At 32.7% G+C, this 60,948-nt stretch overlaps 2 protein-coding genes and 2 long non-coding RNA genes across 6 annotated transcripts; 2 read left to right on the top strand and 2 right to left on the bottom strand.

The window, feature by feature from the left end:
• The first annotated feature begins 11,145 nt into the window (after positions 1-11,145).
• LOC114396317 (protein MAIN-LIKE 1-like) lies at positions 11,146-12,571 on the top strand. The gene is made up of 4 exons (XM_028358224.1): positions 11,146-11,724; positions 11,817-11,879; positions 12,338-12,406; positions 12,500-12,571. Exons 1-4 carry the CDS (start codon positions 11,146-11,148, stop codon positions 12,569-12,571), a joined length of 783 nt encoding a protein of 260 aa, XP_028214025.1.
• Positions 12,572-18,038: 5,467 nt separating this feature from the next.
• On the bottom strand, positions 18,039-20,313 carry LOC114395698. Of its 2 annotated transcripts, XR_003663088.1 has the most exons (3): positions 19,860-20,313; positions 18,940-19,018; positions 18,039-18,837 (listed from the first exon to the last, which is right to left on the bottom strand). It is a non-coding gene; the product is annotated as an uncharacterized LOC114395698 (long non-coding RNA). The 2 variants fall into 2 exon arrangements; XR_003663087.1 differs by having other exon boundaries at positions 18,039-19,018.
• A 12,033-nt stretch (positions 20,314-32,346) lies between these two features.
• LOC114396738 (neutral ceramidase 1-like) lies at positions 32,347-39,163 on the bottom strand. Of its 2 annotated transcripts, none has more exons than XM_028358879.1 (10): positions 38,863-39,163; positions 38,067-38,478; positions 37,714-37,922; positions 36,703-37,047; positions 35,578-35,842; positions 35,215-35,482; positions 34,988-35,113; positions 33,753-33,816; positions 33,451-33,617; positions 32,347-33,106 (listed from the first exon to the last, which is right to left on the bottom strand). In XM_028358879.1, the coding sequence occupies exons 2-10, from the start codon at positions 38,411-38,413 to the stop codon at positions 32,558-32,560; spliced, it is 2,340 nt and encodes a 779-aa protein (XP_028214680.1). In that variant the 5' UTR covers positions 38,414-38,478; positions 38,863-39,163; the 3' UTR covers positions 32,347-32,557. The 2 variants fall into 2 exon arrangements, with proteins under 2 accessions (XP_028214680.1, XP_028214681.1); XM_028358880.1 differs by lacking the exon at positions 38,863-39,163 and adding an exon at positions 38,675-38,834.
• A 16,797-nt stretch (positions 39,164-55,960) lies between these two features.
• LOC114396582 lies at positions 55,961-59,880 on the top strand. Its single transcript, XR_003663312.1, has 2 exons — positions 55,961-57,210; positions 58,956-59,880. It is a non-coding gene; the product is annotated as an uncharacterized LOC114396582 (long non-coding RNA).
• Positions 59,881-60,948: the final 1,068 nt, after the last annotated feature.

Here is a 60,948-nt window from a genome sequence, read left to right on the forward strand (position 1 = left end):
ACACCTGAGCTTCTTGCGACTGCAGTTCCGTGTTGGACATGAGATCATTAGCATTCGAAGGTGTAGCAGATAGCAGCTGAGTGACATAGTTGAAGAAGCGGAAGGAGGCTACAAGTAAAAGAAGGAGGTTGATTACGTAGTACCACATGACCTGAGCCACGATAATCCACAGTAGTGTCTGACACCCAACTACCCCTGACACGTGGAAGGTTAGGGTTGTAGTTTGGTGGGTCATGTCGGCCGTGGATGCAAGGACATGGGAAATCATAGCAGTGAGAAAAAGCAAGATGGTTGGAGTTGAATGCTGGAAGGGATTGGTGTTGTCGGAGACTCCATACTTTATTCCAATACAAGTTAACTCTAAAGCCATCAGAACAAGGTATGCTTTGTGGCTATTCATAGTGAAGATGTATATGATATGAGAGTGAAACAAAGAAAGAATTATACAAAGAGGGAATGAACTTGTTTCTTATAAGTCCATGAGAATAAGTTTGGTAGACTTATATAGGCATTGAACAGGGATAACGACAGGTTAAAAAGAAGGCATGCAACTATGAAGAAAAAGCAAGTGTACTAGTAGGAAAAAGGCGCACTACGATGACCATTCAAATGGGGCTTAGAAGTAATAACACTTTAATTTGGATCATTCGATGTATCTAAATTCTAAACAGATGAGATTAAAAGTTACATAGTCATATCCAAAGTGAATATTAACCAATGTGGTGGGATGATGGATTGATATGGGTGGGAATTAAAAATATAATAAAAGTTGAAAAAAAAAGCATGCAGCATTATTCCACACACAACACTCTGGTTTACAGCAACCATTGAATATGTTCACGTATTGAAGATTGAGTCAATCAACTTTTGAGATTGATTCATTTCAGAATCACCTGCCAATAATATTCTAATTTCTATAGTTCACGATTCTCGTTCAACAAACTAATGCTTTGTATGTGTGTTCCTGGCGTGTTTTCTATGCTATACACTCTACTTTCGACACTGTAAATAAATTTTATTTGTTGATGTGGCCTGTCTAAATTGAATTCGTACAAATATCTTATATGCAAAAAACTATAAGACCGTTAGACATTTTATAATCATTCTGTTAGGATTGTTAATTAGTAGTGTCGTAGTGCTTTTCTGTTAGTGCTCTTCCATTGTTAGTGCTCTAGATCTTCCATTGTTAGTGCTCTTAGTATTTTTTGTTATTGGTCTTGCTTGTCCTTTAGCTATTGTATCAGCTATATATGCATGTAATGAGGCAATGAAAAAGGAATAAGAAGAAATATGTTTTTCCTTTCCTTACCTTTTCTCTCTTGGGAGGTCCCCGGCCCCTACTCCTCCAACTCCTCTAGGAATCTTGTTTCCCAATCATAAAAATATCTCTACACAAGCATACATACATATATATATATATATATATATATATTCTATTTTATGTGAAAAAAATCATCCCAAAATCTTTTATAGACAAATGCAAATAATTATCATAAGTATTTCTTCTTATAATAATAGTGGATTTTATTGATACATAACCAATTACGATAACAAAATCTTATCCCATTAAATAAAATTGGTTCCATAAATCACATAATGTTATTCAACTTAGATTAAAAATTAAGATGTCAGTTTCAGCGATGGGTAAATACACCAATTCGTTCAAGTAATAATTAAAATGACAAGATCGAGTATTGTATCCACATAAAATTTCTTATACTTTGATGACACATATCCAATTTATAAACAATTTTAATTGCAATAAAGTAAACTGAAATAGCTCATTCATGTTTTCAAGTGACGGTAGAAATTTTTCTTGCCTTAAGAACAAATACTAGAAATAAACACAGAGTTGGAAGATGAAACAAATACTAAGATGAATGTATTGGGGAGTATTCTACTGAACTCTCTCTTGCCGTGATTAAAAAAGTTTTTCTCTATTTTACATTATTCTAATGTTCTTTGCATCGTTAAGTTACTTTAGTTGCAATTTCTCACAGGAAAGAGTCTAACTCTCTCTTGCCGCATTATGAATTAGATGCAGTGTTTACTAGATTATTTCACACTATTCCTAGAAATGAAGGCTTCTAACTGCTCTACCAAGTTCTAAGGACTAAAAACATTTTTCAATAGTTAAATCCTAACAAAACATGTGAATGAATGATCAAGCCACAAATATGGACAATAAACACGGATAGAAGTAGAGAACACTAGCAAATAATCTTAAATAGATAATTAGAATTTATACATCAAGAGTGCTTAGTGAAAAAATTCCCCAACAATGAAGTGTTTAGCCCTCCATTAGCAAGGAGGGCTCAATACAAGGATGAAATAAGATGGAAAATGGAGTGGTGAAGTGAAAGTGTGAAGAACTTGAAGCTCTGTTCCTTCTCTCTCACGCTATTTGACGCTTTGTTTTTCCCTTTCCTCTTCCAGATTTAATGACTTTTGGACTTCTCAGATTACAAATGCGCGCTTAGTGAGCATGTCTCACTGAGCGAGAGTTAGTAACTAGGCATAGCGGCTTGGTTGTGCTAAGCGCAAGAAGCGACAAAGGCTTCGCTGGATGGGCTGGCTGCGTGCCTAGCGTGTTACTCTTTGTCTTTACATTCTCTAGGGTTTTTTTCTCATTGAGCGAGTTGGCTTCCTCGTTAAGTGGATTAGTCTCATTTAACCAATCTGACTCGCTAAGCGAACTCTTCAACAGCATTTCCAAATCTTTTCTTTTTCAACCTAAAAATCCAATTAATTGCAACATTATTCATCCAAATGAATCTTTCACGGTATAAACTCACAAAATCAATTATTTACAAATCTCACACAAGAAATCATAAAATTAGAGGCACGTTATTATTTTTTATCCATTTTTAATGCATTTAGTATTCTTGAATAACAATTATTATCGATACAATTTACTTTGAGATTTCTCCTAACCAATTCATCCAGCATATTTCTTGGCCTCACTCTCATTTTTCAAGGGAGTAAAAGTCATAAAATTTACTTTTTTTTCTCAGTGGTGTCTCTTGAAGTCTTCTTTGCACACACATGTGTCTAAGTCACTTTAATTGATTTTTTATTATCTTTTTCTAAATTAGGGTTACACTAATCTCTTTATTATCTTTTTATATCTTATTATTGTGTGATTCTTAATTAATATTCAAATTTTGTATTTTTTTTAATATTTTTTTTGTTTTTGTTTTAAGATAAAATAACAATTTTGATATTGCATTGGTTCTTGAAACCTTTTTTCAGTCCCTGATAAATTAACTTTTTCAATGTCGTTAGTCTCATTCCATCATCACACTTCTTCTTCCTTCTCCTTGTTTGATGATGAATATTTGATTATGTTTTTTTTAATGTTGACATGAACATGAACCTGTTCGATGCGTAGATACATTGTGGTGACAATAATTTTTGTAGGACAAAACTTAGATTAATTTTAATCGGAGAATAGTATAAAGAATACTATAAAATTGCATCTAAGTTTTTTCACTTTCTTATATGTATAAATATTAACAATTTTGTTAATTTCTTAAATTGTTGAAAAAATATAAAATAAGTTGAATTTTATGTAACAAGCATAAAACATCTATCATGTAAAAGTTTAAAATGTAAAGTAAGTATTTATAATAATTATTAAATAATAAAAATTATAAAATTTAAACTTACTAATTGAACTTCAACCATTCTTTTTCAATAAAGTATTTATAAAATTGTTCATAGTTTACATTAAATTTTTCTAACTATTAATAACAATTTTAAATAATTTAAAATAGTAAATTTAAATTTAACTATCTAATCTCAATTATTTTCAATTTTAAGAAAGTATTTATAATATTTTTTAGAAAAAAAAATTCAATAAAAAATTATAAATTATTTTAAATAATTACAATTGGTAAATATGAATTCACTAATTTAACCCCCAACTATTCATAATTCAAATAAAGCTTTATAAAAATTTTAAAAATTTAAAATTTCAAGAAAGCATTGATAAGATAATTTTTTTATAATTAAATAATCAAAATTTTAAATTTAATTTTAATTATTTAACACCTAATATACTCATTCTTTATAAAAGAATTTATCATAAAAAAATTTAAATATTTAAAATTAGAAAAATTGAATCTATATTTAAGCCTTAATTTTTATAGTTTCAAGAAAGAATTTATAAAACTTTTCAAAAAATTAAATTTCAAAAAAATATTTATAACAATTTTTTTACCCACTTTATAAAAACATTTACATAATTAAAATTGTTAAATTTGATATTACAATTTAGCCCCAACTATTTACAATTTAAAGAAACTAATTATATCATCTTTTAAAAGTTTAAAAATTCAAGAAAGCATTTAAAATAATTGTTAAATTATTAAAATGTATAAATTTAAATTTAATTATTTAATCCCAACAATTCTTTGTTTTAAGAAAACATTTATGCGTACATAAATACACACATTTAATGAAAAAATGAATTTAATTAAATCCTCGTTACATTCGGAAAGGAAAGGGGCATGTAGAAACAAATGACAACAACTCCAAACTTTCAATAAATTTTGATACTTTAAATATAGTTTAATGACTTAAATATGTTTAAGAATCATAATAAATGATCGATTTCTGTGTTGAGTTCCTATTAATTTTTATTTTTTTGCATTAGATAGTTTGTATATTAAAATTTTTGTTTGTATTAGATCATTTTACTTTGCATTGAATCTATTTAACCGATGAGGTGATATTTTGTGTGAATAAACCTTTTTAATATATATTAGTCATTGAGACAGTGAAACTACCGTGGTTGAACTCTAGCAATCGGTTTGTATATCAAGTATGCTTTTTTGGAATCCATATCATGAAACTCCCGTGGTTGAATTCTAGCAATCGGTAGAGAATTATAGAGCCAATATAATATATGTTGACAACTAAAAGATTTTGGAATGAATAATAAATGATGCTTGGAAAAATTAGACTTAAGAGTTATTTTTCTTGTCTCTTGTATTGTACATTTTCCGAAGATCCAGACTTCTTTGATTGCGGTGAATTTCTTCAGTACATCAACTCAAAATTGAACGTTGACATAGTGAATCCATCAACTGCAAAACAGTCCAGGATTATACATCAAAACAGTGCAAGACCGAACATCTAGATATATATTTGCATATTCAAATGAACTCATGGAATTCTAGATTTGAAAGGGAATGAATATACTAATGATTCAGTTGAGTTTACAATCGTAATCAACACAAACTTAACAAATAAAAGTCAAAAGCATAAGCATTACTGTTGTAGCATACACTACTAAAAAAATGACCTTTTACATTGATTATTTACTGATATTCTATGCCGGGTCATAGACCGACTTTGAGTAGGCTGTCGTTGAAAGTCCATCCTTCTACGACGGTCATAAAATATTCTTCTTTGTTTGTTGATGAAACTACGTCAGCAAAAGAAACCGGAATTCATTGTTCTTTTTCTTGATTTTCATTCTGTCTTTGTCACTCTCTTCTTGTAACTGTTTTTTGGGTTTGTTTCACTAAGTTCTCCAAGTTGCATTCCAGCTTATCTGTGAGCCTCCATTTCCATGTTCTTTTATCCAGCTTATATAACAGCATAGACGTCACATAATTCGTGGTGCACCCAGCATTTTTGCTGGTGCATCCATCAGTTTATGTGAAATGACCAAAATATCCATGATTTTTTAAAAAATTTGTGCACCCAGCAACGCCTGTTCCTCTTCTGTTTCGTGTTCGTCTTCTTCTCTTCCGTGAGCTGAGTTCCTCTCCTTCCTCCGCGTTTCCGTCGTTTTCTCTTGGCTTTGCTGCTTCCCCGACCATTGGGCTTTGTTGCTGCCAACGAAGTGGTGGTGCTGCTGTTCACCATTGTTAACGGCGTCGTGGTGGTGCTTTCATTCTTCTTCTTCGTTGGTGTAACATCCCATTTTTTTTCGTATATAAAATTTTAGAGAATAATGATGTTTTATAATTAAATAAATAAAGAAAAATAGTTATAATAAAATAATGGTTTGAGAGAAAATAAAAAGGGTATTTTATTATTCATTTGATGGAGAATAAAATAGAGTTTCTTTTTTTTATAAAATAATAAAAATAAATAAATAAAGTAAATAATAGGTCGTGAATACCCCTAGTTATAAATAGTGACATGGTAAGTCAATTTTCAGACTGACTTCTCAGCCTCCTCTGCCTACCAATTTCGTTTTTTCTCTCTTCCTCTCCCAAAACCCACTCTTTTTTTCCGCAGGTCATCAAACCTGTCTCAGAAAAAATGACGATCTCGGATTCATTCACCGTTGGATCGTCGTGAAATTTAAACTGCATGTCCGCAACCCATTTCTGAGCGTTCTCACCGTTGGGAATTTTGATATTACGTCTGAGCTAAGAGAAATACCCCTCGCATTGTAGCATTTTTCTTTCCCGCAGAAACCCAGAGACGTCTTGGTAAAACTACGATCCCGGTTTCGTTAACCGTTGGATTGTCATAAAATTTGGATATGTTGTTCGAAATTTAGTTTCGCACGCTTTAACCGTTGGGATTTGTGAGATAATGTTCGTGGAGGGAGAAAAAATAATCGCATGAAGATAGTCCAAATGGAGGCTTTAATCCTTTCTCCGTTTCTCTGACGTTTGGGAACTCTATTGGAACTGTCGGAGGAAAAACTGAAAGAATCTTAGAGAACCGTTAGAGATGACGCTATCGGTGTGGGAAGACACGTGAGTTCGCTTAGAGGTAAGGGATGAGTTATTCACGGTTGGGGATTAGTGAGAACATGTGTAGGGATCCTTAGAGTACTAAATTGGGATTTTATTTTGGGATGTTTGTTAAATTGCAATTTTTCCTTTATGATTATAAATAAAATATTGATGTCCTAATGAAAATTGCTTGATAAATTGTGCTCTTGATATTTGTATATTTCGATCTATGATTTTGATATAATTGTGTAATATTATTTGAGGGGTTTTAGTCCTCATGTTGTGATAGTCTTTTATATAAATTGTTATATTGAGGATATGACATGATGATTCAAATTGTGAGTATGTGATGAATTGTAGAATAACATGTTGCTTTGAGATTATAATATTGTTATTGAGATTGAGTATAAGTGTAAAGTTGAACATGTGTTAATTTGTGAGATACGTGTAAACATGTGATGGTGGATTGTGACACTATAAGATGTGAAATTGTGAATGAGTTCTAGTTATGGATAAGTGTGTAGTTAACACTTGATGTGAAATTACTTGTGTTGTAAGCTATGAATTGTACAATAACCCGATCAGCGTTATCTTGAGAAAAGCGTTGATGCGCAGTGTTAAAGAGAAAATGTAGGTTTCCTATTTAGGAACCAGTGTTAAATCGTAGCGCAATTGCGTTGAACGTGTTTAAAACATGAGTGTAAGGTCGTGGGTATTGTATAATTCATGAGCAGTGTCTGCATGCAAAAATTATTTTAGGGGTTGGACCTGAATCAGGAGAGAGAGGCCTTGACGGACTCTTCGGAGTGTTGGCCTTGGGGGTCACTGGGTTTGAGTGCTCCTTTAAGCCTATGTTGATCCCATATGGTTGGAGCATTCTCGCAAAACATCGTGACCCTGACTGGTCTCCCTATGATCTTACTTAGTGAGAGTGACTTGACAAACCCATGGTGTGATGTGTCTTGCTATGTACTCCTAAGCACCCCAGGGTGGTTTTTCACTGACATGGTACTACATTGTATATAGGATTGAGTCTTAGCATAACTGTTGCATATGCTTGCTAATTGATGTGTTATTATATCTTGATCGAAGTGTGGGATTCTTGTGTAATGTGATTGATGATTGAAAAGTGAATTTTGAATGACGAAGTGGTGAAGTTACGTGAGCTATGTTTAAGCAAGTGGTATCTCATTTATATAATATGTATATTTAATTGTCTTGTTTCTCTATTAGCTAGGAATGTGATAACTCACTCCCTGTGTGTTGTTGTCTTTGAATCCTGTGATGATCTTGAACTTGTGTTCGGGGGAGCAGATGAATATGTGGATGACTATGAAGAACCTCATGCTAGAGGACACGGGAACACAACGCTCTGATAGATGTGACATTAGGATATAGGTTCTATATTAATTGTATGAAGCTTAGATGACTTTGTTTGAGTCGAGAATACTTTATTATTTATTTGGACAAGTTTGAATATGATGTAGAAGAAAATGAATGTGAGCCTTTTTCCCCTTTGAAAGACTTGTAAAAAAAATGTTTTAAAAATACTTTTAATTAATATTTGAATTTTTTTTTTTCCTTATTAGTATATATGTGAGGGGTAGAGGGTGTCACAGTTGGTGCTTTTCCATCGAGGTAAGCGTTTCGTGCCTTTTGCTTTCGTGCTTCCATTGTTGTTCGTTTTGTGTAGTTGGTAGTTTATAGGCATTATCCGCATCTTAGATGATGGTAGGCGTTTCGTGCTTCCATTGTTGTTCGTTATCGTGCTTCCATTGTGTGTCTTCTTCGTTGTATATAGATGATCCGTAACCATAAAAACATGATCCGCATTTGAGTTCTGTGTCGCTGGATACATGCGGATCAACTTGATCCACATGTTTCCCATGGATCAACTTGATCCGCATGTTTCCCACGGATCAAGTTGATCCCTATGTTTCGTGCGGATCAAGTTGATCTGCAGGATACATGTGGATCAAGTTGATCCGCGTGAATGTTTTTAGTTTTAAAAAATTTAAATTATAATGTTTACCAAAGATTTTTTATTTGTATTAATGTATGAGATTTATATTTTGTTTAAGATGGGTTTGTTTAACTAAAGCATGAGGTATAATGCTTAGGAAAGGTATAAAATTCAAACCCCTCATTGCTTTCTCACTGATTACTTCTCTCTGCAATCAGATTAGTAACACAAGTTGGGGAGAAGAATTGGTTAAGCATGAGGAGAAGCTCAACCTAAAACGAGAAAAGAAAAATACAGAACAAAATGAATATCTCAAGCTTAACCAATGCCATGTTAAAACCACTAGGTAAATTAGTTGCATCAACTAAAATGACGATGCAACACCCTGTAATGATCCAATAATTAACTAGCTAGCAACTTGTGGGTCTTATATATAGCACAACAAAATCACTAATTCAAAACCCAACATCACCAAAGAGACTAAAGACCATTTGCTTGATATTGTGTCAATGTAAGGGTCATGTTGATAAGTTCTTTCACATAATGCATCATTTTTTTTAAAAAGTTCTGCCAAAATCTATAGCCATCCTATATTAAAGGGAACACATGTTGGGTTCATAACTATAAAAGTTGTGGGTACAAAACAATGTCTTCTGTCTTCTGCCATGCTTTTGTGGATATGCTAAGAGGCTAGTAATGAATGGCTCACCTCATTTGATTCTGGTCTAAGTGGACCATGCCCAATTCTACTAATTTCTTTGGTGATTGGTGGGCCATCTGGATGATCTCTATACTCAGGGAACACTCCATATGATGGCATTTCTTCTTGCTTGCTAGCTGCAAAGTAAAAGCATTCCCTTAATATCTATGAACCAATCCACTAGTTTAACAGAGAATATCAAAATGCCATCATTTGAATTGCTTTTAACACAAACTAATAGTTGTAGCCTAATCTTCTTTGATGTGTGTTTGATCTCTGCTGCCCATTTCCCTGAAGCCCTTTGTCTCACTCCTATAAACTTTGGTTTATTCTTGATCTTAAGTTTCTCACAGAATCTACCCTCCTTGGCCCTTTGGTTTTGATACTCCATACTTATTAATATGACAACAATCAAGTTAAAGATAACATAAACATATATATAGGTACATGTGAGAAACTTAGGAAAATATCATAGGTTAAATTTAATTTAGTTGGCTTAGAGTAGTGGAGAACTCGTATTTTGTTTCTTGTATCCTTTTTTGCCAATGTTGTTTTCCCCAAACCCCCCATTCCACAAATGGCTACTACTCTATGGCCTTTGTTGGGGTCAACCAAACATAACATCAAAATCCTAACATCATCTTGAACACCAATTATGTCCTCTTCAATAACATGTGAGTAGGAGCTCAAAGATCTTTGATGAGGCTCAAAACACCAGTCAAATTTCTTCTTGAAGCTCCTCGGAAGGCATATGACTCAATGACATCATCAGAATCATAAGCAGCTTCTCTGATTTCTAAAATTCAATTCCTTAGGCTTTCGTTACCATCTTGTCCTTCTTTCTCCCAAACAAAAGCTTTTCCTGATTAATCACAACCTTTTTGCTAATTCTCAAGCTTATAACACTGCTAGTGCTATTTATTGATGACCAATCCTCTTTAGCTGTCTTCTTCAACTCGTAATTCAACAAAATTTTCTGATTACAATTGAATAATTAGAATCATGCAATTAATTGGCTGATTAGGCTAAAAACAAATATTAAGCATCTAAAGAAGTTTCAACATAACTTCAATAGTTCAAACCCAAACACAAAACACCAAATTTCTCGAAACCAAACCAAATGAAATTTCGAAAACCATACACACATAAAAGGATTGATTGGAATTTGTGTGATTTAGTGATGGAATTTGTGATAGACATTTGTAGATCTTGGTTAAGACTAGAGGATTAGGCCGTGCGTTAGGTAGGGTTGTTGCCAGAGGTTTGGGGAGAGGAGGGGATGGTGATGATACTGACGGTGCTTCCCATCGGAAGGCCGACCACATCGGTATACAGGCGACAAGTACCAGTCATTGTTGACGATGATGTGTCTGTGGTACCTGCGAATTCGCCTGCAGTACCAGAGGCAGAGGCTGCTGTAGTTGGGGATGAGCCCATGGTAGATGCTGTCGCACAAGACACCGGTGCAAAGATTGACGCATAGGATACCGGTACAGAGACTGACGAGGACGAGCCTGAGGGATTTCCTGGTGGACCCAGAGACCCATCAGTGCTTACAGAGTATGCTGACCATGTTGCGGCCAGCGTATGGTCTGGACATGTATTTATAATATTAAAGTTAGTTAACATTTATTTTTTTATTTATTGGTTATTGATTCACGTTTTTTGAACAAATTGTGTTCCTTTGTACTTTAATTCAAAAACGTCCTGATTTGAAGTTACCCTCCCATGGAAGAAAGGTGCATAACTTAGGCAGGCCTGTTCCTGCAATTGAGGACATGGTTGTTGGGATAGGATTAAGTCCTTTGCTCGTGTGTTCTATTGACACTGGCGATCAGGGACTTATATCCTCCTTTGTCGAGAGGTGGCACCGGGAGACTTCTAGTTTCCACCTTTCTATGGGGGAGATTTCGATAATGCTGGATGACATCGCGACTCTTCTCCATCTGTCAATCGTTGGCGCACTGCGTGACTTCCAGCCTCTGTGCATTGACGAGGCAATGTTGCTCCTGGTTGAGTTACTTATGGTCTCACCAGAGGTGGTCATGGCCGAGATAGGCCAATGTGGCAGACCATACGTACGCCTGCAGTGGCTGCGAGACATATACCAACGTAAATGTCAGACGCAACACAAGACAACTATCACTCGCACTTATCTTCTGCATCTTTTTTGCACTCTCTTTGCTAATAAGAGTGCAACCCATGTTCATGTCGTACACTTACATGCCCTGCGTGACCTCACTCTTGTTGGGCGGTATGCATGGGGAGCTGCTGGGCTCGTCCATATGTACGATCAGCTTAATGATGCCAGTCTCAGCACCAGTCGACAGCTTGCTGGTTACATCACCTTGTTACAGGTAATTAAGATGTATTTTATAATTTAATTACAACAATGTTTTAATAAGTGTATATTTAGTTAACATGTATGATTTTTGTGTAAACCCTGTAGTCTTGGATATACGAGCACTTTCTGTCAGTTGCGGAGTGCAATGCTGATCCGGACTATGACGAGGTGTCACCACATGCGTGTCGGTGAATTGCAACAAAGAAAACTGTGAAGAAGGTGTCTACAACGACGTACAGGCAGCGCCTAGATCGTCGGTGAATCCCAGATGTCTGCTGGATGCCATATTCAGAGCACCGACCTGTGTAGGACTTTCATCCGATTTCATGCTTCTCGGGACAAGTCTGTTGGGGCCTGTTGTTGTCAGATACAGACCAGAGAGGGTTATGCGCTAGTTCGGCTACGTCTAGTGCATTCCTGCACACCCTGTCCATCCATAGGTGTCATATGATGGCATAGACGATACATGAACGCACTACTCAGACCATCTGGCGGCAGCAAGTGATCCATGTGTTATGCCAGGTCAATGTGTGTCAGACTACATTGACTGGTTCTTTCGTATTTCTCATTCATTCATTATCGCGGCACAGTCATTAGATCCTCTGGCAAATGCACTTGTTGTGTAGCCCAGACAAATCCCTCAGGTCCCGGATGATCCAGTCAGGTCTGATGTCGAAGAGCCCAGACATGTAGTGGTAAGTGTTACTATATGGTTAGACGTATGAAATGTCATTTACGTCAATTTTTTAATACTAATTTGTCTAATTTGTTTGTTTTCTATTTAATAGGAGGCTTGCGATGTAATCGCCGACAGGTTGGAGCGTCACCTCAGCCTAGGGGTAGTCATGTCAGGCACATAAACACATGAGGTCATCGAAGAATGCCTCAAGATTGCTAGGAGTGTCACCCAGGACCGCATTGTGTACGTGAGATTTCGACGTAGGCGCCGCATGGATCAGTCGTAGTTTCTTTACACATTTCATATTGACATTCGATGTATATACATTTCTTGTACTAGACCACATTTTTGTTTTTTGCTTAACATTCAGTATATTTAAAGTTATTTTTGTTTATAATATTAGTGTTAACGTTTAAGTGTTATTTTTAAATTACTTGATTCCAAATTCATTTGAATTTCGTTGAAATAGTTTCAATGTTACATTTAACTAAACATTCATAGGATAATATTTAATTTACATAAACAAAAGAGACATAAAATAAAATTAATTATTTTTTCAAATGGATTTTAGTTTGTAAATATTTTTTTGATTGGTCATGACTCAAATAAATAAAGCTTCAAATTGTAAAAAAAAAATAAAGCTTCAAATTGTAAAAAAAATGGCCTTCAATTTTTAAAAAATATCCTCTGCACACTTACGGATCAACTTGATCTGCCGGTATGCGAGGACCCAAGGACATTTTTGGCTTTTAGAAGGAATGTTGGATACACCAGTAATACTGCTAGCAATACTGTTAGGTACACCAACAATACTATTGGGTGCGCCTAACAACATCCTTAATACGCTGGGGTATACATAGTATATAAATTAGTATGCTAACAATAAAATTCTAATTCTTATAAAATTGGAAGCAATTAATATTTGCCAATAATTGAGTTTAATATTGTTATGAGTAAAAAGGAGAGTAGAAAAAAAAAATTATATAAAAGTACTTTTATACTAACTAGAAAAATTAAATTTAGTTAAACTGTTTTACAAGTTGTTAATTTTCATAATCAGTTCTGGGTAAGTAAGATTAATTTTAGGACAAGTGTTTTTTTTTTAAATCGTCTAATAATTTTTTTTATGTGTGGAATAATTTATTTTTGGTACATATTTTTATATGTAAAATATATGAACGATCATAATACATGCCATGCAGAAATTTTAACGTATCTAACTTAATTTTAACTTTTTTTCTATTTAAAGAAGAAATTGGGCCAAACAATATTACACAAAAATTCTTAAATTTTAAGTAGCTTATATTATAGTGTAAATTTTCATAAGATGTAGCTTTTAAAAAAAATCCTTAGAGCAGCTTGTTGCTGGCTTATGTGGAGCTTTTCTGCTGCGCTCCTCTACGATTCCGTGCGTGGGTTGTTTTTCTAATTTTTATTTTCTAATACAAAATTGTCGAATTATTTATCTGTTTCATTCGTCAAGTGTTCTTTTGTTTGACTGCCTTGATGATCTTTCTAAAGGGCATTTCATGCCTCAAATCTGAACTAGTATTCTTTTTGAACAAAGAGGAGCAATTTTCCTGCTTCCTATCAGTATCACGGAGTGTCATATTCTTCTCTTTTAGGTTTTTGTTTCTGTAGTTATATATTTAGCAAAGAATCTAAGAAAATATTAATCATTAATATTAATCATGGTTGGATTTTTAAATTTTGAGTGTTGGGTATTTTTTTGGGTACCTTATTGAGTTTACACAAACTCCATCTTCAATAAATTTATATCAAATGAAATATTTATAATATATAAAATTAATAAGTCATTGATGAAGAGTGATCAAAAGTTTTGGATTTGATTTTTTTAATGAATGTTTCATATTTGAATATTGTGAATGAAAAAAATATAATTAAAAAAAATATCACACTAAAACAATTTATTAAATTCTCAAATAAACATTAATCATTAATAAAATTATTAATAAATTCCTTCAATGTCAATAACTATCTTTCTGCCACATCACATGTTTTGCTGATGTGTTACTGCCTTTTATGCAGTCTGTTACAATTTGCTATATGTTGATAAACAACACATCCATGCCTCTTGAGGACACACTCCCTTATACATCTCTTAAATATATTTTTAATTTTTAAGAATCATTTACAAGTTAAATATACCTCTTGGTCGTCCCCTACTTATACACTATCTGCTAGAAAATGCACCCCAAGCTGTTTCACTCTATTGCAAAAGTGCGTGTCTAATGTCTGCCACGATATGAAATCAAATGCTCTTTCTCTCTGGTCACTTATGTTTTTGTTCATAGGTCTCCAAATGCCCCTTTCTAATTACCATTTGCCACCATGTACAAGATCTTCCCATCACCCTCACCCATTCATATAGGTTACCTTCAGATATGCTAAGAAAAAAAATCAGGTATCTCCTGGAAAGGTTAGTTTATTTGATTATGTCAGCTATTTGGTTCAATTAATTATTTGAATATAGATTATTATAGTTACCTTAATTTTTTTTAACAGCCAAAAAGTGAATCTTATTAAATAAGCTCTGTAATATGACACAAGTTGTGCCCCAATCCAAGACTAATAACAAACTTAAAAAAACATTGTGAAGACCGAAAGCACCTTCCCCAACATTTGGAACCTCAGAACCAACAAGTACTTAAGTATATAACTTTGCAGCAAACACAAAAAAAACCCTTCGAATTATCTCTGCACATAACCTGTTTCCGCAATTTCGCAGCTATCCTATTAACCTCCTACAAAAACGAGCATAATAACATATATCCCTTCACAGATGTACCTCCCCCAGGATCATACCAAAGTCTGAAACGCAGGATGTTTCTCACGTATAAATCCATCATCATTCTGCTATATACAGTGTGTTACTTATCTGTTTAAAACCAGCGTAACAACCCCACCCATGCCCCCCTTAATGTTTTGTTGAAATTGGCCAAGACAAGCTGCTGGGATTGTCGTCCACACCGCCAGAGAGTAGCTTAACCCCTTCTTCTTTGACCTTAGCCATTTCCAAGAATGTACATTAGCCTCCAATACTACGTATTTAATCTGAATTGTTTTTTGTCCAAAACTCATGTTATTTCTTCCTAACAAAATAGCACGGACTACAGCGAACCAAATTACTAGCCAACCCCAACCCTCTCCATTCATGCCAGCAGACCCTTTAAGGTCTTGGAATTCTTGAAGCTGGTGACACATTTCATTTTGCAGAACAGAATGTGAAACCACCCAATGGTAAAGCCACTTTTGTGGCATAGAAAGTAAAAAATGGCATGTGGTAAAATCTACCTCTACATAGCTAGGCCTGTACAATTGGTTGGAGTAAAGAAATTTTGCCGTGGCATTCAATGCATTAATTCAAATCTATGCCTATAAATAGCAAGCCATTTTGCTCATCTATGCATCCCATCCAAGAAAGAACAATAGATAATTTTTTGAGTGTTTCTCTTATTGTATTAAGAGAGGTCTATTATCCTATTATAAGAGAGATTGAAATCGTTCTCTTCTTTTATTTAGAGAGAGGTTGCAATTTCTCTTCTACTTAGTGAAAATATTTCTCCAGTCTTGTCCTTGATTTTTTCCATATCTTTTTAAGGGTTTTCCGCATTAAAATATTGCTTGCAATCCTCAAGGACGTAGAGAAGGTCTGCAAAACAAAACAAAAAAAATCAGAAAGCACAGCAAGTTCAAGTTGAAGAATATCAAGAGCATGAGGAAGAGAAACTCTTTGTCACCAACTGTTATGTGCTTATGCTACAGAGAGCAACATAGATGCTTGGCAGATAAACAAAGGCAGCATCAGTATCATTGCTTCTCATGCAAACAATTCCAAGAAACCAGAAAAGACCTACTCTCCGAAGTCCTGATAGCGTAATGGAGAATACACGATGTCAAAGGAAAGGGACAACTCGTGGTTGACACTTCAACAGGTGCAAACTAATCATTGACGTTCTTTCAGTACCTGGAATCAGTCAAACATTTTGAGTGAGTCAAATGTTTGAAAAACCATACTCAACATTTTTTACGATAGGATTTATCATATTTGATCCATCCAAAAACAAATTGTTGATAGTAAATATGATACACAAAAACAAGTAGTTGCTCTCAACTCAATTATCTGCTCAAATAGAAAATGTCTTGGCAGCAAATCAAGCTATTTGGCTAAGAAAAAGCATACTAAATTGAGACAAAATTGGAATGAAGCTATTTTATTGTGGGGTGATCATAAATGATAAAGCAACCATTGCCCTTGCTAACACTCCAGTTCAGCATGAAAGGACTAAGCACACAAAAGTTAAGTTTCATGAAATCTAATAAAGAGAAAAGGCTGGTAAAGTCCAGCTCATAGCAACTCTGAAAGCCTATCAGCACATATGATGACCAAGGCGGTAACCAAAAATACATTTGAATCTCTTATGACTAAACTTGTATATTTAAGGATAAACCTCGAGGAGGGTTGTATTCATATATTGTAGGAAATTTTATGACAGACATTCTGACTGCAAAAGATGTGGTGATCCTTAAGTTTAGGACTAAGTTTTGGGGTTTGTTCATGTTTAATGCAGAAGTTCGTTTGTATGCCCAGTAAAGATTAAGCAGTGGCAGAAACGTATGATTCACACGTTTGTAGAAACATATGCTCTGTTCAGTTCAGATCTTTTTAGCATCATTCTATGTAGCAGGACTATTTTTTTTTTTTTTCTGTTTATAAGTACCCTAACTCCAGAGCAATTCCAATTGTACGCTTCTACTATTAGTTGTAACTTGTATAGTCCATCAACAACATTACGATTCACAAACCAAAAGAATCTTGTTATGGAGAAATTTATTTTTACACTTTAGGGGTTCCTTATTAAATATTGGCCTACACAATATGATCTTCCCGGATACTATCAACTTAAAGCATTTCTTAGAGCAGAACTTGGCATCACAGAATTCAATTTTACCCAACATTAGCCAGAAAACTTACAACCTCAATTGATCTAAACAGATGCATCATATCATATTTTATTCCTGCCCAGGCAAAATGATGATAGTAAACATGATAAACAGAAACAAAAAAAAGTAGTGGCCCAACTCAATCCTCTGCTGAAGCCTAGAATATCTCAGTAGGGACAACGCCATAACAAGCTATTTGGCTAGGAAAAGCCCAAACAAATTGGGACAAAATTGTAATGGAGCTATTTTATTGTGGTTATGACAATAGATAAGGTATTACCATCTCTGAAAATCCTTAAATATATATTGTTTATATTTCATGCAACCCAAGAGGGAGAATAATAAGTTAGTTTAGTTAATTGCAGCTCTGGAAACCAGTTGGCATGCACTATGACCAAGGCTCAAACCAAGAATACAATTGAATCCCTTAGGACTAAACTTGAATGTTCAAGGATAAGTCTCAAGTAGTTTATATGGTGACATATTTAGAAGTTTAGGACTGAGTTTTGTGCTTGGTTTTGTATGTGTCCAGGAAAGGCAGAAAACTTCTAAATAAGAAGATGTGAAAGCGCCTCTCTCTATAAGAATGGTGCGTTCCAAGGTGTGAAGTGGGAGATAGGGGATTTCATAATTGGTTGGGGTTTTAGATAAGACGACCTTTTTATTTTTCATTCTTATTACTTTTTTAATATTGAAAAAGTAATAAGAATGAGAGGTGTTAAGCTTTTTATCATCCTAGCGCCGAGCTATTTTTCTGCAGGACCTCCCCTAAAATATCGTGACCGCAATAGAGTTTAACCACCAAGTTCGGGATGGATTGGTGTGGTTCCTCTATGCCTAGGACACTAGAATATTGAACCATGAACCGAAGAAAGGCATGAGATAAAAGCAAATATATTGGCTATTCATTGTGAGGCCCTAATTCTCGACTGGAGGGGACACCAAAGGCCTCTGCCCTTCCATCCCTTGAATAAATAGAGAGGAGGGGCAGAGTTTTTGGTTTTTTCATGTTGTCAAAGAGTTGAACAATGAAAATGGATGACTAGTGCTTGATCGACTTGATTGGATCATGTAGGAACAAGGTTCAAGTCTACTGGAGGATGCCTCAGCTGCATACATCACTACACTTCCACTTGACACCTATCATTAATTAGAAATGGTTCGTCTCGCCGTGACCTTCTCTTGAATTCTCAAAACTTCTTTCGCTCCATCCCCGCTGGGGCTAGAGCGGTCAGCTGTTAACTGACTTGTCGTAAATCCTACTTGGGGAGATTTTATTGATTCCGAAATCTGTAATTCGGAATGAATGAAAGGGTTCGCTTTGACCGTTAAGAAGAGTAGATAACTCATTTTCCCCTTGTCTTTGTTTCTATTGCATTCTATCTCATCTTATCCCATTCTGTTCTGTTCTGCGATATTTGAGAATAGCCGTCAATACCTCGGTGTGTAGGTTCGGGATACTCCTTTTTCCACAGTCCGGAGCTATTTAAACCAAACAATTAAGAATTATTAGATGTACTGGTACTAGCAATAGCAAGTGCATCTTTGATGCATTCATCAATTCTCCCGAGAAGCCACACTTACCACTAGCAAACATATTAATGACGAGGAATGCATTTTTGCTATGCTAATATACTTGCTCTGCTATTCTGCCCAAACCTGGCTGAGGAAGCGTAAAACAAAAAAAAAAATAGGGATTAAAAGATTAGGACATACTGGATTTATTTAATAATATCCACGATTTATTAATATTTTTTTTAATAAACAAAAAACAGGAAGGTAAGACCATTCCATTTCTACAAAGTACTTACAAGTTTCATAGCTTTGGTCAAGTCCTTGCTCTTTTCGGTTTTCTGCAACATAAGGTGTTTTTAGTTTTTAGTTCGGTTCAGTTCTTTTGGTATCCTATATTTTAAGCTTCTCCTCACAGTTGTAATTGCCTTATTACATCAAGAGCCCTCATATGGGGAAGCCTTTTTTCCCTTGATAATAGGGATTCTTTTGTAAATGTTGCCCTATTCAATATGTTTTCCCCAAAATTCTCCGCTTAAAGCATCTCTTATAGTGGAACTAGGCCTCTCAATTGAGTTTTGTCCAATATTAGCAAGAAAACTTGCTCCCTTAGAACTGATCGGCAATCCAGCTATGTAGAACTTTTACAATTATGAATTACCTATCCCATTTGGTTCATGAACAATACTGAGTTTAGCAACATTTGGGGTCCAACAAGACAATAACGTGTATACATCGGAACTAATCCAACTTCTACAGAGAATCAAAGTCAAACCAAAAAAGTCTGGTTCATTTTGCTGCTAACAACCCCATGATTTTGGGATTAAGCAAAGCCCTTAATCATTAGGAATTTTAAAAAGGAACTATCACAGCAACATAACATGTTCCTAGAGAAAAATAAGACTATATAATAAGAGCATAAAACCAGAAACACAACTTAAAGCCTATATATATTGATGAAACCAGGCTATGTTAATGTTCAGATGCTACACCTGAGCTTGCAGTGGTTGCAGTTCCATATTTGGTATCTGATCAAGGTGTGAACGTGTAACACGAGCAGCAGCTGACTGATGCAGTTGAAGAAGCAAACGAGCAGCTGAGTGGCTTAGTCCAAAAAGAAGCAAGTTGATCATACAGTACCACATAAAGTCAGCAATGAGAATCCACAGGAGTGTTTCACATCCAGTTATCCCTGACATGTGAAATGTTATGATGGTAATTTGTTTGGTCATGTCAGCTGTGGATGCAAGAACATGGGAAAACATAGCAGTGAGGAAGAATAAGGTAGGCTTTGCAGATTTTCACAGTAAAGATGAGAAAGAAAGATAACTGTTTGTTGTTTAGAGAGGAGGGGGCTTGAATAGGAGGTATCAAAGAAGTAAGGAACAGAGAGGAGATTGGTTTCATAAATAGAGGGACTTGGGGTGAGGCTAAATAGGGAAGAATAAAAATAATGCACAACAACAAGAAAGGAAATGTTTTTATTGAGGTCAATAACGGATTATTTAATAACCTTTTTGGCCTTTCACTTCATCCGACATCTATAAACTTGGACCACGACTAGCTTGTTTTATAAGGCTACAAGCGCTTTTTTATACTACCTATAAGGCTAAAGGCACTTTTTTATTGTTGAAAATGGAAAACTTATCCAAATTGAAAAGCTACTATAAACAATATACTAAAGATAAATATAAATTGGGCCATTGTAATATAGTGACTGTAATAATCTGTTGTCCCCGTTCCTCTGATTGAAAAATGACACATGGTTAAAAATGACATATATTACATAGACACCTAGTATAAATGGCCTTAATTTCTAACATTCTTTGGATTCCAAGGGCAACTTTATGTAAAGTATTCAACAGAACATTGGAAATACTATTAGCAAGATTATTGCTTAAGTTAGTTATTAAAGTTAAGCACTTGAAAATATCATTAGAGCAAATGAATTGTTAAAAGGTTGTTGTAGAAATTGTTTATATAAGTAATTACTATTAAGTTTGCATAACTATATATTTTTTAAAGTTAAAATGAGAGTTATTGTGTGAGTGGAGAGATAAAATAGGATCCATTAAAAATAAGCTAGTTGAAAGAAAATATGAGAGACAAAAAGCAAGTAGCGACTCTCAACACTGCTTTCTGCTGAAGCGGGAAATGTCAGAGCAGCAAATCAAGCTATTTGGCTAAGAAAATGCAAACTAAATTAGAGACAAAAATTGAGTGAAGGCTTGTAATGATGGTCAATGTATAAGACAAATGGAGTAAAGTTCCTCAAAAGGTTGAAATGAATAAAGGTAAAAATAATGAATAAAAGTACAAGATGTTCAAGGTTCTTATTTTATAAAACACTTAAATACTCTTTGAGCCTATCTGACCTTTCTTACACGGCCCTCTTAACCTCTGGCTACGTTACAAGTCCAATAAAATTCATGTGAATCAAAGAAAGACTAATTTTATTTGAATTTGGATTCTGGAATAGAACACACACTTGTGATTGTTAGGATAAAGAGAAAGGAAGAAGAAAAGAAAAATAAGAAAATAAACAATTGATATCTTAAGGTTCATACTTGCACAATTTGAGAAGAAAATTCATTCAACAAGAAACTCGATGCCTGAAGACAATTGTGATAGTAGGATACATTCAACGTCAGTCGCTCACACAGAGACCCTAGAGTTCTTTTTGAATCCAAGGGTAGTCTTTGTCATGTAAATCCTTTTAGGATCAGCCCATGTCATCAAGCTTCAACGGGATCGATGGACCTATGGTATCCCTCAATGATCTTAAATCAAGAAAGGAGTCTCCAGATAACCCTTCATTCCATCACTCACTCTCATGTTTCCCTCTCCTATCTTCCTCTCCCACTTCTTTTTCGTTCCCCATTCTTTCTTTTTGTGATCTGCTATTTATTTTGGTTCATCTCATCGGTGGGCACCTTGGTCGCGTCGACATGGTCCATATGAGTTGCATTGCTATTTTTTATTTGCTATTGCATTTTTTTTAGTTATTCGCACATTCCCCATCATCTTCATCCTTTCTTCGTTTGTGTTCTTGAGACTCCTTCGTGCCAATGTCATCCTCGTAGCGACCTCGCGCCGCCAAACCCTGCACTGATAACAACATAGTGGGTGTTCCACCCTCCATGGTAGCAGCCTTCTTTCTCGTATTGTTTTGGGGGTTAAACACTTAGGGTTTTCCAACCTTTTTTCTAATTACGAGTTGGGTTGGGTTGTCATGGCCCAATTCTAACCCTAGTCCAATAATAGTAAAAAAAATGAAAAAAAATATTGACAACCTAGTTTGTCTCCCTAAAATAAAATAAACACTATTATTTACACCTTTTTTTACACATACACCCCTTTCATTTTGGGTCTAGTGTTTTTGTTAAATCTTAAATAAAATAAAAACTAATAGTTACACCCTCCTATTTTATATTTGCACCCTTGCCACCTAGGTTGATGGACAGGCTCGTCATGTTAGCACTTCGTCAGTGTCAAACCTTTGACTTTGACCCTAAAAAATAATAATAATAGTGAATAAATAAATACATAATAAGTAAATTAGTGGATAACTCTTTATTTTATTTCTTTTTTTTGTCTCTATTATTTATTGTATTTTTTCAATTTACTTGTCTTTTTATCATGGCCTAATTAGTTAGTTTAATTAATAATATGTTTTAAATATTTCGCTATTTATTTGATATCCCCCATGTTTTAATTCCCCATCATTAATTACTAAGTGTACTCCTCACTTCTATTCTATCTCTTTCTATTGATATTCGATTTATTTGATTTTGTAGCGCTATGTCAATTATTTATGTATTTTTGTAAATTTGCATTAATATTCTTTAGTACAGGCTTACTTTATGTGCACTCCATGTTAGGTCTCTGACTTGTTTGGTGGTATTTCAATAATGTATGAATAAATTTTGTGAATGTTATACTCGGTCTCCAACTTGTTTGACTTCTCAAATTTTGTGAATGCTAGGTCTCCTTTTTCACATTTCGTGCAATCCATGTTGAGTCTCCTACTTGTTTGGTGATGTTTCAATAACATGTGAGTAAATTTTGTGAATATCATGTTGGGTCTTCAACTTGTTTGACTTCACAAAGTTTATCACAAAAACCAAAATATTTTCTTAAAAAGGTAAAAAAAAATACTCAAAATAAATTATCACCCAATTCTCTTTTTTCTCCACAAAAAATACACTTTATTTGAGATCACTTCAAGGTCCAATGCCTTAAGCGATCCTTTCCGTTTTTCACGTAAAATTCAACGTTGTTTCAATTTTCAACACCTTAACGACTTTCTCACGCAATTAAAATAAATCTTTTGAAAAAGATAAAATCAACCCAACACACAAGGTTTTTTCTGCAAAGAATTATGTAAGTTTAATTTTCTTATTGCACCTGAGGATACATAGAAGCAAGAACAAATCTCTTGTTGACCTAAAAATCTAAAAAAAAAACATAAAATCCCTTCTTTTTTTCTAAAAAAAAAATTGCTTTCTTTTTCTAAATAAATAAAAATATATCAAACATAATTCATGTTTTTAAGGGAAGATAAATGATTAAGAAGTCACTTTATTTTTTATCACACTCGATTAAAGGTTGTCGTCTTTATGATGGACGCATGGGGTGTGGATACCTTCCTCATACGTAAACGACTCTCAAATCATTTTTCTCAAAGCGTAGACTATTCCTTACTTTGTTTTATTTTTTCAATGTTTTCCTTAAATAAAAATTGGTGGAAGCTCCTAGATTTTTCTTTTGGGAAAAAAATTCTACCTTTTTCTAATTGTCATTCTTCACCTATCAACATTGGCATGTCATCTATAATAGTATACTTATCAAAATCTAGAGTTGTCTCATGTCAGGCCAAGATGAGCTCCTAGATCTCACACATCGGACAATGAATTTCCTTTGTTAAGAGAAAAAGAATGAAATAAATTAAAAAATAAAAAATTCTGACACTCAAAGTATAAAAATTAGATGAGAATTATAAAATTGATGCAAATTCTTGTTTATAAGAATTATTATAATGAAATAAAAGTTCTTACATATAGCTATCAACTTATAGATAATAACCAATAAATAATTATAACTTATAAATAACATGTATCTTAAGAGTCGACTGTCCCTACCCATGTGTCATGTTTACATTGAAATCTCACGTAACTATCATGTATATTTTATAAATCCTGTCCAGTCAGTTCAAACACTTTTTAGTCAGAATAAAATAAAGAACATATATAAAAACATTGTTTAAGAAGAAAAAAGTAGTAAGGAAAAAAATGCTGAAAAGGTGTTGAGAAAAAAGGTTGAACGGGGTGGTGTAAGGGTGGGAGGGGACAAAGTGGGAGTCCACGTGACGTAGACATAGGCAGAAAAAGGGACAAGCAAATGTGAGTGAGGGACCAAGCCATATCAACGTTCCATTTCTATAAATTCATCTTTAAACTAAAATTCACATTATATTCTCTACCTTCTTAATTGAAAACTTTGTAACTTATTAATTGTTACGTACGTGTTACGTGTTTGGCAAGTAGGGTAAAGAAGAAGGAAAGGTTGAAACTTAAAAATGGACGAGAGAGAATATAATGTAAATTTTAATTTAAATCTGAATTTATAGAAATGTACAGAAGTAATAACACCAAAATTTAGGTACTACTTCATAATAATTAAATTATGAATTAATCCATTATAATAATTGATTAATAATTCAATTAATCAATCAATTATATATTATTTACTAATCAACTATATATATAAGTATTACGATAATATAGTTATTTACAGAAATAGAATAATAATTAAATAATGTCCTACTAAAATTAAAATTAATAATAAAATAGAACCTTTTTATATAATAGAATAATATTTATTTGAATGAATAATTGAATCACCAACATTTGATAATAATTTTAGAGGAAATAAATATAAGATTATCAAGTGAATAAAATCAAATTTGGTCTATGTATAAATTAAATTGAATATAAATTAATATCTCATTAATTTGTGATCCCTTAAGGTATAAAATAATCAATTTATTCGTAAACTGAATATAAACTTAGCACAGTCAATTACGGTAATTATATCTAATTTATTGGTGATTCTTTTCGTTTATATATATATATATATATATATATATATATATATATATATATATATATATATATATATATATATATATTCCTAAGAGATATATCAAGGAATAAATAATCATCAGTATCTTTGAATATTTTTTCTCTCTTGGCTGAGGTAAGTTATGAATAATATATAAGGTTCACTTTTTTTTTTTAACCGTCAAAATAGTTGAGACGAAATTCTTAACAATAGATTGTTGAGAGAAATGGATAAAAGAAATTTACCCCAAGATTTAATAATATAATAATATATATAAAAGAGTGTTAGATTATTGGAATTATGTGAGGTATCAGTCCCAAAATTATTTCCTCCAAAAAAATTAAATAATTAAATGAGATTATTATTTTTTAATTCAAACAAATATAATTAATTATTGAATAAAATAAATTATCATTAATATAATGCATTCATGTCAATAAGTAAATTAATCAATAGATTATTATTAATAAATTAATTACTAATAACTTTATTACCAATCAGATGTTGATATGTATCTTAAATTCTATCATAACTTTTAAAAATTCTTATTATAATAAATTAAAATACCAATCATGTAATATAACTATTAATTTAATATATAATAATTATTAATATTTATATGTATACTCAACCATTTAATTGTAAAATTTAGAAAATAGATTTTATCATTTAATTAAAAATCTTACGAAAAATAAATATTAAATTATTTAATATTTAATTAAAAATAGTATGCATAATTAGGAATGACAAAAAAAATTTATGCTTACTATTGTTATAAAATTCGCAAGATATTAAATAAGTATCTTGGGCACTCACAAGTAATTAGTATATTTGTACATGTATTTTTACTAACTATTTGTTAATCAACATGGAAATATATATCATGGTACTCAGCCCTATAGATATGTGTTGCTTGATAATATTAAAATACTTAAATATTTTTTATTTTTTTTATCAAACTTAAATACGTAAATATTTTTTATAAATATTTTTATTTGTGCATATACTTTGAAATATAATTAATTTTATTTAGACTTATATTTTAGTGTATTTTATTTGAATTTATTTTAGAGAGTAATTTTTAGATCAATTTTTTGGAGCTCACAAAATTTATCTATTTAGTTAGTAAGAGTTATTCGAGTGCATTTAAAGTAGAGATCCCACATTTCAGCTGGTGATGAATAACCTAATGCAAGACATGGGTTGGGATGATGTTTCTCCAGAAGAACTTAATAAAGATGTACAAGGACCATAACTGGTTTCTTAAATTTTGTTGTTTTGGCAACATAACATTTATGCGTTAATTTTCAATACGCAGTCAAACATATTGTCTGTGCTTATTTTTTATGGACCATATTTGAGGAATAATAATGCTTTGCCTGATCAGGAACTGTGTGCTTTCAACTATCCCTGTCACTCTACTAAATACTTTAAGGTTGCTTGAATGCAGGGAATACACATAACCACCCTACCGTACCCATGTGTCAATATTTTATAAATCCTGTCCAGTTCAAATAATATTGGAAGTGTTTTTCTGTTCAAACACTTTTAGTCAGAATAAAATAAAGAACATATAGAAAAAAGTAGTAAGGAAAAAAGTGCTGAAAAGGTGTTGAGAAAAAGGTTGAACAGGGTGGTGTAAGGGTGGGAGGGGACAAAGTGGGACATAGGCAGAAAAAGGGACAAGCAAATGTGAGTGAGGGACCAATCCATATCAACGAGTTAAGGAAGTAGACTACACATCCCTCCACTTCCATTTCTATAAATTCATATTTAAACTAAAATTCACATTATATTCTCTACCTTCTTAATTGAAACCTTTGTAACTTATTAATTGTTACGTACGTGTTACGTGGTTGGCAAGTAGGGTAAAGAAGAAGGAAAGGTAAAAACTTAAAAATGGACGAGAGAGAATATAATGTAAATTTTAATTTAAATCTGAATTTATAGAAATGTACAGAAGTAATAACACCAAAATTTAGATACTACTTTATAATAATTAAATTATGAATTAATCCATTATAATAATTCAATTAATCAATCAATTATATATTATTTACTAATCAATTATATGTATATATATATATAAGTATTACGATAATATAGTTATTTACAGAAATAGAATAATAATTAAATGATGTCCTACTAAAATTAAAATAAATAATAAAATAGAACTTTTTACATAATAGAATAATATTTATTTAAATGAATAATTGAATCACCAACATCATTTGATAATAATTTTAGAGGAAATAAATATAAGAGTTTGAAGTGACATTATCTGATAAAATCAAATTTTGTCTATATATATAAATTAAATTGAATATACATTAATGTGTCACTAATTTGTGATCCCTTAAGGTACAAAATAATCAATTTATTATTAAATTGAAAATATCCTAAGAGATATATCAAGCGATAAATAATCGTGAACATTTTTTCTTTCTCTTATTTGATGTAAGTTATGAATATATAAGGTCACTTTTGTTACAGTAAAAATAATTGAGATAAAGTTTTTAATAATAGATTGTTGAGGAATGGATAATAGATTGTTGAGATAAAGAGTGTTAGATTATTTAGATTATGTGAGGTATCAGTCCCAAAATTATTTCCTCCAAAAAATTAAATAATTAAATGACATTATTTTTTTAATTTAAACAAATATAATTAATAATTAAATACAGCAAATTATCATTAATATAATACATTCATGTCAATAAGTTAATTAATCAATATATTTTTATTAATAAACTAATATAATAAGTTAATTACTAATAACTTTATTACCAATCAAATGTTGATATGTATCCTAAATTCTGAATTGTCATAAATTTTAAAAATTCTTATTATAATAAATTAAAATATCGATAGAGTAATATAATTATTAATTTAATATATAATATTTATTAATATTTTTATTTATACTCAACCATTTAATTGTAAAATTTAGAAAATATATTTTATCATTTATTTAAAAATCTTATGAAAAACAAATAAATATTAAATCATTTGATATTTAATTATAAATAGTATGCATAATTAGGAATGACAAAAAAATTTATACTTACTATTGTTATAAAATTCGCAAAAGATATTAAATAAGTATCTTGGGCACTCGCAAGTAATTAGAACATTTATACATGCATTGGACCAATGTATGTTATCATTATTGGATAAAAAATTTATTAATTTTTTATTGGACTTAAATATCAATATGTTTCTAGTGGACTAATTTGTTAAATCTAAAATTTTGTTACATTCAAGGATAAAATATAATTTTAGGATAAATTTTTGTCATTTTTTATTGTTACAAACATAATATTATAATAATCACTTAAAAAATATATTGGTGAACATAATTTAAAACAAACATAATAACAATAATAATATTGATTATTAACCATAATTTATCACAATAGAAATTATCTAAAATAAACATTGTAATAGTGTGTCAACCATTACAAATTTTTTCAAATTATAATAATTAATCACAATTAATTATAAATAAAAGATAATATATATATATATATATATATATCATATTTCACTTTTTTGAATCTTGGTTATATTTTATTAACCGTGATAAGTGAAAGTTAACTGTCATAATTTATTTTTGAGGACTAAATTTTATATTTTCATCTTTTAGAGTATGTTTTTGTCATTTTTATCACTAAAGGCATAACATTATAATAATCACTTAAAAAATATTATAAACATAATTTAAAACAAACATAATATAATAACAATAATATTAATTATTAACCATAATTTATTTATCACAATAGAAATTATCTAAAATAAATATTGTAACATTGTACCATTCATCACAAATATTTCTAAATTATAATAATTAGTCACAATTCACTATAAATAAAAAATAATATATATTTCATATTTTAGTTCTTCGAATATTGATTATATTTTGTTAATAGTAAACGAAAGTTAATAGTCATATTTAATTTTTAGGGACTAAATTTTATATTTTTATATTTTAAAGATATATTTATCAATATATTATACATTAAAAGACAAAAATAATTATTTATCATAAATAAATAAATCTATATAGATTTCCAATACTGACTTCAAAATTAAAGAACCTAAAATTGATATCATTACAATAGTAACTTTAAAAGTTAGTCTGCCATGCTATTAGTAGTTAACGTGAATAAGAAAATAAATGGATGCCAGCATATTAATTGGTTATGACAATCATTTGAAATCCTCATGACATTGACAATTCAGGCAAGCGCCTAACTGGCCTTGCCGTTAACGCGGTCTCTATTTAAGCCTGGTGTCTTTTACAGCAAATATATAACTCTATTATACAACAATAACAAGGTTTTAATTAGCATGCATGGTACATTTTCTAGAAATATAAAATTTACTAACTAGCATGGTATAGTTTTTATATAAAAATAGTGAAGGAGAATAAAAAATAGGTGTAGTCCTTTATTACAAACAATAACATTTTCATTACAAATAAAGAATTAGACTTACTTTTTTACTCTCTACCACTATTTCTATATATTAATATTAATGCCCTTCTTATTGGATGACTTTTGGTCATATGTATATAACTCACCGGGCATTCACTCTTGAACTGTATGTGTGTGGCAGAAAGATAATTTACACATACATAAGAAACCAGCAAGAAACTTTCAACCTTGATGACTTTTGGAAAAATAAATATTTAGTAAATTTTATATTTCAAGAAACTATACAGAGGAGTATACGCTTCCTATAAGTATAAATTAACTCTTTCTTCCACAAAGGTTCAAACTTTCTCTCTACTATCAAGACAATATTTTCTTCTATCAAGTCTCAACCATCCTTCTGATCAACACACACAATGGAAAATGGCAAAGCCTTATACGTTATTCTGTTTACTTTGCTGTTAGGTTCAGTTCAAATTAAGTATACAGAGGCAGTGACCAATGCCTTCCTATCAACTCCAACCATGTCCCTTTTCGTCGCCGCTATCACTTGCCATGGCCTGGCATCCATGGCTGACACGAACTTGCAAGGTCCAGTCATAATATTCCACCTGTCAGGAATAGTTGGATGTGAGGTACTCATCTGGGTTCTTCTCACTGACATTTTCTGGTACTCTATGGTCAACATGCTTGCTTCACTCATAGCTTTCGTATGCTTCTTCAATCATATGCATATTCCTAACATCTTTGTTGATCATGAGATGCCAATCATAGAAATGCAGCCGCCAGAAGAAGAAGAGGTGTAGTAGTATTTGTAAGAAAAGACTGGTGTATGTGTGCTTGTGTACGTCATGTTATGGTTCGTGTGTGACCCATCCAATAAATAAGTTGTGATTTTATTAATAGTTTTGCTCGTGGGTACGTAGTTTTCTTTATATATGTGTATTTATAGTCTGAAAGTTTGGATAGTTTATACTAAGTTTTAGATTAAAACCTTGTTATTGTTGTATAATAGGAGTTATATATTTGCGGTAAAAGATACCAGACTTAACTACAGAGCCGTGTTGACGGCAAGGTCAGTTAGGCGTTTTAAGGAAATCAATAGGTGATTTAACTTAATATGCGAGAATATAGGCAAAGGCGTTTACAAGCATCTACATTATGGCGTCACTCATCAGGTTTCACTACTTCTTTTTCTTCCATTTTCATTTCAATAAAACAGTGTTGAAGTCAAATTACCATATAATATATATTTAGGGTTAAATGTAATTTTAATTTTTTAATTTATTTAAAACAAAAATATTTTGTTCCCATTTTTTATAAAAATTCATACTTTTAGTAATGTATTTTAAAATAGAGATATTTATTCTTTCAATTTTATAAAATTTATAATCTTGATTTTTTCATCATATACGAAACATTTACTTGTAAGAATTAATCTCATATAATCAAAATCAAAATTTAATTATGTGACAAGTGATTATTTATTTATTTCACACCATAATCAATTTTAATTTTTTAATCATTGATGTTTTCAAATTGACAAAATGATCAAAATCACATTTTACAAAACTTAAAAATTAAATGTCTTTATTTTAAAATAAAAATGTGAATTTTAAAAAACATGATGACTAACGGTTTATATTTTGAAATAAAAGAATCAAAATTATAAATTTTTAAAATAGGAATACAAAATATAATTATATTTAAGCCTAACTATTTATTCTGTTGTTGGCTCTCATCTACTAGACTTTTTGCTCCCAAAAGTAAAAATGATATATACTAAACCCACCTCTGATGCATGGATACTTCTAAAGTTATACCGTACCCGTACTCCATATGTACTCATACTCGATACTCGTTGGATACTTGTGAGTACGTACGGGTACATACCAAAAATATTTTACAGAAAAAATGGATACTTAATTTGGATACATATGGATACTTTTTGGGTACTACCACGCAGATACCCATGTCTACTTGTTATGAAAGAAATTAGAACACATTTTCTTATTCATTCTATGGAAAGATTGTAAGCAAGTAATCAGCAAAACACAGACTATAACACGAGAAATTGATAAGGTGTGATATCATAGTCATGCTTAGGTGTTTATATTTTTCTGTGAACATTTATGTATTATAGGTTTTTATTATGAGATATTTTTTGTCATGTTGCAGAATTTAATTTTCTTTTATATGCTTTTTTTTAACCTTTATAAATAGAGTCATATCAATACTAAATTCTATTTTCACGTATATAGATTTTTTTTAAATTTATATAACGTACCCGTACCCTAAGTTTGGAAAATCACGTATCTATACCCATAACTGTACTCGTTCCCAATACTAACATTGTACCCATATGCATGCATCACAGAGACCCATCGATGTTGTTTGCATTAAATCATACTTTTCATGAAGTTCCTACTATAGATTCAAGTTTTGTAATTTATCACCAAGTGCGTGGATTAACTGATACAAGAGTTGTTTTTATTTAACCATGTCTTAAGTTCAAGTTAGTACGCAAGTATGTTAAATACTTGAGGGATAACTTTTCAACCTAAAGTGATTCCACCCGATTTAAGTAAGATTGCTTCGAGTGAAAAATACATCTGATCCATACTAAAAAAATTATAATTCGAATGTTACAAAAATCCCTTTTGTCTATCTGGATTTTATAGATGTGTAGGATGAATTGAGTCTCAAACAAGGAGCAACCTCCACTACATCTAACAACCAACATCAGAGATATGGTAGAAAAACACAGCACAGAATTTCATTTTAATAACAGAATCTTAAAACATAAGAAATAGTAAGCTATAAATAATTTACAGTGAAATCCTAATTTGATGATTATTCATGATAAATATATTTAAAAATGTAACTGCAGTTTTCAAATTGTAAATGATTGAACTAGAAGTAGTTAACAAGTTTTAAAGAGTAAGTTTTGCCATATCAACACTAAGCAAATATTCTGTTAGCTGTAGAATTTGTGGGGAAGAGGATAAAGACGAGCTGGTAACAGATGATGATCCATAGTGAAACATCCTTCTTTAGGATTGAATAGATTCTGCTAAAGTTCAGAAAAACAAATCACAAATATAGTAACGACTGAAACAACATGCCTCCCTTTAGGCTACTACAAACGCAGTGGATGAACCTGTAAAGTGATGAATTGATCCAAATAAGCCCTTTGCAGCTCCAAAGTGTCTTAATCTGTACACACCAGGAGCCACACTCTGTGGTATCCTCCATTCCAAGGTTGCTTTGCTCCTAGAACTCAGTTTGGAAGGCCTTGACCACTTATAGCGCAGGCAGAAATCATCATCATCATAAGCAGGAGTCCAAGCATCCTTTTCTTGGAGAAATTCCACCAGTGCAAAGGTGCCTTCAGTCATAAGGTCGTTACGAGGACATGCAGACCAGAACGAAGCTGTCACCAAGTCACCACTCTTGAAGGTGGAGTTCCGTGGTACATCAGTGCAAACATCCCCAAAATTTACACCAAGGGGGGTTGCATCCACCACAACAGGTGGAAGTAAGCTTATTTGCTTCTCCAGGAGATCAGGAGGTTGAGGACCAGGTTCTACTGGTTCGCCGTAGACGAGAGCCTCTGCAAGTTTCTTAAACTCCTGAATGTATGCACAGAGTGTGTGTGGACCATATAGCGTAGAAGCACCCTAAGAACAAGAAAAAAGTCAGAAAGCTATATGGAATAGCTGCAGAAAAAATGATATTGTTACTGTAATATTCTCCATATGCATGTGCATGTTTGCACATATGCACACAAGTGTGCATGATGATTGGTCTATCTGACAGAAGCAGGAACAAATTTTCAAACATGCTAGAAAACCGGGTGTCTGTTTCCAATTTCCATCTCTCTCTTGTCAATACAAAGTAATATGATTTGATTAAGAATTTGGATCACTAAAAACAAATTTTCGCCAATGTTGCATTTGTTCTTGCTATGACAATCTAAGAAATGTGAAATGTTTGCTGCGATTTCATGTCTCTTACAACTGACCTCATATCTTTGCACCTGGTACTCTTCGTATGTAGTGATGTACTGTGAATAAGTATTAGTTAACCCTGCTATAACAATGTGAATGTCATCAAATTCAAAATATTCTTCACTAGTTAGCACTGTCTTCACTGCATCACGAAGACGCCTCCCGGCCATTGTTGTGAATTCTGTCAGAATGAAAACAATTACAAGCAATTATAACAGTTTCTGTCATAACTGAAACAACAATTGAGGATGTGAAGGTAGAAATTCCAGCAATACCATATTATGGCTAAATTAGAGAGAAGGAGACAAGATGGTACCTCCTGGTACACTAAGAATGATAAGCTGCCCAATTCGGAGGATCTGAATTGGAAGTATTGAAGGCTGCAAAATTAACATGAATAAGAAAGGTTTATACCAGTAATGGTTATCTTTTTATTAGCACTCAATACAAGATCTGCATGACTGAAAGTGATACAGTAAAAGTTTTATATAGAACTTCTGTTAACAGAGGACATGAATGGGAAAAAATTTAAAATGCATTGAATCCATAATATATGCAATCCGTGTAATTAAATAATAGATCCTCACTTATACAAAATTCTTAAACAACTTGAAAACTCAATTCAATTTACTAACTGCACAATGCACTTCTTTAGGTCGGTTTGTGAAACATATCTTGAAATAAAACATCATTATATTCTGCCTTTATCAAATTTATATTTCACACAGAAACCATTTCCAGATAACTGAATTTAGAACAAAATGAAGTTTAAGAGAGACAATGAGACACACAAGTGTTGGAACTGGAATCTATCAATCAAGATCCCAAGACATTTATACCCCCCTCCCCCAAGAAAATAAGAAAAGAAAAGAAATTTACATAAGATTGAGGAAACTACAATTGTTGATATCAAGTGATCATAGTTAGACATATACGTCCATAGCTCCATCTAATTACAAGCTTTACATCAAACTTGACACATATACATTGATAACTTTATATAATTAGTTGGAAATTGCTCAAAAATAGAAAATAAAGAAACAGATGAAGCCAAACAATTTAGCAATTTACTCAAAAAAAAAAGGTCATGAAAAAAAGTATACCACAGATACAGGATAATTCAAACTTAGAATTTGGGCTTATGGTCCAACTCCACCCCACAAATCCATCTTGTAAGGTGAGGATTGCCCAGGTTTTATAACCTCTATTTAAGGCATGTCTCTAGTCGACGTGGGACAAAACGCCACCATTGAGGCAGTAATTAAGGCAGCCTCCAAAGAGGTTGCAATTAAGGTAGACTAAGGGTGACTGCAATTAAGGTAGTTTTCCAACACTCCCCCTCAAGCCCAAGGCTATCAACTTGGGGGTGATTGCAATTAAGGTCGCTTTCCAAAAGAATTCTATCCCAGAGTAAAAGACTAGACCAAGATGAGACAGTGTTATATTTGTTGAACGCTAAAGGGAGTCCCTATTCGACCAACATAGAAAAGATAATTGAACTGAACGAAGGGACTACAAAATCATTCCATTCAGGATGTGTGAGTAACCTACAGCCCAATCATATGGTTTCTTCATTTCACCAGTATCTAGCAAAATAGGCTTTGGGCGTTGACAATCTGTTTGTTCCTTGCTTGGAGTCTTAAGCATGTCACGGACCAGCTTCCAGAAAGGATTGCCCTGATGTGTATCAGAACAAATAATAAGCATACACCATGACTAATATTTAAGACTGCAAGTCTAGGATAATGGGCAAGCATAAGGTATAAAACAATGATTACCTTATCATCACCTTGCTGAAAATCAAAAGCTCCAGGTCCATCTGTTGTTCCAGCCGCAAATGCAAACCCCATTGCAGCAGGGCATGTCTTTACAACCTCAGAATATCCTTGATCAGAAATAGTTACCTCAAGTTGGGAGAAATCTATATATGCATGTCGAAAATCAACGCCCCCTTCAATCTCTTCATCTGCAGCATTAAAAAGATCCACTGCTTTTCTAAATTGTCTTTCTCCTATAATGCGGGTACTTTCAAATTCATCTGGGTAGCTGCCACACAAGTTATGGGATGCAATTAGTAATTCCAAAGGCTTAGATGGCATTTCCATGCACTTATGACAACAAGAGTATCAATGAATAATTACCCAGGTCCCTGGCTATAGCATAATTCGTTCTTCCCTCCACATGTACTATGATTGAAGTCACAAGGTAATCCAGTGTCTATGCAAAATGCTCCAAGCACATTTGGACTAACATCTCCACAATTTGATTGACAGAATGCAGATACAAATCGAGGCTTGTCAACCTTCCTATGAGCACTTCTCACACGTTTAGCAACGCTTGAAGTTTTGCTTACAGGTCTACCAGGAGGAGACTGGAAGGAGGTAGCAAGTTCCAGTAATTCATGGTCTGCACCAATGAATTTTAAATTAGACTATAATTCATTTTTTTATTTTCAGATATATCCCTACTACTGACCTAGTTACATAACATCAATTATACAAAGTAAGGCATCATTCATCAAATAAATTGCTCAGTCATTCATAGCTTGCATACTTTCATCTTTCTCTTGTATGCAAACAATAGTCAACCAATATTAGGACTTTCAAGCTGAAAAGACTCATAACATTATTGCAAAGGATCTACCTTAAATTTGCATAACAAGATGATGTGATTCCCCGTATTACCGAAGTACAACAAAAATTAGCAGGTGAAAACATGTAGACATACCAAATGCAGCCAAGAATTAGATGAATGTAAGTGTCAAGACTACAATATAGCAATTACTTGATTTTATCTATGATTCAAGACATACAGACAAATGCTTGTCAGTATATGCATAAGATCAAGAATCAACTACTTGTTACTTCCCAACTAGCAGATATGAGCTGAATAAAAGCCTTGATTAGTCAAGAAAACAAAAATAAAATAGACTTGGTTACTTACATTGTAAAATATTATTTAGTTCTTCAACCAAAGTATGAACCAGACAATGTAATATGTAAAAAGTCATATGTCATATCATTCATGGCAGGTTCATCTACAAAACCATTTTAGGACACAATTTGTACTGAGTCACTACATCACCATCAACATCTAGGGTTTCAAAAAGAGATAGTATTCCAAATGATGAATTCACCTGGCATGTAGAACTACAAATGTTACATTGGATACTTATCTTGTTTCTTAGTTGGGATACTTATCTTGTTTCTTAATCTGTGTTGGAAAAGAAGCTAATTGCATCCAAAAACAAAGCATAAGTAACATACGATTATCATGACGGCTAGGAATTATATTTGAGATTCTTCGGAGCAAGACATCATCTTCAAATACAACAGAATCTGTTTTTCCATAATCTTTTCGCTCGAACCAGTCTTCCATAAATCGTGCAGCAGCACCTTTATTATCCCCACTAATTAATGAGTTTGTACGACTCATTGAAGTTCCATGAGTAGGAAACCAATTGAAGCTTCCAACAGGTCCCCATTCATCATCAACAAATTTTAAAAGAGTCATTTCTGTATCAACATTATACTTATATTTTCTTCTCTCTGTGGCAGGATTATTGAGATAAGCACTGGGACTGCGATTTACACCACCATCTAAGAGTTCTCCTGCAAGTTAAAGATAAACTTTCAATGGGTCATAAGTTATTACCATCCAATTTCACCTAAGGGAGGGAAAAGATCATAATTTTATCCAGTGAAAAACAAAACCAGTACAGCAACAGAGATCAAGTATTGAGCTTGAACCAATAACTACCACTTAGAGAAAAAATAAATGAACTTTTTATGGTGCTACTTTATACCTCCTGTGGTTTTTTATTTATTTCCTCTTTCTTAGCACATATATTCCCAAGTTTGATATTTCATCAACCAAGCCAGTGCCAGACATACATGACACCGAGTAGCAATCAACACTAACTAAAGTTCGTACATAAGAATTCAAAGTGAAAGTTATGAAGTGGTCTTGAAAGAATAACTCAACAGTATAACAGTAACACTGTTCCAATTTCAAAATAAAAGTAAGAGCAATATCCAATTTTCCCCCTTCAACTTAGGGTCATGTGCACTTTGGTCTTCGAACTTTTAAAAATACTACACAAAATGTAATACTAAAATTGATTCCTGTATTCTGACATGATTCAACAGTGTGCAAAGCTACCATCTGAATAAATAAATTAATATGAAAGTTATGGATGCTGGATTGAATGCTTGTATTGTACCTGTGTATAAGAGCCTAGGGAGGAAAGAAGAAAAGTATACAATTTTTTCCCTTACCCTTATTGATAAATATTGATCCTGGGCGGAGATTTTCATGGGCCTGGATAATGCATTTCTCAATGCCATTGACAATGACATCAAAGGACTGGTGCACAAATCCAAGAGAAGTTACAATGTACACAACATATTGGAGATAGCCGCCAGGACCAGCATGAGTGTGAATTCCACTAATGGCCACATTCTCTTCAGTATATAGATCACCATATCTGCCAAACAGAATGAAAGTATGACTTCAAGCACACAGCTATTGGGATCAAAATATTTTACTACAAGCAGAAACCAAATTAAATTTCTCAAGATACCACAATTTCTTTATCACAATAACTCTTGAGACTAGTCACTACTAGTACCTTGCTTTCAGCCTCTCAATTACTTTGATCTTCACAATCTGTGAAGCCATGCAAGCATCAAGGTTTACAAACACTACCCGGTTACCATTTGGCTCTGCAACAATGAAAGCACGAGCCCGTAGCCTGAAGTGAATTCCAGATGCAATCTGTCCTGTGTTAGCATACCCCATCATGTTAACATCAGCAGCAGGGCCAGTAATGTCATAGCTTCCAAGACCAACCAAGTAGTCAGAACCAGAAAACGCAATATCACTCTTCAGTAGCAGCTGGAGTAAGAAAAGGATCCAAACTCGCACATTTGCACATGCCCTCCAAACATTTAAATGATCAAAGGAAGGAAACTCCATCACACACTCAATTTCAAAGCAAAAAGGGCCAATTTTGCCAAGCTTAGCAAGTTCTACTCATTCCCCTTCACCAAAACACGCCCACAAACAAACTTTTCAGTCATCTTAACAATAAAACATGAATCACAATTGAAATTCCAGAACTAAGTATGCTAGGTGCATGATCATAACTCAATAATAGATTACAGCTTCACAATCAATCATAAAATAATAATATTTCAAAATTAATATAAAAAAGGAAAAAGATACATATTTTCTCACCACCCAGATAAAAAAGCAGCCAACTTTACATGAAGATAAACACGGGGTAGTAGTATAAGCTATATTCAGCCCACACTTGAAACTATTGATTACGTAAAGAGTGAACCAGAAAGTGTGTGTGTGTGTGTGTGTCGAGAGAGAGAGAGAGTCTAATGGAGTAAAAGCAAAGAAAAGGAATGGAAGGAAACCTTGACTTGTAGGAAGCAATTGTAAGTGTCAACTGCCAACGACCTTGAGAAGACACGAATGGGTAATTTCCCTCTGAAATTTGAAGCTTCCCAATTTGACATTATTATTCCTCATCATCATCTAATCATCAGTAAATAAACAAATAAAACATTAACTTTCTTTGTCCTAAATGTCGAGATTTTACAATTCCATTCAGCCTAGGATTCGCAGCATTCGAAAACACAACACCACATCGTCCCTTTTGTCAAGTTTGGGCATAGCTGCTATGAAATTGTTTTAAAGGAACAAGGTTACTTGCATAGTGTTTTACGATAAAACCAAATGCTATGCGCCTAGAGATTATAAAGTTAATCTGTGTGCCAAATTTTTTTAATTAAAAAATGGTTATGTACTAGCTTGAGTTTAAGTGAATGATGGATTATCTATACATGCAATAAAGCCTATACTTTACATTTGATTTTTACTTTTATTAGACCTATTTACTCTTTAAGTTAAACTCTCAATGTCCCAAAAATATAAGATACTTGTAACTAATTTATATTTATTAAAAAATTTAGTTAATTTAATTAACAAGCAATATATTTATTTGTAATTATAATATTTTAAAAACTATTCTTGAAATTATTGAGACTAAATATATCACTTTTTTTTGGAAAGACCAAAAAAAATATATTTAATATATCACTTCTTTTCACTTAATTACTTTCCACCTAGATAATTAGACTATGTTTTATGACAAGACATTTTAATTAACTTTTCCATTTTTTTTATTTGTTAAAAAATTTATTTGACTATTTGGTAAATAATCTTTTCTAATAACTTTTAGTATTTTTTGAAATGCTAGTTAAATTAGTATTTTTAAAACGACAACTTCTAATTTTTTATATTTTTTATACCTTGTAGTGACTTCTATAATTAATTTTATGAAATATTTATAATTTATTAAGTTAGTTTTTCATCTTCAAACTATCAACTTCTAATTTTCAACTATCAGTAATTTTTCGCTTTTGATAAATTTTTTATCTTCCAGTTAGTTTTTGTGATAATTTTATCAAATATAACCTTAATGCGTAAAAAAAGGACAATAGTAGTAGAGTTTTAATTTTTAAAACTAACTTCTCCCATCCTTCCATCATTGTGAGAAAGAATCAATCCATGACATCTATTATTGTTTATGAACTAAAATAACTAAAGGTATTTTGGTAAAAAAAATAATTAATTCAAACCAAAGTTAGAAAAAAAAAAACCTTACAAAAAAAGACAAAAAATTTACAAATCACTTCTTAAAGTACAAATGGACGAGTATAAAGTACAAATCACTTTTCAATCACAAAACTTATTTAAAAAAATAACTTCTTAAGGTTAATTTATATTCTATTTTTATTTACTAAAAAATAAAAATACTAAAAAATACAGGTACAAATAGTGCCTATTTCTTCTCTAGTCATCAATCAACAAGAGACGTGTCAATATTTTATATAATACGGCCTACTAACTTTTTTTTTCTTTTTTTTTTCCATCACTTTCAACCTTTCATTATCTTTTTCTTTTTTTGCTTTCTCTTCGTGCAACTGCAAGGGACACACTGTTGTAGTTATATTATAAGTTTAAATATATTTTTATTGTTAAAATATACCTAAATTTTGTTTTTGTTCTTTAATAAAAAAAATTAAAGAAGCTGGAGAAGGCTAGTAGTAAAAGAAGCAACTTGATGTTAGTGATGATACAGTACCTTACAAACTAAGGGAGGAGAATCCACAGGAGTACTTCACATCCAATTATCCCTGACACATGGAAAAGTATCTTGATTGTTACTAGTTTGCTTCGTCATGTCAGCCGTGGATGTATCATCTGTTACCAGCTAGATTCATCCTCTTCCCTTCCGTATTCTACAGCTAATAAACTAATAATTTTGTCCCCTTTTGCTATAATTAGTTTTAAGAACAATAAACCAAAATAGTTAATTGTTCGGTTCAGGAGATGGATCTGGTTTGGAGATGAGTTGCAAGAGTGATTTCCAGTGATAGAGCACAATGGCGCCAAACAAGTCCTACGGTGGCCATGTAATGCCTGCATAGTTTTGTCACATGTAACACAGTTTCATATGCTCTACAAATGCTAGCGTGCGACCCCTCTGATTGATATGCACGGTGATTACATTAGTTTGGAGAAAGACTGCACCGTGCTTACTCCAAGTTTGGAAACTGCTCCCACTATACTTGTGGAATATAAACTATGTGTTTCTTGCAGTGTTTGATAGAGGTTTTCCAAAATGTGGGTTCTTTTGTGTATTTTGGCAACAAACAAAATATGTTATGTGTGAGCCCATTTTGAACGGTTGAGGCCAGTAATAATATAGGGAAATAATAATCAGTAATTAATATAGAGTGACATTTTCAATTCTCTACAATAACCTACCCACAATTTTAAGAAAATGAAAGAAGGACCTTCAACTTTCTGTCTTCCCTTATAATGTGGTAATAAATTTCGTGAAAATTGAAACTTGTATGAAAAATGATAGTTATTATGATTTTGATGGTGGAATTTTATTTAAAGAATTAAAATTTGTTAGAGAATTTTTAACAATTTAATGAAAATGTAACAGCATGATATTGATGTGAGAGTTTAATTCTGTTTTGGCTTTGTATATAAGAGAGAGTAATAGAATTTTAAAATTTTGTTATAAGCCTAAGAGTGAAGGGTTGTTATTTTGTTTTGCTTGTATAAAAGGGCAATCATACATTTTAATAAAGCGTTTTTTTTCATTCTATCATTTTCAGTCTCTAGTGCTATTCCTAGTAGGTGTGCAATTCTGTGCTTAGAAAACAGTGAGTGATACAAGAGTGAATGTGTGAGGGAGTGAATTGCATCTCTTGCAATTGAGTGAGGAACAGTGTGTGTTCCAACAATTGGTATCTAGAGCATTGGTTTCGATAGAAGGGGCAAGAATCGCTAAAGAAAGGTTCTTGGAGGTGTTCTTGAAGGAGTTCTTTGATGGCTGCAGTATCTGGCTCAATTCCTGCAAATCTACCAGTTCTCACAGGAAAGAACTATGAAAATTGGAAGATTCAGATCAGGGTGGTGATGCGATTCCAAGGGGTTTGGGAGTTCGTAGAAGAAGGTTATATACCTGTGGGAGAGAGAGCAACAGAGGAACAAAAGGCTGCTGATAGAGAAAAAGAAAAGAAAGATTGCAAGGCACTTTTCATTTTGCACCAAAGTGTAGATGCTGCTAACTTTGAAAAGATAGCAATGGCTCAAACCTCCAAAGAAGCATGGGACATTCTGCAGAAATCTCATGATGGAGCCACAAAAACCAAGAAGATCAAGCTGCAAACTCTGAGGAGACAATATGAACTACTACAAATGGAAAAGAATGAATCAGTTGCTGAGTACATCACAAAAGTGCAGACAGTGGTGAATTCAATGAAGGGCTATGGAGAAAAGATAATTGTGCAATCAGTTGTAGAGAAAGTGCTTAGAACCATGCCACCCAAGTTTGACCATATTGTGGTAGCCATCGAGGAATCCAAAAATCTTGAAGAGCTTAGCCTAGAGGAATTGCAGGGATCTTTGGAATCTCATGAACAGAGAATGAATGAAAGGATAAATGAGAAGAAAAGTGAACAAGCCTTGCAAGCACGGTCTAATCCAAAGAAGCATGGTGATAGATGGAAGAAAGACAAAACTGAAGGGAAGAGCAATAACTGGAGGGGAAATCAGAACAGTGATAAAGACCACAAGAAAGGAGGGGGATCCAATTCCCAAAACTCTTCAAATAGAAAGAAGTTTGACAAAAGAAGTATTCAATGCTTTAACTGTCAAAAGTTTGGGCATTTTGCTGATGAGTGTTACAGCAAACCCAATAACAAAAGAGAACCTAAAGGTGATGATGCAAAATTGGCTCAGGAAGAAGATGATGACACTGAACAGGTACTGCTAATGGTAACTACTCAAATTGAAGGGGCAAGTGATAATTGTTGGTACCTAGACACAGGTTGCTCCACTCATATGACAGGAAGAAGAGAGTGGTTTCTCAACCTTGATCAATCTGTGAAGAGCCAAGTCAAATTTGCTGATGATAGAATCTTGACTGTTGAAGGAATTGGGAAGGTCCTTATCAAAACAAAGGAAGGAGGTCAGTCTTGCATCACTGATGTACTCTTTGTACCAGGTATGAAAAGTAATCTACTCAGCTTAGGTCAATTATTAGAAAAAGGGCTTTATGACTAAGCTTGAAAACAAGATGTTGAGAGTGTTTGACAGAAATCACAAGCTCATTTTGAAGTCCCCTCTTTCAAAAAATAGAACATTCAAAATTGAGATTGATGTGATAGAACAAAAGTGTTTTACTACTACAGTAAACAGTGAAGAGTGGTTATGGCATTACAGATTTGGCCATTTAAATTTTAGAGATCTGATTAAGCTAAACTCAAGAGAAATGGTGCTGGGTTTGCCTCAGATCAAGCTTCCTAGTGAAGTATGTGATGGTTGTTTACAGTGTAAGCAATCAAGAAGCACTTCCAAACAAAATGTACCAATCAGGGCAAAAGAGAAACTTGAGGTGATTTACTCTGATGTGTGTGGCCCTATGCAAACTGAATCTCTGGGTGGAAACAAATACTTCATATCCTTTATTGATGAATTGACTAGGAAAGTATGGGTTTACCTAATAAGAAGGAAGAGTGATGTCTTTGAAGTCTTTGAGAAGTTCAAAAATATGGCAGAAAAGCAAAGTGGCTCATTGATCAAGATATTGAGAACAGATGGTGGTGGTGAATATGTTTCTACAGAATTTCAAGAATTTTGTGACCAAGAAGGCATAATTCATGAAGTGACTCCTCCCTATACACCTCAACATAATGGAGTTGCAGAAAGAAAAAATAGAACCATAATGAATATGGTAAGGAGCATGTTGAAAGGCAAGAGTCTGCCCAAGTACTTGTGGGGAGAGGCAGTGTCTACAGCTGTCTTCATTTTGAATAGGAGCCCTTCAAAGAGATTGGAAGGAATAACACCTGAAGAAGCTTGGAGTGGTGCTAAACCAAATGTGAGCCATTTTAGAATCTTTGGATCACTTTGTTTTAGGCATATCCCAGATCAGTTAAGAAGGAAGCTAGATGATAAAGGTGAACAAATGATCTTACTCGGATATCACTCAACTGGAGGCTATAAGTTGTTTGATCCGAAGAGTAAGCAGATAATAATCAGTAGGGATGTGGTATTTGATGAATCTAGAAGCTGGAACTGGGAGCAGAATACTGAAATGAAGGGACCTTCAATAATGATAAGGTCAGAAGAGGAAAAAACAAGTGAAGGGAATGGTAATACCACTCAAAGAGAAGTGAGACCCTAGAGAAATGCACCCAAACCAGCTAGATTTCAAGGTTTTGAGATGTTGTCTGATGCTGATGTAAGTGCAGATGGGAATCTTGTACATTTTGCTCTGTTTTTTGAAGCAGAACCAATAAACTTTGAAGATGCTATGACTGATCAAAGGTGGGTTGAAGCTATGACAGAAGAGCTTAAATCTATTGAGAAAAATCAAGTGTGGGAGCTGGTATCTCAACCAAAATCGAAGAAGCCCATTGATGTGAAGTGGATCTATAAGATTAAGACAAATCCAGAAGGCAAGGTGGTCAAGTATAAAGCTAGACTTGTGGCTAGAGGATTTTTACAGAAAGCTGGGATTGACTACAGAGAGGTGTTTGCACCAGTTGCTAGAATTGAGACTATTAGAACAGTAGTGGCAATTGCTAGCCTAAAGAATTGGACAATGCACCAACTAGATGTGAAGTGTGCTTTCTTAAATGGTCCTCTTGATGAGGAGGTCTATGTGACTCAGCCACCTGGATTCTCTATAGCTGGCCAAGAGTCAAAGGTTCTCAGGTTGAGAAAAGCTCTTTATGGACTTAAGCAAGCCCCAAGAGCTTGGAACAAGAAAATTGACAGTTTTATGATGAAAATTGGCTTTGATAAGTGTAGCTGTGAGTTTGGAGTCTATGTAAGATCCAAATCAATAGGTAATATCATTATTATATGCCTCTATGTGGATGATTTGTTGATCACTGGTGGTAATGAAAGTGAGATAGCAGAACTGAAAAGGGAATTGATGAGTGAGTTTGAAATGACTGATATAGGGGTTCTATCCTATTTCCTTGGATTTGAATTCAAGAAGACTGAGAGAGGTATTTTGATGCACCAGAGCAAGTATGCAACAGAAATATTGAAGAGATTCAACATGGTTGAATGTAATTCAGCAGCAACACCAACAGAGGCAGGTCTTGTACTTGAAAAGGAGGGCAAGGAAGACAAAGTCGATGCAACTGAGTTCAAACAGATTGTTGGTTCTCTCAGGTACTTGTGTCATTCAAGACCTGATTTGGAATTTGCTGTTGGACTGGTAAGTAGATATATAAAAGGACCCAGAATTCCTCATCTCCTAGCTGCCAAGAGGATTCTAAGGTTCATAAAAGGGACCATCAATGCTGGAATTTTATTTCCAAATAAAGACAATAGCAACTCAGAGGAATTGATGGGATATACTGATGCAGATTGGGGAGGAGACAGAGATGACAGAAAGAGTACTACAGGTTACATATTCATGTATGGTGCAGCACCAATATCGTGGTGTTCTAAGAAGCAATCCATAGTGGCTCTATCAACATGTGAAGCTGAGTATGTTGTAGCTGCAATGAGTGCTTGTCAAGCTGTCTGGTTGGACACATTACTATAGGAATTAAAAATCAAAGAGAGTGATGGAGTGAAGCTTTTTTTGGATAATAAGTCAGCTATAAGTCTGTCAAAGAATCCAACCTCTCATGGTAGAAGCAAACACATAGAAACAAGGTTTCACTATCTTAGGGATCAAGTGAACAAAGAGAAATTGAAAGTGGAGTACTGCTGCACATTTGATCAACTTGCTGATATTTTAACCAAACCCCTCAAAGGGGAGAGGTTTAAAATGTTAAGGGACAGAATTGGCTTGATGGACTTAGGAGATCAGAATTAAGGGAGGGTGTGAGAGTTTAATTCTGTTTTGGCTTTGTATATAAGAGAGAGTAACAGAATTTTAAAATTCAGTTATAAGTGTTAGCCTAAGAGTGAAGGGTTGTTATTTTGTTTTGCTTGTATAAAAGGGCAATCATACATCTTAATAAAGCGTTTTTTTTCATTCTATCATTTTCAGTCTCTAGTGCTATTCCTAGTAGGTATGCAATTCTGTGCTTAGAAAACAGTAAGTGATACAAGAGTGAATGTGTGAGGGAGTGAATTGCATCTCTTGCAATTGAGTGAGGAACAGTGTGTGTTCCAACAATTGAGTTGTGTAAATATATAATATTAACTATTTTTTGTACTGTTCCATGTAACAAAAGCCGTGGCAGAGTTTGGACATGATATCTAGAAGTGTTGTGGTTTCCCCAAAACTTTCTAGAAGTGCACAGGTACATGCAATAAAATATGGATCGGTTTGTTCGGGATTTCAAGTGTTTTTTCCTAATTCGAACCAAACCAATCTTACAATAAATTGGTTTGGTTCATGTGATCCAATATCCAACCAATAAAACTAAAATAAAAAATTAATTTTCAAAAATAAAAAAAAAACATGATTTTATTTCTAATAATAATGTTATCATAAAATAATATAAGTAATATATTTAAATGTAATTGACTTATATGTTTTTTTAAAAAATTATGCATAATTAATTGATTGAATAATAAAACTCCATGTATTTATAGTTTGACTGTTCATAATTTTAAAAGTTGTAATTATAATTTTTTGGTAGAATTTGGAATTACTAAATATATTCTTTAGTGATGATTTATAATTATCCATTATAATTAATATGTTAGAGGCAGATTTAAAAGTTGAATAGTTAAAGATACTCATTCATAGCAGAATATCCTGATGAGTATGAAATTTATTAACGCTTCGAAATAATGGAAACCAAAATAATAATCTGGACCAATGTCACATATTTGGCAAAATGAAGATGCGTTATATTAAAAAAACCACTGATAAACATTAGCATAAAAAAGAACTAACCCCCATTACACACAAGTAACCATGGTTAAAAATTGCTTCAATTGTATAGATCTAATAACAAGATAGGAAAATCTCAGCACTGACATCAATTCTCTCAATTAAAAATCTCACAGTTTCCAAACTTGGACTAACACCATGCAGCCTTTTCTCCAAACTAATGTACGCACTCTGCATACCAAACAGAGGGGTGGCTCCATCTAGGTTCGTTCTTAGGAGTTAAATTGGAATTAAATAATCAAATTATTTTAATACTGGCACACTATGACACTAATGCATATGCGTATAATTCAGCGCTCAAAAATTAGTTGTAGTTGATTAATTTTAAAATATCTAAACTACTAATATTGCTTATTGCGTTCTTGTTGATTAATGGCATCAAAATCCTCGTCTTCTTAATTATTCGTCAAAGATTTTTTAAATAAAGAATTAAAAATTCTATTATGAAATCATTAAATTTAATTAATTTACAAAATGATGGTAAATAAATGATTTTTTAAGTTTAAGAATTAACCAGAATTTTGAAAGTTTAGAATTTGTCTTCAAATCATTATTTTACAATCATGAATTACGTATCTCAATTGGTCCATGATTACGAACAGAGCTGAGCTACTGTTGAGCCCAACAAAATGATAATGTGCTGATGGAATTAATCCAACTTTTACAGAAAATTTAATTTTTATAACTAGATAAGAATTTTTATTTTTTCAAGAATAAAATTTCATGGATTTACATATTTAGGAACTAAAATTGTTATTTATCCTTCAAAAATTAATTCCATAACTCATTTGTTTGAAGAAGTGTTTAATCCATATAAAAATTGAGTTTTAACCTCAAGAAAAAAATTAAGTTATGGTGGCACATTTGTGTGTGAATACATTGGAGAAGTTTTAGATGTGCAGGAGGCACGTGATAGGCGCAAGAGGTTTACATTTCTTCTAGATGTAATACACATTGGTTCCCATCCAATTAATATTAAAAAAAATGAGCACGTATGTTGGTGCATGCACTCCTTATAAAAAAATATGAAAATGACTGTGCTCATTTCTTAATACACTGCATGCGCATCACACAGTCGGATATATGGTATTGAGTTGTTTAAATACATAAAAAATTTAGAAATTCAAACTATTTGAAGCTGTTGGGCCCATTAATGATGAATTGGTGCCCTTCTAGTCTGGCCTAAAAGATTGTGGGGACATAGGTTTTTTATCGTTACCAATTTGGAGTGCTCTAAAATTCAAACTAATTTTGTCTCTTTACCCTCCATCAATCTATTCTGTTTCGACTTTCCCATTCCCTTCCAACCGTTTTTTTATTCCTATTATTTCTCGTTATCTTCCACCCGTTTTGTCTCTCTCTTATCCCTATGAATAGTTTATTGATCCCAGTCTTTACACTGTATATCTCGAATCCCCTTTTCTTGGATATCAATGTTGGTTCTGTGAATGAAAAAAATAAGGGTTAAAAATAATATCTTTTATTATTTTAAAATATATAATTTAAAACATGAAAAGAATATTAATAAATAAATTTATTTTTATAGAAATTAATTTCACATTAGAACATATTTATTTTAATCTCTCGTTTGTATAACTTTTACAATTACTCGTATTTTTTCAAATTCTCTTTTCACCAAATTTGTTTTTTATAATGATTTATTTGAAGGAGATATTTTTGTATATTATTTCTGTCCTCTTAATTCTTAAATTATAAAATTAAGCATGTTCTTCAAAGTCAACATGATATTTTTGTATTATTTCTGTCCTCTAAATTAATGATTAATTTTCAAAAAATCCATATATATACGATTAAATAGTAATCTAATGTTATAAAAATAATTCAAATTACTGAATACCTCTAATTACTGACATACATGGCACGGAATAGATTTGTTGATAATCCCACATCGCCTTGTTACTCGGACCAAATTACCAAATTAACTTTTCAAAGTCGACACATAAACCCCAAATAGAGAATCTTGTATCATCGTGTTGAAAGAGAAAAAATGATAAGTTCATGTTAATTACTGGATTGTTTTTTATTTGAATAATTAAGTGTGTGTTTGGGAGAGTATTTATAAATTTAATTTTATAAAATCTGATTTAACTTTTAGAAAAAGTTTAAAGTAGTTTTAAACACTTTAATTGGATACATTTTTAATAAATTTTATATAAAATTCTTAACTCAACATGTAAAATTTTGGTTCTACTATTCTCGTGTTTAACCACAAAATAAATGGCAAGCCAATGATAACTTTACAAATGTGACATATTGTGGTTTCTTCTTGTATGATTGTGATAGCTATGGTACATTGTCGGGCAAGTTTTCGTTTTTTAAGATGAAAGAAACATTAAAAAAGAAAATATTAAATAATTTATATGAAAGAAAAAATGCAGGGAGTAGCAGGTTCAAATATTTGCAAAAACAAGTCAAGATCTCAAAAAGAAATACATAAGAGATAATGAATTATTATTGACAAACACTCACTTTCTCTTTCATCTTTTTCTATTTAATTTTCTTTTTATTTTTCACTTTTTCCCCATCATATACTTTATCAAATTTATTATTTTGCTTTTCTGCAAATTGCTTGATAGTAGTTAGAAAGAAACTTTGCATAAAAGCATCAAATAGTAAATGAATTCTAAGGTGGAAAAGTGACTCAAGTCTCCCATCATGGGACAGTAATTTTCTTCTATTAGATTTCTTCACTGCTAGATCTATGGCTAAAAATGATTTGTTTTTCTTTTTTTTTTCCCCTTATTTTTCTTCTCTTTGCTTATTAATGCCTCATTTATAACACCATCATTAAATATAATCTTTAATTTATGCCTTTTCAAATTTTATTTGAGTTAATTAATCACGCATACTCTTTCATTTTGAACAGTTTTTAAATACTTTTATCTTTAATTTTTAAATTATATATTCTTAAGTTTAAAAGTATATATAAATAGACGTCATTTAAAAGTACCTCGATCGTCATTCTCTTACCTTGAGATTCGATGAACTTTCCGAAAGAGTTTGACGTTAAATAAATAAATAAATCCAAAAATATACTTTAGTATTATAATTTTTTTAATTTTCTCCTCCAAATAAATCATCGTAGTTATCAAGAAACAAATTTGGTAAAAAGAGAATTTGAAAAAATAAGTGAGTAATTGTAAAAGTTACGTGAACGCGAGATTAAAATAATTATGTTCTGAAATTAATTTCTATAAATATATTTATTATTCTTTTCAAGTTATAAATTATATATTTTAAAATAATAAAAAATATTTTTCACACATAATTTGTGTGTGGTACGATGCATCGCACCTACACACCGTTATAAACTAATGAGAGTTGGAAAAGATAAAATTATAATGATATAAATCTTTTTTAGCGCCTATTTTTTCATTCACAAAACCACGTTGATATCTTGTATGAGCTTAAATTCTTTTACTATATGGATCAACAAGTATTTTCGAAGCTGTTCACGTTTGGTTCCATTATTTTAATATTTCTCGTTGCCGTGTTTAGCAGGGTGAACCCAAGACAAATGATCAAGAACCAAAGGTCATCAGTTTGTAACTTAGAGAAGAAAAATGCTGTTGTGCTACGTTTGTAGGAGATTTTGAATATCTATAAAAGTAGGAGATTTTGATTTACTTTTTTCTTTCTTTACTTTCATATAAATATGTAAATTTGTTGTTTATGATTGAGTTGTACAGTGATAATGATTAATATTTTTTATCCGTGAGAATTTAAATATTATAAAAATAGGAGAGTTTTGATTTACTCATTTCTTCCTTTACTTCCATGTAAATTTTTTTATTTTTTTCTTTAAGTTGAAAATCGGTCTATAGCGAAAACACTCATTTATGAATAGCTCCTGTATGAAAAAAAAATTGAAGTTATAGTTCATATACGCTCTTATTACTTTTTCACTAAACAAATTATATTTGAAGTTATATGCATATTTGCAACTTTATCACTAAACAACAAGAAGATGGCTACGTGATAAAAGATGAAGGGTTTAGCGCGTATAAGTACTGTATAATTGTTGTTGATTAATTAAGTATAGAAAATAAATTTTGCATGTTTTCTACCTAACTACTAACTGGGACTAGTCATTTGAAATCTTCATCACAATTCACCCACAGACCTCAACTAATAGGAATATATGAATATGAATAATCTCTTTATTATTAATTAATAGGCTAAAGCCAAGCGCCTAACTGGCCTTGCCTTAACAAGCCTGGTGGTTTTTACAGTAAATATATAACTCCTATTTTATACAACAATAACAAGGTTTTAATCTAAAACTTAGTATAAACTACCCAAACTTTTCAGAATATAAATGCATGTATATAAAGAAACGACCCACGAGCAACACACACGAACCAAAACATGAGTACACAAGCACACATGCACCAGGCTTTTCTTACAAATACTACTACACCTCTTCTTCCGACGGCTGCATTTCTTTATTAATTGGCATCTCATGATGAGCAAAGATGTTAGGAATGTGATTGAAGAAGCATATGAAAGCTACGATTGAAGCAAGCATGTTGACCATACAGTACCACAAAATGTCAGTGAGAATAACCCAGATGAGTACCTCACATCCAACTATTCCCGAAACGTGGAATATTATGAATGGAGCTTGCAAGTTCGTGTCAGCCTGGGATGCCAGGACATGGCAAGTGATAGAGGCGACCAAAAGGGGCATGACTGGAGTTGATAGTAAGTAATTGGTCTCTGCCTCTGTATACTTAATTTGAACTGAACCTAACAGCAAAGTAATCAGAATAAGGTACAAGCCTTTGCCCTTTTCCATTGTATGTTGAGAAGAAGAAGAAGAAAAAGGTGTCGATATTTATAAGCCTTTCTTATGCAATACATTATTATTGGGAAAGGACAGGGCAATTTCACATCACACGCAATAGAAAAGAAAAGTAACTCATCCATACACAATAAATATCCCTTTAAATATGTTTTTTAAAAGAGTAAAACAAACTATGCTTATAACTTCCAATTAAAAATAATATAATATCCCTTTATTTAATTGGTTCCATATTTCAGATTTCTGTTAAGAAAATTTGTGCTCACTGCTCAGCATCTGATGGCAAAATTCCAACGCAAAGCACACGCACGCTGCATAAAACGAATCTTCAGTTTCGTTTCTTTTTTCTTTTTTCCACTTTCAGCTGTTACTCGTTTTTTTCTACTGAACCAATTCTGTTCAAGCCGCTGTTACCCAATTTAACTGTATTTAAGTTGGAGATCATCAGTTTATGGTCAGATTATTTTAGATGAGTTAAAACTTACTTGAAATAACTAAATATTTTATAAATATCTGTTTTATAATTTTTTACGTTGCAATTCACATGTGTTTAATTTAGTTTATTTTGAAAAATAATAGTTTGATTTTATCAATTTTTAAGAGATTCTTGAAAAATTAAACAATTAGTTCTAAACGTTTGTTTTTAAATGTTGAGGAGACGCGTATGCTTTTATTGATACATTTCTAAATGTGTTTAAAACATGAGGTTAATTATGTTTTTAGTATATGAAATGTGGTAAATAAGTTTTTTTTCTTTCTTCAAACTGAAAATAAATGATTTTAGTATTTCATATTTGAGAGGGAATGAGCTAGAATCGCGAAGGAGAGGGGGAAGATGAGGCTGAGGGTAATGAGGTAAAATGTTTTCGGAGAACGCTTTGGGATTAAGATAATATCACTTTGTGTAAGATGAGGCTGAGGGTAGTGAGATGTGAGATGTGAGAGATTTCAGAGCAACCAAATTCTACATTACTCTAAATAATATCACTTTTTTCTTTTTCTTTTTAAGCGCTCTGCTTAACCGATGCTGATTGTTGACCGCTCCACCACTCACTCTTGCTCTTCATTTATTCTCCTTCTTCTTCCCTCTTTTTTTATAATTTAATTAAATGCGTGTTTTTATGTGAGATTGTACTAATCTTTTTTTTTTTAAAGGAAGGTGGTACTAATACTAGTAACTATAATGTGTTTATATTAATACTATACTAAAAAATTAATATATAACAATGATAAAAATAAATCAACAAGTTAGATGACTAAATTTCTTATAGATGCATCTTATAAATCATGAGATTATTTACTGTTTTGCATATACTCACGAAGTAACTAAGCCTATAAAGAATCTCTATATTTATTCATCTTAAATTGTTATTTGTTCACTTCCTTTTTTTATAAATATTAAAATTGTGTTTTTAAATAATTATTATTGATATTAAAATCATGTTTATTCACTTTCTTCTTTGTTATAACGAAAAACCAGGTTGATGTCTTGTATGAACTTAAATTCCTTCGCAATATGGATCACCAAGTATTTTCGTGCTGTTGACGTCATGTCCTAGAGTGGGGGAGTTTCGGCCTGGTTTCCAAACCCACAATCTAGAGACATATAATTGAGAGGATTAAAAGTAAATATGTTTTTTAAAAAATTAAAACAAAGTATGCTTATAACTTCCAATTAAAAATAATATAATATCCCTTTATTTAATTATTCAGAATTACTTAAGGAAATGGATTTTGCATATATGATATAATAAATATTTATTTTTAATAAGAAAAATTCACTTCAATATTTATTTGGAGGTAATTAATCATTACTTAGCAATATCTTCTTGGTTGCAATTCTGGTTTTAAGTAAAAACCGATCCATCTTATCCTATTCTCCAAACCTTTAGCATGATTCCTTCTTATATTGCTCAGTTGATTACGAATGAAAAAGTATGATTCTATTTCTGTACCCAAAAAAAGTTTGAAGATTGTTTGGATTGTAGATTCTACTATGAAGACGAAAACAAATGATCTCAACCTCAAGGCAACAGAGCTCAAAATGGGGCTGCCAGGAATGAAATAAAGTGAGGAAAATGCACTGTCTGGATTTGTTAATTAGAACAAACTTATGATGAGTGTGATGCAAAGGGTCTAATGCTCAGCATGTGGAAACTGATGCAGTTCCTCCTGCCAAGTTTAATTAACATATTTTTATTTTTCATGTTGTTTATGAGTTTGGGTTAATATTTATGTGTGTTTATAAATTGTATTTATAGTTTTTTTTAATTATATCAATATAAAAACAATTTGAGGATAAACTACTTAAGACAAAAAAATGAAGTTAAAAAATATATTAAAAAGCTCAATAAATAAAAAATAATTAATATAAAAGTGAGGCTTTTTATATTTCTAAGCAACACTAAATTTTGAAATTAATAGGATGTTTATTTCAAAATAATTAATATTAGTAACACTTATATAGCAGATATTTTTATGAATTGTTAAGAAATTCAACTACTAGAAATATATTGTATAAAAATAAGAATTCCAAAAGATATAAAGTATATTTGTTCTTTTCAAATTTAATATTTTCTACAAATATAATTTAAGTGACATGGTTTTTATACCCGTGTTTACCTGTTGATCTTGATGTTACGGTGGTGTGATTTTGAATAAATGACCAAAAATATATAACCTTTTAAATAAGGTGTTAGTCCAAGTTTGGAAACTGATCCCACGGTGCGTGAGAAATATAGACCGTGAGATTTTAATTGAGAGAATTGACCGTGAGATTTTAAACTGTTTCAACCATGGTTACTTTTGTGTAATGGGGTTAGTTCTTTTTTTATGCTAATGTTTATCGGTGGGTTTTTAATATAACCCATCTTCATTTTGCCATATATATGACATTGGTCCAGATTATTATTTTGGTTTCCATTATTTCCAACATACCTATTAAGCGTTAATAAATTTCATACTCATGAGGATATTCTTCTTTGAATGAGTATTGTTAAAGTGCTTATAAAAGTAAAATTATAATTCAGTCAAGGAGAAAAGAGTGTCTAATTAAATATTAAACTTTTAAATCTGTTTCTAACATATTGATTATAATGATAGTTATAAATCATTAATAAAGAATAGATTTACTAATTCCAAATTCGACCAAAAGTTTTTGATTGGGCGCGCGCATATATATATATATATCAATTAAATTAATTGATTGTTAACGTGGCCCCTACTGCAACAACGTGTGGCAATCAAATCTAGATAGTGGATGATACTCGTGTTTAGATCGAATTAATTGGTTTGGTGTTTGCACTTTGCAAGTGATGTCAGATTAATATAAGAAAGAAAGAAATTAGAATAAAGAAAAATGAGGATTTATAAGGGAAATTTTCTTACAGAAATGTTATTTTCTGTAATTTTTCTATCTTTTCTTGTTATTGTTTGTATATGTAAATTGACTTGCTATTTTACTCTTTTGTTCTATTTGTTAATTGTTTTATTTTGGGGTTTTTTTAGTTTTCCATCCATAAATTTGATGCCGTGAAGCACTTTGCTGCTGTTGCATATGTGAGAGAGGTCACACTTGACCCTCTTAAGTAATTAGTGTGTCAACTTTCAACCAATTCCAAGTGTTTAAGAGTGTGCGCATGATAACAACTTTAAGAAAATATATTATGTTATTGATATTTGTTATAATTAGTGTTGAGATATAATTCTGATATGATTGTTTCCTTATTTACATTAGGATTGTTTCCTTATTTATGTTGTTAATTTAGTTTTCTAGTTACTATTTTTTATTTAATTGATTAATATTTAGCTTGATTATTATTATCCCTACAATTAAGGGATTAGATTTTTACTGTACTTAAACATTGATTACTATAAATAAACAGCCAAGGGAACATTCATGTCCTTTACTGCATACTTGATCACTTTGGCTCTAGGTAGAGCCAAGAAAATATGTATATTCTTATATTATTAAGTCTTTTATTACTTTTTTCCTTCTAAAATTATGTTATTAAGATATTTTATACATGTCAAGAAAAATCATAAATAAATAAAAACTAATAATTTTATAAAATTATTCTTATATTATTGTTAATTCAATTATAAATTTTATTATCTATCATTAATATTATAAGGATAGAAGTAAAAAAAAATATTTTATTATCTGTCATATTCTTTGTGAGACAACTGCATATTAGCCAGCACCATTATTGGCTAGTTCTTGGTCTCCTAGTCAAAGAATAATCAATCTTTCCTAGTTGAAGTCGCGAAAGAGGTTTTTGTGTTGCGGGTTTCGGTTATAAAAATATTCACAGTTGTCTCCGTGGGGCCCTCTCTTGTGGGCCCGTCTACTCCTCCCGGACTGTGGGCCCTCCCGGCCCGGCCCGATTTCGGACAAATTTGGAGCTTCGCCGCCGCCGCTGCTCCCGAAATGGTGTCGGTGTCGCAGCAGCAGCAGGCTTCATTGTTCGCTCATCACCACCGTCAGCAGCAGCAGCAAGCCATCGGAGAAGCTTCGGCGGCGAGGGTGGGAAATTACCTTCCTGGACATCTGAATTTGCTCGCCTCATTGTCTGGTGGACCTGGGAATTCTGGTCGGAGAGACGATGAGCCTCGTTGATTGTCACATCTTCAACGGTGGTGGTCGGTGGTGTTGGTGTTTTTTTTCGTATATATACATATTCTCGTGTTGTGGTTGCTGTTTTTGTTGTGTGTGGCAAGCAGGAGATTCTTAGGGTTAGGTTTTTTCTTAGATTTGAGTGGAGAAGTCCATCGATTAAGAAATTATTCAATTAGGGTTTTTGTTTTACTTCCTGCTGGTTTGGAGAACTTAACTAGGTTTTTAGATGTTGGATAATTGTTTTAGATTCCGGGGCTTTGTTGGAGGAGAGGAGGGGAAAAAAAGGGGAGAATGTAATGAACTGATGATTTAATTTGTGAAATTGTCATGGTGAGAAATTTGTACCGATTGAGGCTGGAATTGGGTTTCAGAAGCTTGGTCCGTGTGCGAGTGCAGTTGAATTTGCAATGTAATGTTGTACTCAAAGAGAGTTCTTCTAAGTTGAAGAGCATGGATTGGATTGCATTGTTGCTTCTGTTTCACTTTCATAGTGGGTTATTTTGGGCTTTGACTTACTGGGTCTACAAGTATGGTGTGGTTGAAGTGGTTGCAGTTGAGGTAATTAGTGCTTGCAAGCTTGTTTCTGAAGCCAGTGAATTGTGTTTCCAAAGTTCAATTGTCAGTCCCAGAATGTTGGAGTACCCTACTTTCCAACATGGGTTGAGAATTCATGTCTCTTGGATGTTGTTGGGGCATGTTTTGAGGGATTGAGGTTCATGTAAGGTGGTTATGTTGTGAATTTGGTGCAGCTCTCTGACTCTCTCCTCCACTTTCACGCTCCTTGATGGTGTTTTGTTCGTTTTCAGAGGTGACTGGTGTGTGAAAGATGAAAAAAAAAAAAAAAGCTCTGGTTGTACTCCGTATGTCTTCTGCTTTGAGATTTTTATCTTCAATTCTTAGCCATTTCTTAGATTGATCAGCGTGAGAATAATGTTTTCTTGTATGTAAGTGGATTGTTTCGGGTGCCGGTGATGTGAATAATGTTGGAATTTGATGAATTTTTCAACAAGATATCCGAAGTCTATTTTGATTCATTAGATTAATTTATTTTAAAATCAAAGGTTATTGTTTTTTTTTTTTTTTTTCTGATTTTACCCTCTTCTTCTCTTTTTCTTTCTCCCCGTTTTCTTTTTCCCCTCTGCTTCTTCGTCGTGCTTCCACCTTCACTACCTCTGCCGCAAGTGTTCTCTCTCTCCCTCGTAGCCTCTTACTGCAAAGAAACCCAAAGCCCCAACCAACGACGCATGCTGCAACACCGTCGGCACACTTGCGACGCAGTATTTGAATGGCATCTTGAAGAAGGGCCTCGCCAGTGGAGGGTTTGTTGTTCGCGGAGATTGTGTTGTTGTTGCTAGGTGATTGCGGTGAAAGAGTGTGATTAGCAGTGGTGGCAACCTGTGGTGATGGCGGTGGTTTTGCCATTGGCCGCTGCGGTAGGCTCTTGGTGACGGTGGCGGTGACGCAGTGTTATTGACTGTTGTTGAAGTGGGTGGGTCTCTCAGGGAAGTTAGATCGATAGAGAAAAGGGTTTCCCACAATATATGAATACAACTCTTCTCGAGGTTTATCCTTAAAAATGCAAGTTTTTTTCATAAGATATTCAAATGTATTTTTGGTTACAGCCTTGGTCATTATATGTGCTAACTCGCTTTCAGAGTTGCTATGAGCTAGACTAAGCCAGCTTTTTCTCTTTCTAATAGATTGCATGAAACTTAACTTTTGTGTGCCTAGTCCTATCATGCTTGACTGGAGTGTTAGGGATGGCAATGGTTGACTTATGATGATCCCACGATAAAATAGCTTCATTTCAATTTTGTCTCTATTTTATTTTATTTTTCCTAGCCAAATAGCTTGATTTGTTGCTAAGATATTTTCTATTTCAGCAGAGAATTGAGTGAGTTGAGCGCCACTACTTGTTTTTGTCTATCATATTTACTATAAAGTATCAACGAAGTGTTTCTTCATGGATCAAATATGATGCATCTTGTATGACTTATCATTAAAAATGTGGTGATTATAGTTTTTCAAGCATTTGGACTCACTCAATAAGTTTGACTAATTCCAGCTACTAAAAGAGTATCAATGTTTAGCTTTGCACCTGTTGAAGTCTCAACTACAATTTGTTCCTTTCCTTTGACGTCTTGTATTCTCCATTACCCTTGGTCTCATGAAATTGTTTGCATGAGAAGCAATGACATTGGTGCTGCCTTTGTTTATTAGCCATGCATCCATGCTGCTCTTTATCATGCTCTTGATGTTCTTCAACTTATCTATATTTCCTTGCTGATTTTCATTTTGTTTCGCAGACCTTCTCTACATCCTTTGGGATTGCAGGCAATGACATTTATTATATCACTAAGGACAAGGAGGATACTTTCCATTTCCCCTAACATCATTATGCCTTTCACAATATTTTCTTCTTTATTTCTGTTTTGTCCAAGTTTCTTCCTTCAGTTGCAGGCAATTATATTGCTGTTGCATTCAGTTGTAGCTTAGACTTAATAATTAAGCTATTAATGAATGTAGTTCTGAAATTTTCTTAGATCAGCTAAAATATTATAACAAACATTTATTCAATTAATTTTTATTTTGATTATATTTTCAGAATTCTATTCCGGTGAGCGACTCTGATGTGTTGGAGATAAGACAGACCAAGGGGGTGAAGATTTTGAGGCCTGATACTGCTCTAGGAGCTGCGAGTAGTGGCGGTTCTGCAGAGCTGGGTGCTGTGGCGGCTATTTACATGCTGTTCCTTCATGTATCAAATTTCAAAGTTCAAGCACTGGAGTTTGGACCTACCGTCAGATGGAGATAGTTGAAGTGGCTGTTGCCCTGTTTCATGCATCTGTTCTTGAAGAGTCTCAGCTGATGAGATAGAAGCTGGAAGAGCGAAACCGGGCACTGCAAATAATGCAATGATGGCCAGCCAGGCAAGGAAGTCGTTTCAGAATGTCATGAGCCATGGAATGCGGAGGGCTATGCATTGTATTCTGGGGATGCTGTCATTGTTTCAAGAGGATAATTTGAGGTCTGAGCAGAAGATTATTGGTGATATAATGTTGCCAGTTGGCCATGTGCCCTCCTCTCCAGTTTGATTAATGATGTAGTGGAAATTGCATAAAATGAAAAGGGAGGCTTCCAGTTAGAGATGAAACCTTTTCTTGAAAGTGATGGTGGAGACAGGGATGATAAAAATATTGGAATCTGGAGATCAAGCAATCAAAATGAGTATGTACATATAAAATTTGATTTTCAGATGACTCAGAGAGTTCTTAGCCAGATGATGCAATTTCAACAATACATTATACTGGTAGGAGGCAGTACTACAACAATGAACCTAAGGAGGGGTTGAGCTTCAGCATGTGCAAAAAAGTTGGTACAGATAGATGCATCATTATCTATATCTAATTTGTGTATCATCATCATCTATTTGATTATAGTCAGATGTATAATTTCCCTGTTAACTTTTTAGCAGTAACTTATAAAGGACACATTTCTCCTCCTCTCTAGTGAATTTATGCGGTCATCCATTAACTGTATAAATTGATAGCAGTTAGCTTTAGACCTTAGAATTACATTGGTTAAACTAATCATTTGATCCTTATTGGCAACACTCATTTATGAATCAGTTCCTGTACGAAAAAAATTGAAGTTATAGTCCATATATGCTCTTATTACTTGTTAGTACACATTGGCCGTGCTTTTACTATGTTTCTTAAGTTTTAGTCCCTATATGCCCTTATAGCCTTATAGAGACTAAAGCTTTTTTTCATACAAGGACTGATTCTTAAGTGAGTGTCACCGATAAGGACCAAATGGTTTGTTTAACTCACGACATTTTATGCTTATAGGATGATGTTTGCTTTGACAAATTTGATTGCTGATCTGAATTTTCAGAATTATCCAATGTGGAATTGTTTATGATGTTTGAAATGGGTGGTGAAACTATCATAACAAGTTAGATTGGGTGATATTGCTGACAGATCAGATTTAATAATAATTAGGAAGCTTTCTATTTAGTCAATGCCTCAACAAATCTTGTGCTCGGTTATGTTCAAACCAATATGCATATTATCATGTTGCTTGTGTGTTACAAAACACAATTTTGCTTTTGAAAGTTTGCTTGCCTCTTGTCAGATTCTGCTTTTAGCTCTAATGGGGGTGGGCGGAATAATTCTGGGGATATCGAGTTGAATTCCAGTTCTAAAACGGCTATTGACATCTGCTGTTTCACTTCTATGATTTTTGGTGCCTATACAACCTTTTTTTCTAGAGATGAATTTGAGATTCGATGCATCAAACTTGAACCAACAAGAAATAAAATACCACAACCTTTTCACCTTCTACATGCCTAAAAAATTTTGGTTATCACCTTAGCATTTGGAAGTTATATATAGAGCATGGTGCTCAGTAGTGGAATCATTGTTCCTTGCTTTTCATGTTTGCATTAAGCTTAATTTGGCTCATATGTTGCTGAATAATTGTGGCACCCTAGGATGCTCAAAGGGGATCATCTACTCCAAATTGACCATGCACTGATCTATCACTTTTGCTGCCATTTTTTTCTTTAAAATTTTATGAATTAATATGATAACTTC

This window comes from Glycine soja, chromosome 18 (assembly GCF_004193775.1).
Source record: "Glycine soja cultivar W05 chromosome 18, ASM419377v2, whole genome shotgun sequence".
NCBI lineage: Eukaryota > Viridiplantae > Streptophyta > Magnoliopsida > Fabales > Fabaceae > Glycine > Glycine soja.

Excerpts from the sequence above, each read along its gene's own strand:
- LOC114396738 (XM_028358879.1), bottom strand. The coding sequence starts at position 38,413 with ATGGAGTTTCCTTCCTTTGATCATTTAAATGTTTGGAGGGCATGTGCA. Across the intron at positions 35,483-35,577 it reads TGCTATAGCCAGGGACCTGG|CTACCCAGATGAATTTGAAA; the intron begins GTAATTATTCAT and ends CTTGTGTGGCAG. Across the intron at positions 35,114-35,214 it reads TTCAGCAAGGTGATGATAAG|GGCAATCCTTTCTGGAAGCT; the intron begins GTAATCATTGTT and ends GATACACATCAG.
- LOC114396317 (XM_028358224.1), top strand. The coding sequence starts at position 11,146 with ATGGTTGTTGGGATAGGATTAAGTCCTTTGCTCGTGTGTTCTATTGAC. Across the intron at positions 11,725-11,816 it reads GTTACATCACCTTGTTACAG|TCTTGGATATACGAGCACTT; the intron begins GTAATTAAGATG and ends TAAACCCTGTAG. Across the intron at positions 11,880-12,337 it reads CTGATCCGGACTATGACGAG|CCCAGACAAATCCCTCAGGT; the intron begins GTGTCACCACAT and ends CTTGTTGTGTAG.